Consider the following 72,089-nt stretch of genomic DNA (forward strand, 5'->3'; position numbering starts at 1 on the left):
ATAGCAATAACAGTGTTTTGGTATCTGGTCTCGTACATTTCCAACTCTGAACAAGAAAATGGCAGAGATGGACACATTTTAAAGCAAGTGCAAACAACAGGGCATCATTCTAAAGGACAGAAAGCGAAAAATGTTTTCAGCGTATTACACAAAGATTATTATACTCCTAAGGGCACTTGGTGAGATGAAGTGCAGCTCATGAAAACTTATTCCTTTTAATATAACATGCCAATCACTGAAAAAGTGGTTACCAGGCACCTGATACTTTGTATACATACACCAAATTGGCTCTTCCCCTACAAAGTTGATGAGAAGCACTTCCGGTAGATGAGAATTTGATTAGAACTTAGTATGAATACATAGAGCCAGCCAGCTTGATTGAATCTGCTTCTGTTGTGGCAGTATATTTGTGGGTTCTAGACCTGGTGAAGCACTGCTTAATCATGATGCTAAACTTTGTAAAAAGGAACAGCAGTCTTCAGGAAGTGTTTATTTTTTATTTGAGGTTTCTTTCAGATATAAAAAGTCAAAATTCTTACATCAGTCTTTAAAAGAAAGCCATGCTCAGCTCAAAACGTTTACAACTTGAATTGTGTTTTGTCTTTGTGTATGTACACTTTCAGGAGCACATTGAACAATTGTTTCAAACATTTTAATAGCTTTGGTAGCTTGCAGTAAACATGAGATTTTAATTATTTCTTGTTGCCTCTTACACTGCTTATAAGGTATGTTCCCAACTACTTATTCTCTATAACAAACTTTTGTACATGAAGATCCAAATCAATTTCCATTCCTCTGAGAGACCAAATGCATGTCACTGAAGAGCAAGTTTTGATCTACATCTTAATTCTACAAGAATATTTCAATACTTTGACAATTTACAGAAAACCATGCTCTTTTTATTAGTTATAAAAGATTTTATCTTGCAAGAGGTCTTTCCTATTATATCTGACACAACTATTGCCCTGCCTATACTTGCAAATTAGTAGAGTACAGCTAAGGGTTTCTTTGGATTCAGTTTAGAAGAGGTGCTTTGGAGCACAAGCTGAACACTTGTCTGGCAGCCATATATTTTTCTTAAACCAATTTCAAAGCACTGCACAGCCTGCAAATTATAGAATTAAAGAATGTTTAACTTTATTCAATGAACTTGTAAATTCAAGAAATTGAACGATGGATATTTCTTATCCTGTGTATCATGTTGCAAGAGAGATATCAGAAATCTGAGGAGGATGTAATTTTAAATTGCATAGGCTAAAGAGATCTGTACATCAGTGTAACTATGTGGCACGGCAGCCTGAAGTATTTATAAGCACTCACCTTTGATTTAGTTAGCGTAAACTGTACATTTTTACATAGTATATAATGATGAAAAGCAAAATAACCATGCATTAGTAATCTGCGATTTCTATTAGCTTAGATTATATTCCAAAAATGTTGAGATGAAGCTGTTAAGAACTACAGACTTGGCTTACTGTTCTGTTCATCACTATGATAATGTGAGACATTTTCTCACTTTTACAACTATATGGTCAATAAACTATTGAATAATAAATAGAAACATGGGCCTGAACAGCCAATTTAGGATTGTACATTACTTATAATCACTTTCCCATTCCAGTTAATACAAGGTTTCTGTATTAAGTCTGTGTTCTCATTTTGACTTTACATAGGGCTCTTTGAAACTGATTGCGCCCTATGATTCCCACCATCATCTAAGCTACTAAAATTTCAATGTTCTTACCTATGGTAGAACTTCATATCAATCCTCTATTACTACTATTACGTTCTTCTTAAATGAAAGCTCACAACTGTTCTTATATTTTACAGATGTTCCTTATTTAGATTCATACATATGGCACATTATCATTTCCATTTTTCTAGAGGAAAAATTATGACACTTTAAAAAAATTGCCAACAGTAAGTGGTTATTTCATAGCAGCATTACATAGTGTATAGTCCCCACCTGTTTTTAGGCATAACTGTTGTCCCTTTAACAGCTGTGTAATAAAAAACCAGAATAATCTGAAGGTATATTAAAGAAATTGAGCTATTGAAATTCCTGCTTGTTATGTCACTATTAAGACATGAAAGTCATAGGTGGCAACCCAAATGGCTGAACAATTGTATTTACATTACATTTACTTTCCACTTTACACTTTACATCTGTTGAATTATTTACAGTGAATGTATGTTACATAGAAAGAATGAGAAGAGAGAAATTTTTACAACAGAAGTGGTTGTTTACCTCAACCAAAACTGTCTTTACAGAAAAATGGAAATTTAGTGATGTTTTTTTTTAAAAAAATGTGAAATTACAACTTGTTACTGTTTAGAGAAAAAACATGCATGTTTTAGTGGCAGATATGAAAACATTTTAATGTTCTGATATGACCTTGCCCCCCTTTAGCCCCCCAAACAGTTATCTTCCAAATAATATGATTCACATAATCTATAAAACGACTGAAAAAAGTTGGAATGGTCTCCAGTAATTAATTAAACCTGCTGGAACTGCAAAGAAAGTGAATACTAACTTTGGCAATAAGTAGCAAAAGTGAAAAAAATTTGGCATTTTGTGATATCTGCCTATTCGGCCAAAATCTTTAACAAGAGCAATATGAAGAAACGATAAAAGTTAAAAAAAAACATCAATATGCTCTGATTTTTCTATGGAACATTTTAAAGGAGGAAGCTTAACACTGAAGGCACTTTGTTGGTTTCATTGCCTTAACTCCTCCAACTAATTTAATTTTGACTTTGGGAAACAACAATGAATGGGATAAAGCAATATAATTATTTGAGAAAGTTTAAGAAACTGAATTAAGTCAAATGTCAAGTTTCAAATTCACTTTTTAAATTAGGTACTATATTTAAAAATGAAAAAGGACCATTTAAGGCATCTTTAAAAATCCCTGTATGGCTTTGATTTGCCAAAATACATTGCTAAAAAGAGAAAAAAGTAAGACTGAACGCAAAGTATTCACGGACTCAAGATTTTGATTACAATACACACAGCACAGGATCACTAATACATTTCCACTTGTGATGGAAGAACATGAAAAAAGTAACTTAAAATTTATCTTATAGTAGATGGTAGCCCAGAGGTTTGTGCTGAAGTAACATAGATAGAACTATTATCAGGGTGGGAAGAAACTACAGGATTTCCATTGGTAGAGGGACACCCAAGTTTCAATTTTTCCAAATACTCTGCATGTACAGGCTTGTGACACTGAAGGACCTTGATTGCATCTTCAACTTTAAACCATTCTCTCTTCCTTCCTGTGAAGAAAGAGAGATAATATTTTAAGGTTCAGCTTGTTTGAAACTCCACTAATACTATATAACTTCAGTCATTTAAGTGAGATGGCTGGTACAGAAATTCATTAAGTAAACAAGCTTCTGAAAGTTCCTTTATTTCATTATTTAACAATGTTGCATATAAAAATGACTTTAAACATTCCAGAAATTTCAGATCTATTCTTAAAATACAGGCAACACCAAGGTAACATAGTCTAATACAGGTAATCCTCGTCTTGCAACTGTTTATTTAGTGACCAAAGTTATGACATCAAAAAACGTTTTGACTGTTTTTCATACTTAAAGATCGTTGCACCTCCCCATAGTCACATGATCAAAATTCATACGCTTGGCAACTGACTCTTATTTATGACCAATGCAGTGTCCCAGGGTTATGTGATTACCTTTTGCGATTCCTAATAAGCAAAGTTAATGGGGAAGTCAGATTCACTTGACAACTGTGTTACTAACTTAAGAACTGCAATGATTCACTTAACTTTGCGAAGATCGTAAAATGGGGCAAAATTCACTTAAATGTCTTACGTAGCAACAGAAATTTTGGGCTCAATTGTAGTTGTAAGTTGAGGACTACCTGTATTCCACAGAACGTGATGGCCAAAAAGAAGAAGCTTCAAAAAGTTATCAAACTTGCTTGTGAGATAGCTAGCCCTTTCCATATTCCGTAACAGGTATATTCTGTATGATTCAGGCTTCAAGATCCATAGCCATTGATCAGCCAATCCTATTTAGTCTCTTTTAAAACTTGATGATACTCATGAAATGACTGAATTCTATATTTTAATAGTATGTTTATAATTAATTTTCCTGCATTTAGGTTTAACAGATAATTAGTTCTGATATTGAGGGAAAATGTTTATTCTTTAATGATTTTTTTTATTTGTCTTGTCCTTTTATTCCCAAGTGATGTTCTGAATGGCTAATGTATTTTAATAAATTACCTAAGACAACAGTGAAAAGCAGAGCTGTTTGCCGAATGACTGGCAAACAGTACAGGTAGTCCTCAAGTTACAACATAACGGAGCCTGCCAATTTGGGTCAGAGCTTTGGCCAATGTTAAATGAAGTGCCTCAATTAACAACCAGCTATCCCTCTCTTTCGAGTGCCTTTGTCAAGTGTTAAAACAAATGCACAGATCTGTAAGTGGAGTTCAGGGGTGGGGGAGATCCTGGGAGGCCTAGTAAAGTACAGGCCCACCTGCCTCAGGCCTTCCAAGGCCTCCCCCATCCTGAGATACTCCATGCTCCTCTTCCCAAGCCTTGGGTGCCTTATATGCTGGCCTACTGCATAGTTGTTTTACCAAGGAGAAATGATGGGAAACAATGCTGGATACACTTGCCTTTCCTAATTCTGCCCCTGCCCTTCCTCCTGTCAAGGTGCTCTGCCTTTCTGGGGCAAAAAAAAGAACCAGCTCCCTAGCCTTTTGCAGCTTTCTACCCCATCAGCTGGCCACTGAAAAATTCATCTCCAAAAGTGTAGCTGATTACAGGTTTGTGCAACAAAATAGAGGATGTTGAGCCTTTGCAAGCTTTAGTCGATTGCCTGCCTATAAGAGACAGTATACAGTCTAGCCTTTAAGTCCTAGCTAGGTTCCACAGGTGAACAGCTAAAGCTCGCAAATACTGCATCCTCCATTTTGTTGCACAAGTCTCTAATTGGCTAAACTTTTTCAGTTCAAGGGAAAAAGTTGCAGATAGATTTTTTCTTGCTTGCTTCTGTTCCTCTACTCTTCACCCTTGAGTCAAGATAAGGTTTTTAAAAGGGATGGGAGATTGGAGAGCAGAGGCAGGGAGATCAACAAGTGCTCCCTCCCAGCTTTTTTTTTTTTTTTTAAATTGAAGAACTGTGGCTTTCTGGGGGAGGGAGGGAGTTAAACCAAGGGAAAGGTTTAACTTTCCCTTGAAGTTCATCCAGAAGCTGCAGCTTGTGGGCACACAGAAATTGGCTTCCTAAAACCTTGCAAAAGATGTTCAGACTCCTACTGGCCAGCTGATGGGGCAGAAAGCTCTGAAAGCAACTGCTATTTCTACAAGGAATTGTTGAGGTGCTGAAAATGGCAGCTGCTTCCACAAGAGAGGCAGGGGAGCACTACAGCATCCCTATGATCTGTTATAAGGGCAAATAATGTGGGAGCACCGAAGCCCTTAACTTTGAAACAAGGTTGTAAGTAGTTTTGGGTGTCGGTCATAACTTTGAATGGTCATAAGTGGCTTGTCTTTCTCGAGGATACCTATGGTATTTGCTAAATCCTAACCATATGGCCAGATTCTGGTAAGAAACTCCTAGAAGAAATATATATATATTACTTATACTTTTACACACACACACACACACACACACACACACACACACACACCTGTTAAATGTATCATCAACAATAAAAAAAGAGAAAGCATGGAAAAATGATATAATCTACAAAACTCTAAGAAAACTTGATCAGTTTGTTTCCAAGTCTTTTTCTTTGACCTTCTGTCAAAACACATACATACTTTTCTCATTAAGTTTTTCTAAACCTCTTTCAATGTCGCGCGCTCAAGACTTTCTTATTTCATCAAGTTGGCCTGGCCTAAATCTTCTCCCCTTTTAAATGTAAATTTTAAATTTGTTTTTAAATTATTGGGTGTTTTAAATTTGTCTCAGCCAAATTATTTAATTTGTTTTTATTCTATTTTAAATTTTTGTATTTATGTGTTTTATTCTGTGGCTGTTCACCACCCTGAGTCCTTTGGGAGTAGGGCGGTATAGAAATCCAATAAAATAAAATAAAATAAATAAATAAATAAATGTTCTACTTTTTCCTGAAGATTCTAGTGAATTTTTGTGCTCATATTTTGCAAGTCAGCACACTTATCTATGTGAGATCCATTCACTACATTTGGAGAAATCCTTCAGAGTACTACATAATGCCCCTTTTAAACAATTTAGTACCATCAGGAAATTTGGTCAATTTATTGTTTGCCTATAAACTTAGATAACTTGTAAACAAGTTTTACAAAAAAGTAAGTAACTTTTTCACACTATTTTGCTATACCAGGGATCAGCAACCTGTGGCTCTGGAGCCGCATGTGGCTCTTTCACCCCTCTGCTGCAGCTCCGTCACTCAAAATATGTGTCACAACCGCTAATGTGCAGCACCTGCTGGCATGCGATTTATTGAACTTTTGAACCCCCAGTAGGCCAACAATGGATAAATCCAAGAAAAGAAAAGTTTCAGAAGAAAACAGAATGTTTAATTCAACTACATATGCTAGTTTTATGGCCGCTTAAGAAATAGTCAGGCATGGGAAGGGTTTTGTGGCTCCCGGTGTTTTCTTTTCTGTGGGAAACAGGTCCAAATGGCTCTTTCAGTGTTTAAGGTTGCAGACCCCTGTGCTATACTTTTAAAATAATTTTTATTTAAGTATTTGTATTTTAAAATTTAAAATTTTAATATATTTAAGAAAAGCTTATAAATGTGAGAAATAAGGTTATTGCTTGCAAGCTGGCAAAATCTTCATCTCTATATGAAATGTTTATGTATATCTTAGCATCTTACTGAATAAGGATCTTTAACATTTGGAGTTATAAACAGACATACTATGAAAAACTAACCATTTGGACTGTGTATGATTTAGGTTGCTTATTTGCTCCCTTGTCAGTAACACACTTGTACACTAGACACACACACACACTATGCTTATAACTTAAATGACATAGTATCGTAACTTGAATGAACATTTCCTAAAAATAACATTCCTAAATGTAACATTTTAAAAACACTCATTTTGTTTTAAAAAGTTAGCATATATAAGATAGAAAAAGTCTTGCCTATATTTACTGAATCTTCCCAGTCTTCCAGGATTTCAGTCACTGTGAGAACATAAACATAAGTCCTATGCTTCCGGTCTTGATTCTGCTTTAGTATGAAAAAAGATAACAGAAATATGTTTAATTTACATTTGCAACATCAGAGATATATTAACATTACTTACATCATATTTCTCCACGGTAAAACAATACTCAAGGTGACTGACATTCATGAATTAGCATAATTCCAAAAAAGCAACATTATTCTGAATTTGTATCAGGATAGCTACAATATGGAGCTTTTAGCTGGTAGGATGCAAATTTTGATATGATTAGGAATCGAAGCTTTCATAGAACAGTATGAGCATGCTTGGAGTACAACTGAATTGGAGCTGAACTTGTATATTACCAAAATGTGTCAAAACTATGTGATGTTTTTAATTATAATAATGGGCGCTACATGTTGCACCAGTATGATTAAAGACAGGCCTAATCTATATGTACTACAGCATTTATGGGCCCCTTTGATGAAGGCTATAGAAGACTGTGACTGCAAGCATGAGAAATGTTAAACAGCATGAATTAACAAATGAAAAAAAATAGGTAGGTTGAATGTTTATGAGACTACAAGAAATGGGAAGAATAAGCCTGAAAGATACTGACCCATCTGTATAGAACAGAGTTGATGAGTCATGTTGGAAAGTGATGGCATAGCTGTCCTGAATGAGAGGGTTGTTATGAGATATTATATAGATTATCTGGTGTATATACAAAAACAGAAATCCACAGGTTGGTGATAATTACAAGTTAAGGCCCAGTGGGCAGTCATAATAGAAGAACAATTATTAGTTCTGTGTATCATTCTGAGGAAATTATATAATGTTCTGAGTTAATATAATAGGGTGGCGGGCAGTTTAATTAGATGATTTAAGTGAGTGGATAAGAAGACAAAAGTAAATAGGCCATTTAGAGGCCCTACAATGAAAGAGAATGAAGATTTTTGGGGTAAATGTTTGCTCAGGGAAAAGTCTGAACGCGATACAGACTTATTTGGAGAAAAAAATAGATATGGAAAGAAATGAAAAAAAGCTAAAGTGAAAGAATGACTATTGAAAGAGAAAATTTGTGTCCTGTATAGAGAAAACAAATTGATAAAAATAAGAGGGATGAAATGTTAAAAGGAACTGATAAATATTGAAATGAATTTTATATACAGTAGTGGCCAAAATTGTGGAAACCTTTTGGGAAAAGTATTTTTGAGGTTTGATGGCTAATAATAGGAGCCTTGGTAGTACAGTGGTTTAAAGCACCCTGTTATTAACACAGCTGCCTGCAATTACTGCAGGTTCGAATCTTACCAGTCTCAAGGTTGACTCAGCCTTCCATCCTTTCTAAGGTAGGTGAAATGAGGACCCAGTTTGTGGGGGCAATAAGCTGACTTTGCATAAATATACAAAAGTATGAAGGCTATTGCTTAACGCATTGTAAGCCGCCCTGAGTCTCCGGAGAAGGGCGGCATATAAATCAAATTAAAAAAAAAAAAAAAATAACACCACTTTTTTTTTGAGTAATACGATAAAATTATATATGAATGGAACGATAATTTAATCAAGAATGTAATGTAATCTTTTATGAAGGATTATAGAATCCTTCAGTTATAAAGAAGAAAAGTGAAACACGTAGAAAAAATGAGATAAACAAATATGATCGCCATAGAAAAAACGAGATATACAAAAATTATCACGTCAGTTAATACTTAGTCGGGTAACTTTAGCATGAATTACGGCCTTACAACCTCTTCCCATGGAGTGAACCAAGTCTTTTAGTTCAGCAGCTGTTATAATGTGAAACCAAGATTGAATGATTGCTTCTATTAAATGGGGTTTATTGCTGGGTAGCTTCTGACAAGTTTCTTTAGGCTCCATAGATTTTCAATTGGGTTAAGGTCTGGGCTATTCCCAGGCTACTCCAGCAGTGGAATATGATTATCTTGAAAGCACTTTTTGCATACAGCAGCAACATGACATGGAGATGAATCCTGTTGAAATATAAATGCTTCATTGTCTTGGAAAAGATCATGTGCGGAAGGCTTCAGTTGGCTCAAGTATTTCATTCATGTATTTTTGTCCATTTATATTCCCATTAATCACACAAATTCTGCCCACACCTTTTGATATCATACAGTCCCAGATCATAACACTGACTGGGTGTTTCACGGTACATGTTATGCAGTCAGGATGCAAATCTTCTCCGATTCTTCTCCTTACGTATTTTATGCCATCACTACCAAACAGGGAGATCTTGGTCTCATCACTCCAAATAACACTGCCCATTGTTTCTCTGTCCAGGTAACATGGGTTTTAGCCGAGTTTAGTCTTTTCAAGCTTTGTTTGAGAGATAAAAGTGGCTTTTTTCATTGAGTTCTAAATTTTAGGCCAAATTCCTGCAGTCTGCACCGAACAGTCCTTGCACTCAACTTCACACTGAATTGCACCTTTTCATCTTGTATACACCCAGATGATTTTCTTCTGTCACGTAGACACAGTCTCTTAATTCTTCTATCATCACTGCTGTTGTGTACCTTTTCCTGTCTTTACCAGTGTGGTTTTGTAGTGACTGAATCTCCTTATACCTCTTCAAAAACTTAGAAATACCACCTTTGGTTAAGTTTCCAACAATTTTTCTTCTAATTTCTTTATCACTGTAGCCTTGTTCACCTAATACTACTATTTTACATTGCTTTCTGGGCGACCACTCAACTCTTTGCACCATCACTTTAATTTTATTACGTTTTACAAGCTCACTAAATGAAAAAATACAAAAAAACCCAATAGTGGGTTAGACACACTAACAAATGTCCTCCTCTCAGCTTCAATACATGACATCAATAACTGAATCCTAGTGTGATCTGATTGGCTCATTGCCAAAACAAGATGATACCTGATTGGCTCTCTAAACACTCATGCTCACTGGGTACAATCAGATGAGGAAAGCTACCTGATATTTACCTAAGCAAGTTGTGCTTCCTTTTTCTGGTTTATTTGGCTGAAACTTTTCATAGAATACAGATAATTAAACAACCTTTGTTGCATTACATTACTGATTAAATTATCTTTCCATTGATATATAATTATATGGTACTACTCCCAAAAAAGTGGCGTTATTAGCCATCAAACCTCAAAAATCCACTTTTCCGAAAAGGTTTCCACAATTTTGGCCACAACTGTATATAGGAAATGGTAGTGAAAATGGAATGGAAATAAATGCTATAAATGTTAATGTTCAGAAAATGATTATGAAAAATATGACAAAATGTGAGAATGTCTAAATATTGTAAGGTTGCAAATATAGTGTAATATAAAAAATTAAAATATGTATGCTTTTTGCTTATAGAATAGCTATGTTACTTGTTTATTAGGTTGTGAAAAATACATCTATGCCTGATAGTTGTATAATGAGAAAGAATGGCATTCTTCCAAAAAGAAAAGTAACAAATCTGTATCCAGAACCTACAGTAAAATTAGTTTGTCAAGTGTGCCTCACAGAATTCTGGCTGAAAGGGTAAAAGAGAAAAGAATAAACAAAATTGGACCAGAGTACTGAAACTTTATATTGGGTGTATGATGTACATTCATATATTTGTTCTTGAAAAGGTAACAAGAACTGTACGAACATGAGGATATAATAAAATAAATAGGCATAGCAGGGAGTAAAACATGGATGTGTGATGAGAACTTGACACTTTAATAAATCAATAACAATGTTTGTGATGTTAGAAGTATAAAGCATTTAACATAAATGCTGGTAGAAAGGTAATTGTTATGGTATTTGATAGAAGGAATGAATATTTGTCAAAAGAAGTAGAAGGGGCGTTGGTCCTACCTGACACGCACCTTCTCGTTGGGTGGAGACAGCAGCCAGAAATGGGTTCAGCTCATGCAATCAGATGAAGGACTGAGCCTGTCAAAGCTAAATCCCGCCCCCGTTGCTAGGGGCTCCCAGCTTTGTGAAGGATGAAGACAGGCTAGACGTGTGGAATAAAAAACAGGAGAATAAACACATTAATGTCCAGACTGACAGGGTGGGACTGGCTGCTGTCTCCACCCAACGAGAAGGTGCGTGTCAGGTAGGACCAATGCCCCTTCTCCATTGTGGGGTGGAGACAGCAGCCAGAAGTGGGACATACCCAAGATCAGTGTCCCAAGTCTAGGGAGGGTACAGTCTGGGCAAGCAACTCCCCGTCCCCTCGAACTCCTTGGAGAACTCTCCGCCCGAAGGCAGCCTCTGCAGAAGCAAATTTGTCTATCTTATAATGATGAATAAAGGGGGAAGGAGAGGTCCAGGTAGCCGCTCTGCAGATTTCGAGTAGCGAAGCCTGCGTGGACCAGGCCGCTGAGGTTGAAGCACTTCTCGTCGAGTGTGCCGTTACCCTGGCAGGAGACGGTAAGGAACGAAGTTCGTACGCTGTAGCAATCGTGCACCGGATCCAACGGCCAATCCTCGACGACGACACCTTGGCACCTAGCGAAGCAGGGAGAAATAATGACTCAGACCGACGAATGTCCGCAGTCCTTGTCAAGTAGATCCGAAGAGCCCTCCGGACATCCAGCATGTGCCATCGACGTTCTAATGGATGAGACGGATGAGGGCAGAAGTCTGGGAGAACCAGTTCCTGTAAACGGTGAAAAGGAGAGTTAATCTTAGGCACAAATGTGGGGTCGAGTCGAAGGACAACCCGGTCAACATGAAAGACACACAAATCGTCCCTCATAGAAAGTGCAGCGATCTCCGAAATACACCGAGCAGACGTTATAGCCACCAAGAAAGCTACTTTGTATGACAAAAGACGTAGACTGACTGTCCGTAACGGTTCATATGGTGGCTCAGTAAGAGAGTTCAACACAAGGGAAAGGTCCCAAGTGGGATATCTATGAAAAACCGGGGGAGACAAGTTGGTGGCCCCCCGTAGGAAACGTCGTATAAGCGGTTGGTGAGACAAAGGCTGGAGAGAGTTGGAAGTCAAAACAGACGAAATCGCTGCCACCTGCCTCCTTAAGGTGTTGGGCGAGAGCCCCTTGTCCAAGCCCGCCTGAAGAAATCTCAGGACTTGTATCACTGAAGCCTCCAGCGATGAGATGTCCTGGGAGGAGCACCAAGTACAAAATGCCCGCCACGTTGATGAATAGATTCGATTCGTGGAGGGATGGCGAGAAGTCTGGATAGTTCAGATTATTGAAGGAGGGACGTTGTCTCGTTGAAGATCGCACCGCTCAATCTCCAAGCGGTTAGTCTCAGCCACAGTGGGTCCGGATGCAGAATCTGTCCTTGACTGAGGCAATCGGAGGGGCACGGAAGTGTCCAAGGAGGAGCCACTGATAAGTGCATGAGGTCGGCGAACCATGACCTCCGTGGCCAATGAGGGGCGATGAGAATGATCTCCGCCCGTTCCAGAACAATCTTTCGGAGGACCCTCGGAAGGAGGGGAATCGGCGGGAACGCGAAAAGCAGACCTGGAGGCCACAGGGAGCGCAGAGCATCCACTGCCTCCGCCTGAGGTGTCCGGAAATGGGAGAAAAATCTGGGGAGCTGTGTATTCTGAGGTGAAGCGAATAGGTCCACAATAGGATTGCCAAAGTGACTCGTCAACTTCTGAAAGATACAGGGATTCAGATGCCACTCGCAATGGTCTATCGACTGGCGACTGAGCCAATCCGCTTGTACGTTCGCCTCCCCCGAAATGTGTTCCGCCTTCAGGGAGATCAAGTGGCGTTCCGACCAAAGACAAAGTCGTCTGGCTTCCAACATCAGCAACCGGGACCTGGTGCCCCCCTGGCGATTTATGTGGGCTTTTGTTGAAACGTTGTCGGTGAGAACCAACACGTGTGTTCTGGCCACCAGATGACGAAAGGCCCGGAGAGCAAGAACGACAGCTCGTAGTTCTAGCCAGTTTATACTGCGGGAGGCTTCGGTGGCCTACCACGTGCCCTGAGCCACCTGTGTTCCGCAGTGAGCGCCCCAGCCAACCATGCTGGCATCGGTGGTGACAACAACCCAGCGACGGTCCAGGAAAAAACAGCCCTTGGCAATGGCCTCGGAGCGCCACCATCAAAGGGACGCCAACACCTCCCTGGGAATGGAGATTCTGGTCGACGAGGTGCCTTCCCCCACCTTCTGCAAAGGCAAAAGAAACCACTGAAGGTCTCTCAGGTGCAGTCTGGCCCAGGGAACAATATCAATGGCCGAAACCATCTTCCCTAACAATTTCGATAGAAGCAAGGGTGAAGCACGTTTTTCCCGACTAACCTGAGCCGCTAGAGTCCTCAGTCCCTCCTGGTGTTCCCCGGATAAATAGACCTTGCCCTCAACAGAATCAATGATCGCCCCCAGGTGTGTAATTCTAGTAGAGGGGACGAGATGGCTTTTTTCCAGGTTAATGGAAAAACCGTGGGCAGCCAGGGTCTGAATGGTGAGACAAAGGTCTGAATAGGCCTGAGGAGTAGAAGTGGACATGATAAGGATGTCATCCAGATAACACTGGAGACGAATTGACCTAAGCCTAAGGGAAGCGGCTAAAGCCGCCAATATCTTGGTGAAACTACAGGGAGCTGAGGAAAGACCAAAGGGCAAAGCCCTATACTGAAAATGATTCCCTGCGTAGTAGAAGCGTAATAATTTTCTATGGGAAGGTCGAATGGGTACATGAAGATATGCTTCAGTTAAATCAATTGAACAGAGGAGGTTGCCACTCCGAACGCCATCTAAGATAGAACGTAAAGATTGCATTTTGAACCTTCTATAGATAACAAAATGGTTCAAACATTTAAGGTCCAGAATAGATCTCCACCCACCTGAAGACTTAGGTACCAAGAAAACCCGAGAGTAGAACCCCTGACCCAATTGATTCTGGGGCACAGGTTGGATGGCCCTGATGGAGAGGAGATGATTTATAGCCGAATCCATAAGGGATCTACGCTCGGGGTTACCCGACTGGTGACAGCGGAGAAAAACAGAAGGAGGGGTGGAGACAAATTCGATGGGCAGTCCAGATCGAATGGAAGCCCAGACCCAGCAATCGGATGTAGTGCGATCCCAAAGAGCAGCAAAGAGACCCAATCTGCCGTCCACAGGAGGATCGGGAGCACTATTAATGACGGCGATGGATGGAACGACCCCCTCCCCCTCGAAAGGGCCGTCTAGTCATAAAGGATCTGCCCCTCCCAGGTCTATCCTGAAACCCCCTCTGCCTGGGAACAAAATTATTCGTACCACGAGAGGATCCCGAACCCCCGTCTGAAGGACGAAATTGGGCGCGAGAGGAATAAGGTGAGTATCTGGACTCCCCCCTACGGTAGGCCGTGGGTAATACTTTTCTCTTGTCCTTGGTTTCTATTAGGAAGGCCTCCAATGGATCCCCAAACAACTTCTCCCCCAGAAAAGGAACGGAGGCCAACCGCCATTTATGCCGGGTGTCAGCTGGCCAATGATGCAGCCAAACCAGGCGGTGGGCTGCCACAGTAGAAGCTAACGATTTGGATGCGAAGCGAGCTGCATTCAACGTCGCATCAGCCAAGAACTGTACTGCCGCCACAATTTTGTTGATGTCTTGTCTGAATTTGTTGTCCTCGGTAGATAGCTTGTCTTGGATCTGACGAAGCCAGAGAAGGGTCGATCGGTTAAAAAAGGAGGCCGTTGTAGCTGATTGAATGGCCCAGGCGGCTGCAAGAGGAGCCCATTGGAGAACTTGGTCGGAGCGACGTTCTTCGGGGCGAAGGTTTTCTTCAGGATTCCCTGGAACTGTAGAATGAGAAAGCAATGCGGCGACAGGGGCATCCACTGTTGGAACCTGAAGCAGGGAGGCCAGTTCGGATGAAACGGAGAAGTTCTTCTTATCTGTGGTGGATGGTACGGGAGCAGTAGCAGGAGAGGACCATTGCCTCCGTATAACGTCCAGAACGAGAGGGGGAGTAGGCACAGCTGTTACAGGTTTAGGTGGTTCTGTAAATAAGGGATTTAGCGTGCCCTCAGACGTAGGCAGAGTTGGTTGAGTGGAAGTCCCAAGTTGAGCCGTATTCACGGCTTTAAACAGGAGAGACTTATATAGAGCCTGCGGAAAAAGGCCCGTAAAGGGAGCTTGATCCGGAGGGAGACCCTCGTCTTCGGACAACCCTGGTTCTTGGAGATCAGCATCACCAAAGGCTGAAGGTCGGCTTACAGAGGACGGAGCAGGAGAGTGAGATTCCGCTGTAGACAACAGCTCATCCTCCTCTTCCTCAGCCGAGGAGACGGAGGAGTATGATGCTACCGACAAAGATGCAGAATGTTTGGATCTGGAAGATCTATGTGCAGCCAAAGACTGTTGCACAGCTGCTGCAATCATCTTTTGAATGTCCTCAGCACGAAGAACAGTCTGTATATGGTCAGTAGCCGGTCCGACTTCCGTAGAAGTACGAACTGGAGCAGAAATTGAGACAGGAGGAGACTGAGCAGGTGGAGCCTGGGATGAAGGAGCAGGTGCCAGAGAGGAAGCCACTGGGCCTGAGCCCCACAAGTCCGCACTATGAATGTCCAAAGGGCAATCTTGAAGTGAGACCTGATCCGATGTAGGAGGAGACTGATGAGGCCTTGCTTCAGGGAGTAGAGAGTGAGGCACTGGTGCTGGTGAATGAAGGCTGCTGGTGTTATTACCCGACTGCTTCAGAACTTTATCCCTGCATCGTTCAGTACGTGATGGGATGGAAGAAGAGCCCTTTTCATGTGAGCAGGCCTTTTTGGACTTGGAAACAGTCAGGTTGTCAGCCTCAGAAAGGGATTTGGTCCCCAAATCTCTATGGATGTCTAGGGACTGTTGTTGTACTGCGGCCTTGCGCCCATGCTTGCTCTTAGCCACTGCCTTAGGCATGTTGGGCAGAAAGAAGGGAGGGCCTCGATTAAAGAGAGCCCTTGGGGAGTACAAAATGGCCGCTCCCGAACTGCCCTCAGCTATGCCTCAATAAAATGGCCGCCAGCCACACAAATACAAATGGTCTCTAAGCAGGACATCTCAGTGTCACAGCGTTAAGGATATAGAGGGCGCAGTAGTGATATAAAAGCCCTGGAGGCAATAAACTTGGCCAAGCCTCTACAGGGACCAGTGGCACGTTCAGAGACTGAGGACCGCAGCAGAAAAACGCCTCACCAGAAACCACAACTTGCGTGGTGAATTAAAATGGCGGATGCGCCCCAGCAGCAACAGGAGCGCGAAGCTCCACAGGAGAGCCCAAAAGCCGACCAAGCGACAGAGGGGTGAAAACACTGCTCTAGCTGGTAAGGGTGAGTGAAATAGGCCAGGGATCTGCTAATTAAAGCCGGTCCGACAATCAGCTGAGGCTGTGAAAGCCGACAAGCGGCAATTCAAACTGCAAGAAATTTTCCCTCAGCAAGGGTGGCTCTCAAAATGGCGGTCCGACCAGCGTTAGGGAGCGTAGCAACTCCACAGCGGTAATGAGGCTAGCTCAGTAGAATCAGGGCAGAAAGATGACAAAGCAAGTGGCGAAATCGCCACCTCCCCCATGGGAGAGCGAGGCTCCACAATCCCCACTTACTGACCAGTGGAAGGATGATCGTCAACAGTCCAGGGGGGAGGAAACAGGCAAAGAGACAAATTTACCTCACTGTTCAAATAAGCAGGAGTCCAGCAAGCAGAAGAATAGTCAGTATCACAGTCCAATTTTTAAAGCCAAAGGAATCCGAATGAATTAAGAAAGGGTAAAAAAACTACGGAGAGAAATTCCACACTGCAGTGCAGTCTGAAGGACTGAGCAAAGCTGGGAGCCCCTAGCAACGGGGGCGGGATTTAGCTTTGACAGGCTCAGTCCTTCATCTGATTGCACGAGCTGAACCCACTTCTGGCTGCTGTCTCCACCCCACAATGGAGAAGTAGCAAAACTGGTGTGTATAACAGGATGTTTTTGTCCACTTTGTTATTGGGAAGTGAAAACTGAGTGTAGCTAAAGAAACATAAAAGTTGAATACTATGGAAATGAAATACTTAAGCAATATGTATAATAACAAGGAAAATATAGGGTCAAAAATCAGAAGATGCAAAATCAAATTTTTTAAAAAAATTTTTTGATTTATATGCCGCCCTTCTCCGGAGACTCAGGGCGGCTTACAATGTGCTCAGCAATAGCCTTCATCCTTTTTGTATATTTATACAAAGTCAGCTTATTGCCCCCACAACTGGGTCCTCAATTTACCTACCTTAGAAAGGATGGAAGGCTGAGTCAACCTTGAGCCTTGGCGAGATTCGAACCTGCAGTACTTGCAAGCAGCTGGTCTTAATAACCAGCTTAATAACAGGGTGCCTTAGACCACTGTACTACCAAGGCTCCAAGGCTCTGAATATAAAAGTGAGACCAGAATTAAAGAAATATGACTTACAACCATAATTGAGCCCAAATTTCTGTTGTTAAGTGAGACATTAATTAAATGAATTTTGCCCCATTTTACCTTTCTTTGCCATAATTGTTAAGCTAATCACTGCAGTTGATAAGTTAGTAACCTGGTAGTTAAGTGCATCTGTCTTCCCCATAGCCAAGCATCTGAATTTTAATCATATGATCATGAGGATACTGCAAAGGTCATACTTTGTGAAATAGTCATGTCACATTTTTCAGTGCCACTGTAAATTTGAATGGTCACTAAAGGGACTATTGTAAGTCAAGGACTATTTGTAGTTTGATCATACAGATGGAATGATTGAGAAGTGAAGGCCAAAGAAATCTATAACCAAGGGTGAAGGAATTGAGAACAACAGGACTGAGAAAGTCATGGTTGTATGGAGTTAATGAGATCTTCAGAAAAGAACTGAGATGTTTAAAGGATAAGAAATAAGTGTATGAAACATTGTAGGGGTATAATAGAAACAAAGATAATTTGTAAAGATAAAAACATCTGGAGAGATGAATGATATAAGTGCAATCTAGATTTAACTATTTCATGTTCTTTTCTTTTACATCCGATCTTCAATTTATTTGGCTTACTATTTCTTTCTCCACTTCTGCCCTTTGCATAATACTGCTTACCCTAATCCTAAAGGTAATAAAGTGATGAGAATGTACATACAGTATGTATAACAAAATATAATCACTAAAACTGATATTAATAGTTAACAATCATTATAGAAACAAGGTAACAAACTAGAAAAAAGCAAAATGTATAAATATTATAAAAGTCTAGAATGAATCTGCAGCAACAGAAATATAAATGCTACAAATATGGTTCTGCTTTATCTACTGGCTTTTATTGAATTTGCCAAAGTGGTCTATGGGATTTAACAGAACATGCTATGTCCAGGAACTGGACAAAAATTAATTATCTCTGTTGTATAAGCTTTTCACAGCGAAGCTCTTCACAAATGCGAAAATCCCTTTCCATGAAGATTTAAAAGCAACTTTATTCTGCTTTGAAAGCTGTCCTCTTTTGTGCATATGTGTCTATACCAGACACGTCCACTGAGACTGCCAGCAAAGCAAAGTAGCCATGGATGCATAGAAGCACGGACAACCTTGAACTGCTGTGCAAGTTTTCTAATAGCTATGTCTACTTCATCCAAACATTTAGATAAGTGCTTCCGTTAAATATCCTCATTGCTTTTCAGTGGAAGTACTAATGATTTCAGCCTGAATGAATTTCAAAAATAACACCACTGAAAACTGGAAAAAGTAATATTCCATAGAATAAATATCTTCTCATTTTTGTATTATAATATTGTTCCATTGCTAAATCTGATTAAGAAATCCAACAACTTACATTATCAATTCTTCACCCGAGTAATTTTAGATATGTTGCCTCCTGCCCCTAAGAAGTACAACTACACATTAATTTTCTAGAATATATTCCCAATTTTTTTAAAAAAGGCTCACCTCAAATATTCCCAACAATCTGCCAAGTTTTCCTTTTACTCCAGCCTGCAAGAAATGAGACAGACTTTTTAGAAGAAAAATATTTATAGACAATCCTTGTATTCCTACAATATAATTTCTAAGAGGGATGTAATTGTGGGGAGGAAACCATCCATTTTGCAGGTCAATTCAATTACAATTTTTCACAGTTTCAGTCACAAATTGACTTCTGTGGACCTTACATCATACTTAAGTTGACAGTAGAGGGGGCATGCATAAGTGCACTAACGTGCCTATTGTCCTTGTCATTGTATTTTCTTGTTCTCATTTTTGTTTGACAAATTCTAATAAAAATAAATAAATTTAGGCACAGAACTTTCCAACAAAGGTTCCTATTTAATTATTTTCATAGGAGTTAAATGCAAAGAAAATGTAACTAATAAGGCAGATGAAAATTTAAGAAATGTAGCACACCTAAATAGCAACCAGTTTTGTTCTTCAAGAAAATACTTGATAAGAATCATATTCTTAAGAATATCATTTTGATTTCTACATCTTGCAAAATCCACTGGCACCATCATAAAAGAATATTATACATTTAGTAGCGGTATAGTATTTTCATTCAGACAAGTCTAGTATGTAACCTATTTTTAGCACACTTATGAGAATGATTCTCTCTAGATTATCATGTTGTGAAGCATGAGTCCTGTCTACCTTATATACCAGAAGGAATGAATTAGTAGTAAAGATTCTAAAAAAAAGAGCCACAAATTATTTCAAATTGGGAACTTTGAATCATTTTACCTCTTCGTAGACTTCTCTGACAGCAGCACCACCTGGTTCTTCTTCAGGTTCCATTCCTCCACCTGGAACAATCCACTGATCTGGGTACCGGCTACTGCTTACTAATAGCACCTATGAATAAAATCACTGTAATTAATATATTTATGTCACCTTTTCATCAAGAGACCAAGTAGCATGTTATTGTATGTAGCATATAATAAATAATACTATCGGAAAATAATAAAGCAAAGTAAGTAATTTAAAGGCCAAGCTAGAGACATGTTTCGATACTTCTTGAAAAAAACCTAGCAAAAGCTAATTATAACTCCTTATATTCCCACTTTAGAAACAATGATGAAGAAATTCCCCACTTGGCAATAAATAGGTCTTGCAACGATAGCCTCCTCAAACAGTAGAGTGTATCTTAATAATGAGATAGGCAGTTCCTTTGGTAGCCAGGTATAATTTTCAACAACTGAAGGCTTTAATGGTTTCAACCAACAATTTGAATTAAGCCTAACATTCTCATTGTCAAATTAGAAGATTTTTATTAGAAGCTATTAGAAAATCAGACAACCTATGAACTTCTGCTGCTTTGAGACTTAAGTGCTAGAATGGAATCTGGATAGTTTTTAATCTCTTGCAGCTCTTCCATTCAGATTTCTGATCCTAAAGCAAGCCCATAAATGTGCCCAAAAAACAAAACAAAATCCCAGAACGTTTGATTATAAATCCAGGTTACTTAATTATACTGCTCAAACAAATAAAGGGAACACAAGCAGAAGACATCCGAGATCTGAATGAATGAAATAGTCTTATTAAATACTTTGTTCGTTACATACAGTAGTTTTGTGTTCCCTTTAGTTGTTTGAGCAGTGTATAAACTACTGTATGTAACGAACAAAGTATTTAATAAGGCTATTTCATTCATTCAGATCTCGGATGTCTTCTGCTTGTGTTCTCTTTATTTTTTGAGCAGTGTAGTTTTTTCCTTGAGTTAGAAATTTGAAGATACATTAGAGTTCAGGTGTCCACAGTAAAAGCAATCATGCTGGAAATTAGCCAAGTTATTGAAAATTACACCAGATTAATTTAGTATGTGATATTTTGAACCAGTTTGCCTACAAATTTACACTCTGATATCATATTTCACACGACCTTGTTAGACTCAGGTCTTCAATCTATGGGCTGGACTTGACTATTTCTTGTGGACTGAATATCATCATGGTCATGAATATTCTTGTCACTGACCACCTAAAAAAATTCTTTGGTTCATTCTGAACCTATGGAACTAGACAGAAAATCAGTACAAATATTCAATTAGGGATATGCTGTGTTTTGTAATAAAGCTTTAAAACATACTTCAGTTTGGCCATAGGTCTGTACAACCTAATGAAGACTTCTTTAAAAATAACCTGTATTTTTTCCCGGCCTAGCATTGGTAGAGCATCTCCCTCTCATACAATTTGAGTTAAGGAATGTCAACAGGGTATGATGAAGTACCTTGGAATAGGAGGAAGTATGCTGTTAACACTCCTTAACTCATATTTATATTTTTATAAGCTTAAGTAGCTACATTGTGTGAGCCAAGAAAAAAGGGTGGCTTCTTTAAAGAGATAATTGACAGGTATAATATGGACACTTATGCCTTTCTTGCTTTTTATACAAAGAAGAGCATACTCCTCTTCACTACTAGATAAGATTTTGATACCGGTCAATCTTAGTCTAACTGTGAGATTATGCAATTATGTAAACTTTGGATGTTTAAAAGTAGCACTTCATGTAAGCACACTGCAATAGGCACAGTATAAGCTTGTATATTTGTTTCCAACTCTAATGCATTAAATATAACTAAACAGATACATTTCTTGGTATTATTTCCACTTAAAAAAATAGGGAACAGTATCATAGTTCCTAAACTATGAATTCAGATTTTTAAAAACTCAAATATAATGTTTTCCAAAACAAAACAAGTCTTATACTCAAGCAAGAGTTAGAATGATATAGCCTAGTATTTGGGGGTTACTTCACTCTATACTGCTTTCCTATATTTGCATTATTCACACGTGGTGGGTTGCTACCAGTTCACCCCAGATTGGGTGAACTGGTAGCGGTGATGGTGGGAGGCTCCGCCCACCCACCCAGACGCTTCTGTGCATGTGCAGAAGCATCACACACGAGCGAACCAGTAGCAAACTAAATTGAAACCCACTACTGATTCACACTACTTTGTCTTATCTGAAAAGCAAAGAAGTGATCAGTTCTTACAGAGAAAAATCTATGGAGCACTATTGACCAGTGTCAGTTGTCCCCTAGCTCCACTTTGTGAACATAAGAAGTAAAACTATTGTTAATATAGCATTCCAGGCTTACATTGTATAGTCTGCAGGGACATCAAAGCTAGTGAATCAAAAGCTGATAGATCTAAAACTACTAAATCCCACTCATCCAATTCCCAAGAACTAAGGGAACCAGATCTGTGTTAATTTCAAATATCAGAGGAAATCCTCCTGAGCAATGGGTTCTCCATCACTGGAGATTTTCAAACCAAGGGCATATGTGTTGAAGATCTCTGCCTTGCTCAGAAAGCTGGATTAGAATGTTCCTTGTAATTCCATGATTCTAATTTTGTATTTTATATGGAATTAAAGCAAGTCACCAACTGCTCCAGCTTCTCTTTAATATTACGGTCATGGGGCTGCTACACAGTGTAGGAAAGCATTAGCAATCCATCCACACAGCTATAAGAAGGGCAGAGGGTAAATTTTCTTCACTGTACTTACAACTATGAGGATGCTTCTATCTTTAGAAAGAAAGCTGGAGTCAGATGATAACAACTTATTAAATCAGGAAAATGTTTCTAAACCTGATGTTTTAAATTTAAAATCTGATGGTGAGTTTTTGTAAGATCAAAGCAGCATAAAATAATATCTAGACAAAAGAACACATAATTTTAAATTAACAGATCTATAAAGAAGCAATATAAACTTCTAAGAATTCAATTATTTACATGTTTACATAGGCTGTCAAGCCACAGAAAATCCATTGTTCCAAATGTACTCTCTTGCCTATGTCAATTTGGCTCTTTCCTAATGTACCAGGACGTATGTCAAAATTCTCTAACCACGTTGATAGAGAATTTTAGGAATTGCCACTTCAACAGTTTCATGATACCAGGCTGTAGAAAATTGGTTTGCACCATTAATAATCTCTTTTCTGCCAGGTAGTAAATTCCTTCTTCTCACGAGTTACTATTCTTACATTATATTCTCTTAACAACACCTTAACACCTTAACCCACCTTAACAACAAATTATATCCATGCAAAATATTTAAACTATTGTTAGATACATCTTGCATAAGACAAATGGGAAATAAAGGTATCAAGTATCAACTAATGTCAATGAATTCAGCCATATACTGTACATGGTTTGTACTGGATTTAAATATATATATATATAAATGTATGATTTATTTTCTGTTCTCAAATTAAACATTTTTACAAATTAAAATTTACTGTAATGTAATTTTACATTACATTACAAATTAAACATTTTTCCTAGTAAAATGAAGTAGCTTTTAGAAAGATAGCTGAGCATGATTTTAGAATAAACTGGTTAATTTGTTCATAGCATAGTTTCTTCATGTTTATAAATTTTAGTGCTTATGAAGGGCACTCATCACATTTAGATACTGTAATCACGGTCAGGTATTTTATAGTTTTTAGACTTCTACTGCCTTATTTCTTCAATTTTAGACACATTATGTCTAAAATTTTAGAGACATAAGTTTTTCTCCCATCCAACATTTTTATAGTTATATCCAAAAACATGTATTTCATTAGATGAAACTTTTTTTTTCCAAATGAAGGAAAACATGTTTTTGTATTCATATGAGTGACCACCAACAATAATGAATCTGATTATTTTTCCGGATGAAATAATCCAGTTTAATGAAAATGTTTCATTCAGCATTTATATTGTTCAGTCTGTGATCAGAGATCCCAATTACTAATACAAGGAAGGATTCATTGTTTGGCTTGCCTGAAGCTTGAAAACACACGTTTGTACTATTATATAAGATTCAAATCCATGAACTATCAAAACATGGCACTTTCAGTAACTGCCCCTAGCTTAATGGAAAAAATGTAAGCAGTGAAAGAAATTATTTGTATTAAAGATTTTTATATAAACTTAATTTGCATTCCTATAGTCAAAATCAGTTTCAAAACAAGCAGCCTTAAAGATCAAAACATTAATTTATCATGAAATTCTTATAAAATAAAAACTTAAATGGACCTTTTAAACCACTGAGGCTTTTTTTGCTCAGTGCAGAAACCCAATTTAAAGCATACACAATAAATGGCTATCCAGCTTCTCTTGAACCTGTCTAATATAGAATTCCCCACTTTCTTTGAGAACTGGTTCTATTTCTGAACTGTTTTATTGTGAAGAAAAAGCATCGATATGGTGCCCTTTTACATACCTTGGATTGTGTACACTTGAATATACTGTTGAAGTTTTCTTTTCTCAAGAAAAAATGTACTCCATTTTCTTAGTCTCTCCTCATAAAATAGTTACCAGATCTTTATTATTCATGTTTTCCTTCCCTGAACTTATTCCAGTTTTTAAAAATCTTTCTTAAAATGAATATTCAGAGCACCAGAGGTAGGCTTTGGCTAATGCAAACGTGTTATAACGATAACTACCTGTAATTTGGAATATAATTATCTTGTTACGCCAAATAGGACAGCAGGTTTTTTGTTTAGAACTATACTTTTAATCAAAATAGTTTGAATGTGTATTCAATAATACAGTGTATTATATGTCTTTCAAAAGATGTTTTGGCTATCTAAGAACTAAATAAAACTGGGTATGTTAAAACTACAAGCAAAAAAGGCGCTTGAATTGATTCCACGTGTATGTAGGATTAATCCTATTTGAATGAATGTCTTGGAACACATTTAAGCAAATTGCTGGTTACTTATAATATTTTGATATAGTCATGTTTAAATGTCTGGTTGGGAACAAAGCACAGTGTGCATATGTAATATTAAAAAGTTACTCACAGTCCCACTGGAGTCAAGTCTAATGAAAACTTTTGTCAAAATTTTACTCCTCAGCAAACTAAAGATTCTTCTAAGAGCGAATAATCACCACAACCCTGGATTCAAGTCACTCATTTGTTGCTCTTCCACAGCAAATTATTTGCACACTATTTTTCAAAGTTTGAGGGAGAAATCACAGCACTGTAAAACACAAAAGAAGCTATGTTCAGTCCACAGTACTGGACATGCCTATCTCTGTGGGAAAGGGAAATGTCTAAGCATTCAATTTTTCTTTTCTCAAACATTTTTCATTTAAAATATTATCTTTTCTCATGACGCTCCCATGTTATAACAGATTAGACACATGAAGCAAATATTACAGATTAGAATCACATGCTATGAATAAACCATAATGTGGTATCTTTGTGCTTTTGTGCAATGCATGAACTTCTATGGGAACATATACTATCTTTAGATTCTGAACATACTTAAACATACTTATTTCAATTAACTCTAGAAATCCAGAACAAAGTTTTAACATTCCACAGAATCTGATAAAAATGGTCCCTTGGCTACTATGAGGACTGTACAGTACAACCTCCAAACATAATATTCTCATTTTATTATTACTGATCATTTAAATCCTTTATAGGATTCATACATATCAAAGTAAAGATGAAAAAAATTAATCTACACATTTGCAGCCTAGACAAAATAACCATAGTCATTCCATGTTTTTAAGCCCACAACTGTTGCAACTATTTCCAGTTCCATGCATCAACTACTAAAGTATTTCATATTTCAACTCAAGCAAGAAAGGCACAGGAAAACAATGTGGCTTAGCATAGTATTATGTTATTACTTGGCAAAATCACACTGAAACATAAAGATGCCCATGTATTAGGAGAAAAATTACAACATTCCAGATAGGTCAGGGAAAGCTCAGGTGCATTAATAAATCAATCCAGAGTTTTCACAAGATAAGAGGCAAGGCTTTTTTCCACTGTTACAGAAATTCATACCATTTCATGAAAAGAATTATAATTTAATCTAAATGATATTCAAAGAATCATAAAATAAGCTAATCTGTCATAGCCACAAAAGTTAAATTTAAAATGTTAAGAAGTGCATCTCTATACAAAGATATCCTACAATATGGAGAAGGGGAATACAATGGGGGTTTTCATATTGTGAGAAAGCACACTTGTCAAGTAGAATACCCTTACTATATAAAATACATATTATTTCAATCCTGTTGGAGATTCAGAAATAATCCTCTACATCAGGGGTCTCCAACCTTAGCAATTTCAAGACTTGTTGACTTCAACTTGAAGTTGAAGTCCACAAGTCTTAAAGTTGCCAAGGTTGGAGACCCCTGCTCTACATTACTAGGAACAGTAAGTTTTAGCACTTCTGCAGAAGTCAAATGAAAACCACAAGGAGTTTCTTACAACAAACAGGCACAATACTGTGATGCTACAACTATTTAGAAAATCAAAATGAAACAATGACTTAAAAAGGATTCAAATTTTTGTAATTTGTCTTTTATAACAAAGCAGTTTGATTTATATTTTTCTTAGCACCTGTAATTTTTTTGCTTTCATTGTGACTATTTAGACTTATTTTGCAGAAATGAAAAAAAAAACACAGAATTTGCCATGAATAGAACAGAACAGAACAAAACTTTATTAGGGTCATCAGCCAGCAATCCACATACAATATATTAAAAATAATACTGACATTAATAATGAATAATAACATCCCTGTTATGAAAATACATGATCTCAAACCTTTAGGGTTACTCCCTAATTTATGTGAATGGAAAACTGATTAGTATGTGAGTAAATGTATTTTCCAAAAATTGTTATAGATACCTCCAAAAAATTGGCACAAGTTGACAGCTATAATTCTGTAACCAATTTTTTTCTTGTGGACATTGCAGCGACACAGAATTTTGCCACTGCACGCGTGGTAGCTGGGTTTGAGTCCTGGAAGAGAACGCCTACATAAAAGTCGTCTACCCTCCCTGGCAATCTCTCTAGTAAGGGAAGAATATATACTGACCTATAAACTCTATATAACTCACAGTACAATAAAACCTGTGAGGTATCTTCGACTGCTCCTTTACCACATATACATACCTGTTCTCGTATACCTACCCTGGAGAAGTGCTGAGGGCAGAATATTAAATCTGGCTCTGAAGAAAGCTATTCTTTGTTTTGGGAAGATCAGATCATTTAGATATCTTGCTGATTCCTACACATCCTGTTTGATTCTGTCCCTACTGTGGAGAGGCAACCTATTTAGTTCTTGGAACCCCATGTTCTTCATACTATCAATTACTACTTGCTTTGCTTTGTCAAAGCCTAGAGGCATTAAGAATACTGGTGAGAGCCCATAAGAGCCCAGCTTGTGGTCTATCGCCTGTTTCCAATGGGAGGGGAAGTTGTCAGTCAACATTAGCGGGGACAGTCCCTCTGGAAAGAAATGCATTTTTAGCCAATAAATGATCATCATCTTCCAGGCTCTTACCTGAATTTGAGGCATACCTGTCTCAAATCTTAATTGGGCATTTGAAGTTCCTTTGGGTGCAGCTAAGATGGCTCGCAGGAATTTGGTTTGTATAGTTCTAGCAAGTTTTTCTTTACAAGGGTTCCTGTTTGTGCCCCATAAAGAATTTGCGCCAATGTTTTGGCCTCAAAAAGTTTTAAGGCAGCAGGTACTAATTGACCTCTGCCTGTATAAAAGAAATGTTTAATTGCATTTGAGGACCTATTCACTACTTGCAATGTATGCTCCAGGTGTGCCTTCCATGTCCCTTGTGAGTGGAAAACCACCCCAAGGTACTTAAATGTCCTAATGTGTTCCAATCTATGTCCTTCAATTTTCCAGGAGTATTGGCTGGGTCTTTTAGCAAAAACTGAAATTTTTGATTTATCAAAGTTAAGGACCAACTTGTTCTGTCTACAGAAGCCAAGTGTTGCCCTAATTGCTCTCTTCAGTCCTATGGGAGTTTGTGAAATAATAGCATCATCGGTCGGCATATAGGAGAATCGGGATTTTGCATTGTGCTAGGTTAGGAGGATGTAGATCAGGGTTCTGTAAGAGACAGATCAGGGGGTTAATATAGAAGTTAAAAAGGGAGGGGGATAGGATGCAACCCTGCTGTACCCCTTTTTGAACCTTTACTGGGCTGATTAAAGTCCCTTGAGGATTACATCTCACTTTCAAGGTGGAATTGGCATACAATTTTTGTATGAGGAAAAGGAGGCATTTATCGACTGTAGTGCATTTTAGTTTCTCCCATAGGGTGTTCCTGAATATTGAATTAAAGGCCTGCTTAAAATCAAGGAAGGCCACGTAAAGAGAGGATTTTTTTGTGTGCGTATATTTTTGCATCAGATTGTAAAGTATCAGGATATGATCCACCATAGATCTTCCTTCTCTAAAACCAGTTTGTTCATCTTTGATTATCCCCCCCTGAAATTAGCCAATCCTGAAGTTTATAGTTTAGGTGTTTTGCATACAATTTACTAATAACACTCAGAACACTAATGGGTCTATAATTGCCTGGGTCATTTCTATTACCCTTTTTATAGATTGGTATAATAATTGCTAATCCTCAATCTCTTAGCATACGACCTGTTTTATCTATATATGTAAACAGAGATGCTAAAAGTAGAGCCCACCAACTGGTGTTCTTTTTTATTATTTCTGGGAGGACATTATCAGCACCAGGTGCCTTATTAGCCTTAAGGGCTCCGATCAACCGGGATATCTCTTCTGGTGTAACAAGGGCCCAGTAAGCTGGTCCAAGCTAATTTGGCTCTCCTTAGTTATATAGTCAGGGTCTGTATATAACTCTCTAAAATATTCTTCCCAGGCCTGAATTGGTACCTGATTGGTTGAAAAAGAACACAAGATTTGGCATGAATTTAATAATCAGTCCCTTATGAAGTTTTCTGACATAGAACATCCTTTTAAAAAGAGAAGTGAATTGCTTAAGAATTACTAAGCTTCTTCTAGTGTTAACATTAGACATAAGATTAGATGTTTTTGTTACATTCCTAAAAACATAACAGAATATTTCCTTATCCCCAGATCTTTATCTTTACTAAATACTTGGTCCCTTGTTTCTTTCTCTAAATTTTATGAAGTTGGTCTGCCAAAATACTCAGAGAAGTAAAAATAGTTAGTGGTAAGGTATGCCTTTATAGTTATGGTGTTTTTTTCCCTTGAAAGTAAATTATTGAAGCTTATATACTAAACTTGCTGAGTAGTTCACTTTTAATACAACAGCAGCTCCCTCTACAGTTTTAAGATTGTCTGTGAAGCTTAACTGTGCAAGTTCATATTGTCAAGACAATACAGGTATGCTAGATTCTACTATCTACTATTTTACTCCTATTTTCTTCAATGGCTCCACAGATGAACTCTTATCAGTCAACTTTTTGTGGGTTTCATGGACATACTTACAAATGAAATACAAGTAGCTGCAGCCATTCTTAATTTTTAGGTTGTAGGAATATTTTTGATGCAAGTTCCACTCATTCTTGTGGGGGAGGGGGAGGGGGAGAGGATAATGCTGGCATTTTGTGATGTAGCATGTTCAATCGAATAGGTAGGAGTATAGCCACACTGCAGACTAAATTACACAAGATTTTAATTAAGAACATACTGAGCTCCTTAGGCAACCTAATAAAATGTTTTTATAAGAAGGCCTGTGTCTATTATTTTTGGATGGCAGAGTTCTAAATATTCAAAATATAATATGAATAGGATTTCATGATCATCTTCAGTAGATGGTTTGGTAAAATATCAAAAAATCTAATGTACCTAAGTCCCTTTCAGATTCAAGACTCCTGCAATAATTGTTTATGTAAATATATCTCTAAATAAGCAATCCCCACAGCCATTTCTCAAATACTGTAACTGAATTTCTTCAATGTATTGTAAATGTAAATTTTAAAATCTACTTTTTAATAAAATCTATATTAGTATGTTAGGAAAGATGTTCAAATGGTCCTGAATAGATACATTATAACTACCATCACTAACATTAACATGCTATAAGATTGGTGGAGGGAAAACATACACGAAAAGCTATAATCCTAAAACAGTTATATACCTATAGTCATAATTTAAATTCTTGCTATTTTGTGCAACTAGAATCTGGCAATATAAAGTAAGATCCTTTAGATCCAGTAAGATATAATAGTACTGGAGGCTAAAAAAGTGCATTATATGTTGACTATGTAAATCGCTTAGAGATGGCTGTAAAGCACTGTGAAGTGGTATATAAGTTTAAGTGCTATTGCTATTATGAAATTATAGTAACTTGATACAGTTAAAGTTGATACAGTTAGTCTGCTTTTGTAGATTTTCTTATAGCTTATATAAGAATACTATGTGACTGCTATATTATACAGAAATAGTATATCTTTTCTTCCCTCAACAACTTCACATTTCAACTAACACTTGCTACCGTGATGTAGAGAAAATATTTATTCATATGCTGTACTTTAAGAAATAGCAGAGACCCAAAATGTTGTTAGAAAATTATCTGAAATTGTTTCTTATACATAGCTTAGATATAAAAAGGGACACACAGTATACAGCTTGTATTTAAATGTATCCCCAGTAGATCTTTATGTCACTTTGAATAAACCTGAGAAGTGACAGCTAAAAGTTATAATGGAAGGAGCTGAATTTTTAAAATATACATTCACTTCAAAAAACAAGAATTCAACATCAAACAAATATTGAGAAATATTTTAGGAATTTTTAAAAAGTTCCTTCAGTTATCAATTCCAGCAATACCTTTTTTTATGTCAGTGATGGTAGTTCTTTGGAGCTGCTAAAACCTTTCTAGTGGTTTGATATATTATCAAGAATGGTTACCACCTCTGGAATGGAAAAAAATCCTGACCTCCAGTAGATTACATCAAAGAGACATGGAAAAGCCTGACTCTTTGGAGCCATCTAATGGTCATCCATATTTCTGCAACCAGTTATGCTATATCTAATTATAGACAAAGCAATTTTGCTTTGTACTTTTGAAGAAAAATAGTTTTTCAAAGTGCAGTAAAATTACAGTGCATTATGCATTATTCAGTTTCAACTAATACTTAGGTATATATGAAAACAGATCTATCCACAGATTTTAACCCAGATATTTATTTGAACACTTCATATATATAATCATGCTTCAACTCGGTTTCTTATCTTTGAACTACGTGGTTTAGTTTAATAGGATATAGTGGGATCCTTGGTGCTCTTTGAGCTTTGGTTGTTTGCTTGCAGACATTTCATTACCCACTAGTATATTGATGTTACCTAATTGGGTAATGAAAAGTGTGCCAGCAAACGACCAACCAAATTCAAAGATCACCAAGATCTCCACAGAGTTAGTTTTCTTCTTCTATTGATAACAGAAAATCGTTGCTCAGGTATTACAGGTTTTATACCGCCATTCGGAAGACATCATACAGCGACAAAAAACGGGGCAGGGAAATCGCCAGGAGCAAGTTTCATAGATTACGGTTGCATAAATAGGAACTACTGCCGCCTACCTGTCTGCTTGAGAAGTCAGGGGAGGAGGAAAGGGGGCCTTTCTGTTAAAAAAAAAAAACGGCGGCGGTCGGTCTCGAAAGCAACTTGATCGTCCCAATCTAAAGAGGTCGTTGAACTCGGCCCTTGCCGTTTTCGGAGACAGCCAGATCAGGCCGGCTAGCAAGAGTGCTGAAAGCACACTGGTTCTGACCTCACTCACGGGGTGGGATGGGGGGGGGGAAGTTGACCTGCAGCAATCGCTCACACACGTGGACCCTTCGCACAGCCCTCCCCTCCCCAGCCCTCGCTGCAGCCTCCCCCCCCCACAGGGTCCCCTAGCGAGCGCTGCCCGCGGAGAGCTGCTCCTGCCTACGCCCACCCACCGCCCACCCGCAGCCCCTGCGCTCCCACAGCCGCGGCTTGGGCTGGTCTCGGAAAGGGTCCTTTCGCAGGCAGCCACATCTTGGCTCCCCGTCAGCCACGCCGGCGAAGGAGCCGGGCAGGGACAGACGGGGCTCGCAAGGGGGCGACAAGGCAAATCCTTCCGGCAGACACCCGCACACAAAGGAGCCGAATGGACCGATGGCGAAGGAGGGAAGGAAGGAAGGAAGGAAGGGGCGAGCGGGTCTGGGCGCGGCAGCCCCGACCGAGGAAGAGGGAGCCGCGGGAGGGCGGCCGGGCGGGAAGGAAGGGGGCATCCCCGACTTCTTTCGTTCTCCTCCAGGCCACCCGCCATACGCCGCAGCCTTCCAGACCTCGGCTCTCACCTCATCCTCCCTCTCGCTGCGGAAGCACAAGCATGCCGCCCGCTTCTTGAAACCCTCCCGGTCGTAGGTCCGCGTCTGGTTTGGCTTGAATTTCATCATAGAGGCAGGAACGCCGCCGCCGCCGCCTACTCCGGCCCCCGGCACGCCCGCCCGTGTGGGAGGGAAGCGAACGACGAGGGAGGCCCCGGTGGCTCCCCTTCTCTCTTCGGTCCAAGCCGAGGAGCCCGGTGGGGCGAGAGAAGCCTCTTTCCTCGTCAGGAGGGAGCGAAGGGAGCGCTCCTCAGGGGGACAGAGCGCCGCGCACGGCTGTGGCAGTGGAGCTGGCGACACCGCGGCCACTGAGGAACCCACGCCGCGCCATGGAGCCCCGCCGTCTGTTGTCTCCACTGGCCGCCTCGGTTTCTCCTCAAGCACTGCGGCTGCGACCCGGCCCGAGCGCTCTCCTCCGGCCGCAGCTCCTCCCGCTTCACTCAGTCCCTGTCCTTCATCCGGTCCCCAGAAAGCGCCGCTTCTGCGGCGCTGTATCCACTATTTAACTGAAACGCACATTCCTCCACCCGCCCGCAACCTCCCGGCCTCTCGGACTCAATGCGCAGGCGCCGGGCCCGCCTCCGAGGGGCGACACGAGGGAGGAAAGGGGCTGGATCGAGGTTGACTTAATTCAGGGAAGCTGAAGGAGGCGGGGAGGGGGCCGGGGAAAGGGCGTGGCTAACAGCCATCGCCCACCCGCTCTTGCTCGGCCGGCCTCAGGCGTCTTATTGTCGTTTGGCTGCGAAAGACCGAGAACGATGCGAGTGAATAGAGGGCGTGGCTTTGTGGAAGGAGGGCCGTTACAGCTCCTCTCTCTCCGATTCCGCCTTTTCCTAATGAAAAGCTCTCCGGGCTCCGTTGCGCTTTAAAGATCCATTATCCGCACCCGCCAGGGTAACGCTGCTGTTGTTCAGGGTGGGAAAAATCGATGTGGGTAGAGCTGCTGCGCCCGGAGCTAGATTAGCCAAGACTGTATAAAACAATTTATTTCGTAATCTTATTCGCGCTGTGGTTTCATCGCGCCTAATTCTCTGCCGCGTAAAAAGGTGAATGAATAGGAAGAAGTTGCTCTCTGCCAAAGCTTCCCCCCCCCCGCCATTCCTGCGCTCCTCTTTCGTTGGCTATTTGCACCCCTCATTGTTTACTGAAATAACCCCATTGCCTGGATTTGTACAACACACCAACCAATCGCATTTAAACCAGTGGTGGGATTCAGCCAGTTCGCACCACTTCGGGAGAACCGGTTGTTCAATTTCTGAGCAGTTTGGTGAACTGGTTTTTGGAAGATATCATTAGGGCAGAGAACCGGTTGTTAAATTAGTTGAATCCCACCATTGATTTAAACCAACCTTGAGAGAATCTGATCTGTGGAAACCTAACTCTGCTTATGCTCAATGCTGCAAATTACCCACAAATTGTGAAACAATTTTTAAACATCCTTTTGAGATTATCAATTTTACAACTTGAAACTGGGCGCCTGGGTTTTCAGCTTCTGCCATCTCAGGTCTTTTGTGTTCCTGTAACTTGCTACAAGTTGCACCTGCAAGCAGAATAGGCTGAAGAGAGGTGTAAGATGTCATGATTCAATAATATTTAGCATGCAAGGTTAGAAAAGAATGACACTATGCAGTTATTTCCTCCTTTAAGGGAAATGACTCTAAATTAGATAACTTTTATACAGCATGGTCTTACACTGTTAGTGGATACATTGAAGTAATTAAATAAGAATTATTACTGATTACAACATTTATTATTATACATAATTACTTGCTTATTACAAAATAAAATGAAATCAAATAATATAATGATGATAAAATACTGTTTTGAGAACTTTAAGAGGCTTTTATTAAAGGTAACATGATGGCCCTTAATCAAGATCTATTTATAGTTATTACTGGTTCCATTATGACCTTTTCCCAACTTGGAACAATGAAAAGTTTCTGTATTCAAAATGCTGTATCCACCTTTGTTTTTTTATGAATGTACTGCAAAGGATCTAACACAGCAGGTATTTGGAAAGGAAGTCAGTTCTAAGCTGACTTAGCAGAATCATTGGTATGCTGCGTTCACAGTCACAAAAGCTCCCATATGTGATTTTTGGCTTAACATATGGACTCAGACTTTGTTAATTTATTTTATAGTATAACATGCATGCAAACCCAGCCAATGTTTTTTCAGTAAACCCTTGATAACAAATCATGATATAGTATGTTGGACACCTGTCAGTGGCTGGGTTCACTCAGCACAGTAGATAAAATTATAGTTGGTTACCTTGTAGACCACTTTGTGCTATGAATTCAAACAGTGGGGTTAATTCATTAAGCCACCAGCTAGTATGTGGTGTGAATATAGTCAGTGTGAACTACTTCAAAGAACAAACCCTAAAGAGTATCTAGTTTTGGAATCATTTCGTATATATGTCATTTAACTTAAGTTTATGTGTAGAAACATACTTGGTTAAAATATAGTGCAGAAAGCATCAAGGACAATCCTTCTGTATGATCAGCTACCTATATTTGTAGTTTATAAATTGTTTTAGCCTACCTTTTAGAGCAATAGATGTCCCGCATAGAGTTTCCCCTCATTTGTCTTACAAAAACAAGTTGCAGTGTAGGTTAGGCTGCTATGTAGGATCTGATGGACACATATTTCTAAGCAACAACATGGTTTTTAGTTTTGCTTTGGTTACTCTGCGAACACAACCTAATTCCGTATATCATGGTTTATGCTGTGCATGAACCAATTTGTTACCTCATACAAAGTCAACCACTGAGTTCCAAGGTTCAGCAGGGAGTTCAGTAGGGACTTAAACATGCATCTCTCCAGTCATAGTCCAAACTCTTAACTACTTCCTATTGAGCTCATTTTCTGAGAAAGAAATTAGTCTCTTACTAGAAGAATAATTGGCAGCAAGATACCTAAGGCTGACTTCATTGCTATAATAAATGCCTTTCATATATGTGTAATAAAAATTAACTACATTACATTCCTGTTAAGTTTGAGATATTTACATGATCATAGGAAGCTAATTATGAATCAAAATCTGAATGTATTTTAATGCACGATAGGCCACCCCTAGCATTACAAAATCTTTAATTTAGCACAATCATTAAAAAGAGATAGCAGTCAAAATTGCATAGGGTAAACTATACAATGCAAACTGATAGATATATTATTACTAATCGTTTGCATCATGATTCTGTACTTGGAATACTTAGTCTGTGAAACGATTACTGTATTTTATAAAATATTTCTTTAATAGCTTTGGAAGATAAGAAATGTTCTCTTCAAATCTATGGTTAAGCCTAGCCATATTTTAGAACCTCTTTGCTGGAACATCTGTTTGGTTCAACATTCTGTTCCTTTTGAGGCTAATCCAAGTAGGATATGGATGTCATCACATCTTTCTGCCTTGTTCTACCACAGTTTGAGGTAATTCATAGCCATCATGCTTAATGTATATTGGTAGTTGCATCTGGATAGCCATCTATGAATTTCACTTTCTCAAACTGAAGCAAGCCTTAAGCAACTATGTTTGTGCCAATTAATCTGTATGTAAACAACATGGGATGCAGTGTTGTCCAGTAAAGCCTAGTGATGGGTATCCATGATGTTTCTTCATCAGGCTCCTGTAGCTTGTAAAAACTCCCTGTATGTCACCCATATGAATAATGTCAATGAATGTAATTAAATTAGATGATTAAGGAAAGCATCCCAGACTTCCCATTCCTAAGCACCTGATTTAAATAAAACAAAATCAGATGTCATGCCCTGAAAATATTCTTTTGGATCTGGGTACTGCATCCAAGTAGTCAAAATTTTTCCTTAAGCTGACAGCATGACATGACGTGGCTGGAAATAGCATGATTGAACAGTAACTAGGAATTAGGATGTACAAAAGGTTCACCCAAAGTTCATATGGAAAAGAGTAATACATGAACAATAATACTTTATGAATTCTAGTAATGCTTCACAAAAAATACTGGGTGCAGGCCCAATATTTAAAAGCAATAGACTCTAGTATGAAGTAATGATATAATGAAGGTATATAATGATATAAAGAAGGAATATAATGAACCCTGACAGAAGGTTCAAAAGCCTTCCTAATCAAACAAAAGTTTAAACCTTTCAAGCTTTAGTTAAGACTGCAGGTGAAGCAACATTTATTCAAGGGTTACTATGAGGCTGTTGTCTCTGTCCTGTGTCTGAAGATACATAGTTTAAATATTTATGGATGAATGTCTGTTTTTAAAAGGGTTCATTACAATAATGCAGTCATGTAAAGAAATCCAGCATTTGACATTTTGTTTTGGAATTTAATTGCTGCATCACAGTTAAGTGGAACATTAAATATGTGTACGATACATTTATTGTTCACTTGCTATGGCAGAGGTTATCTATGCTTTAATCTTTCCATGATCTATTTTGGTTAAAAGTAGAACGGGAAGCAGTCAAGATGAAATAATATTTGTTTGCTATGATTCTTGTTTGTTTGCTTGCTATGATTTGCTATGATTGATCATATTTGTTTTGTATACTACCTCATGTTTTAATAAAAACAATAAAATATAATAAAAATATGCAGGTTTCTTCATTAGTTATTTCAAATATTCCAAAATGCTCAATACATTTCTAAGATTATCCTTTAACTGCCTTTTAGATTAAAAAAAACCACATTGATCTCATGAATACATTCTTGCAAAAATGACCTAAAATCAGATGGAATTATGAACAACTTGTAATCATTGTAGTCTGGAGAGAGTGGGATTAGGTAGTACATCTATCCCTGCTCTCCTTGATGGCTTTCAATATTATTAAGCATGGTATCTTTTGGGCCAGCTGTAGGGCTTGGGGCTGGGTGGAGTAGTGGTGTGCTGATTCAACTCCTTTCTCCAAGGCTGGTTCCCATCTTCCTCCTTTTATAAATCTTAAAAAAAAACACCTTTGTATTCCATTAAGAATGATGGCTTATCAAGTCGATTTTTCTTATCCTGCCACAGAGAAAATTTTTAGCTGTAAATTATGTCAAAGTGTTTAAGAAATGGGGCTCTTATAAACAGTATCTCCATACAGCCTATATTGTAGCTGTTTGCTTGATTGAAATTCCTTGACTCTCAGGCTGGTCAACTCATGAGCTGACCACAAAAACTTAAGTGCCTGCAATTTAGTTACAAGGAACAGCTGTCTTGAGTGCAATTTTTGTGTGTGGAGAGAGTGTACTGGTCAAAATTCATAATCTGACCACCAAACTCTGCCTACTGTCCCCACTTCTTCAGGGATATCTAGTTCACATGATACTTCTAAGGAAGCCAAGATTTCTATAAGGCTTACGTTTTGATTTGTAAGCAGCCACTAAAGGCATTACATCTGCACATGTAGCCAAGGCAGCATTGGTCACTTCAATTGATTACTTTTGTTAAGACCTGGATGAAGTGAGTATATCCCTCCTTTTGAATCTCTTTCACAGTTCCCAATAGTATCAGTGCTGTAACCTTCTGAACAGCTGTAGGAATTAGGAGTTATGGCTCCACTGTTCTATAGTTCCTCAGTGGGTGGTTTTGTCATGGGGAGAGGCCAGCTTTGAGGCATGTCCTATATGATGTACTAAAGCAGGGCTGTTAAACTTGCATCGTCATGGCGGCATCACGTGACATATTGGGACTTTTTTCCCGTTTGTTAAACCGGGCATGGGCATGGCCAGTGCATGACGCATCCGGTTCTGTACTAAAGGGATTGGTCCTCTCCCCTCTCCTCTTTAACATTTGCACAAAGCAATGGGAGAGATCATCTAGGACAATATTTGACAACCTCAACAAACATTTACATTTGTTATTTAACATTTGCCAAATTTCAGATGAGTTTCCCAGCCATCATGAGAACCTGAAAAGTTATGTGATCCATTAGTCCCAACTGGTGTTTCCCCTCTAGAATTTAGTGATGCTGTTAACACTTATGGTGAATAGAAATGTATTTATTTATTAATTTATATAGCCATACATTTCATAATCCCTACTCTCTAATCTGACTGACAAAAGACCGAAGGTGATGTCTTCCACTTTCATATTCGCTCCACTCCAAAATTAATGGAGATCAAGAACATGGCCCTGTGATGACTTAGAACAGTGATAGTTAAGATTATGACATATAAAGTGCCATGCAAGAGTGGAAACATATCCCCCTTCAAGAGCAGCCAACTCCCATCTGTGTTGATTACTTCATTTTAAATTTCATTTAGCTGGTATGATTATGTCATGCTCTGTTCATTTAGCTGGTATCGGGTGGGTTCTACTTACTACCGGTTCGCAACGGGATTGCGCTTCTGCGCATGCGCAGATTGCCGATGACGACATCCAGGGTGCTGGGCGGGGCCTCCCGCCGGTTTTACTACCGGTTCTTGCGAACCGGTCTGAACCGGGGGCAACCCACCACTGGCTGATATGATTATGTCATGCTCTGTGGTACACTTATGGTACAACTTTCTTAGAGTAGTTATTATATTTTAATTGTAGAAATGATGAGGGAAGATAAAACTGCTTGACAGAAAAATGCCATCAATCCTGCCTCTAGCAAAGTAATTTATTTTTCATTCCATAGTATAGCTCTTTAAATTCAGTTGGGTGTCTTGAGAGTACGTTTATTGTAAAGCAAGTAACAGCGACATACACACAAAAACACACACACATATATAAGAAAAATAATATGACTTGACTTTAAAGCTCTGCAGGTGTTTTGTGTTGTTTTTTTGAGGATGACAATTTATTGACAAAGAAAAGTTTTCTTTATACTTTTAGCAGAATAATCAGTGAACATAGCAAGTAATGAAGTAACACAGGCAGCAACTACTTTCCAAGTATTCTGTATTGAGGCATTGGTCTCTTTCATAATGTTGAAAGACTGCAATAATCTAGCACTATTCAAGCATCTGCTGATGCAATGATATCTTCAAGATGACCGATCCTATAGACAAAATATTCTTGATTATTCTATTTCCTCAATCAATAATAATTCAGAAAAAAAGCCCTCAGGAATTGGAGTATTAACTAAAAACATAATGATAAGCCTAAGATTCTACTACTCAAACTGCAGTAAAATGTGAAAAAGAAATTTGTCAGCTCTCTGGTTATTTACTCAGGAGAAAGAGATCCTCTGGTTCTTCAGCTGTCATATATCAAAATAACAGATGCTTTTAATCCCCAGAATTCTAGAGCACAGAGAGTTGATATACTTTTTAAATAGGGAGGACAACCCAGGAAGTGTTCAATCATTCTTAGTTGTATTTTATATATTTAGTATTTAAATTTATTTCCCACCTCACTTCCATACATAGCACTATCTCTTCCAGTTTTTCATAACAAATGTTTTTTCAGATTTCCTCAGAGATAGTGATTGGTCCTAGGCCACCCAGTAAAACTTCATGGGTGAAAATGGACTTAAACCTGGGTCTCTATGATTGTAGTCAAACACTTTATGCTGCAAAATGGCATGCTGCATTGGCTCTTCCAGCCTTCTTTTCAATTGTTTACTATCACTTAATTTGGTCCTCAATTTTGACTTATGGTCAAAGAACTGTAGTTCATAATTATAAATGAAACAAAATACAATCAAACAAATGTCTTTCTTAGTCAACATAACATTTATTAGTGCTGATTCTGTGTTTTTCTGGTCTGTAGTATGATTGTCTGCCTTATGCTTTCTTGAATCTCTGCGGCAAGTCCTGTGGTTTTAAATGCTGCAATCTAAGATTGCAAAGAATTCTGATTAGCAACCTACAGCTGATGCCTTTCTGGAGTATATTGTATCATGTGGTGGATAGCAGGCGATTGGGCATATTGACTACACATTTGGATGAGGCAGATACCACTTTGTTTCTGGGGTTTAGCTTTTAGCAGTTTGGTTTGGAGTTTTATTTTTCTTTTTAGCTTGTCTTAGAGATGTATGGTGGTTGTCAGCATTTTTATGTGTTCTGGAGTCATAATTTGTTCAAGTTGCTACCCGAGGTTATCTATAGTGGGCTGATATTTGTTTAGCTGAGGTGAGCATCCATGATCATTAACCATATCATTTTTCAGCCACTTGTTGAGCTATTTTCCATCCAGCTAGGTGGTTTAAAATGTATGTTTTACAAATATATTTGAAATATTTATTTAAGATAAATATGTGCAACCTAATTAAATGACAATACAAGGAAAACTTTAATAAGTTAATAATTCCCCCCCTTTTAGGTCTTTATTTCATCAATATGTTCTAAAACAGGTATCAAACTTTCATTGTCACGTGGTGTATCGGGAATTTTTTCCCATTCGCTAAACTGGGGGTGGGGGTGGCAAGTGTGTGATGCATCTGGTCTGTGGGCCACGAGTTTGGCAGTTCTGTTCTAAAATAACCCTTTCTTACATATGCATTATGAAGGGTAAAATCTATGATCATGGTAAATTAAAAGGAAAAGGAATCTTACTGAGGACCCAGTTGTGGAGGCAATAAGCTGACTTTGTATAAATATACAAAAAGGATGAAGGCTATTGCTGAGCACATTGTAAGCCGCCCTGAGTCTTCGGAGAAGGGCGGCATATAAATCAAATTAAAAAAAATAATAATAATGCCATTTTGTTTCTTGTTGATTCTCTTTTTCTTTTCTTTTTCTTGGGATCCGGGTTTTATTATTTTGGGCAAAAATTACATTCACGCTATAGGATTGCAAATGAATTTTTAGTTGAGTAGCCGTCTTCGGGTAATAAATATTGCATCTGTTTGCATAATCTGTTTCAGATGATGCCTGAATCTATTTCAGCAGGCACCATCTCTTGACAAAGGCAGTGCCGGTCTACCTGCAGGGTTCAGAGAGGTCTCCTGGACTCCTACTGTGAGCCTGGCAAGATAGAAGAGTTTTCTCCATTGCCCTTCTTCTCATCAGAAAGAAAAATCCCTTTGGCCAGATGTTGGTTTTGTTATAAGTAATAAATTATGTGCTAGTAAACTGATCAGTATTTTAGTGCTTTGTTCCATTACACAGTCTGTTTAGGATTATCTGTACCTAATTTATAGTGTATCTATGGATTGTAAGGTTGCACTTTATTTTGCTCTTTTTCCAAGCTTGACAAAAATACTATTTTTCAATAAAATTTTACATAACATATTTAAATTAAGATAATTTATGGGTTATACAATAGAAATATTTATTTCCAGGCTCTTAGCAGTATTCTCTAATTGATGAAAATAGTTTTTTTAAAAAATTATCAGAAATTACTATTTCCATGAGCTTAACCTATTTAAAATTATTTCTAGAAGTTATCTAATAAATAAATCATGAATCATACCCTGGGACCAAAACTCTAAAAGCTAGAAAATAAATGCTCTAAGAACATCATGCATAGGATTTATTACAAAATGTATATATCCATCCATAGAGACTGGACAGTTTACAACACATGAAATCATAATCCAACCATCAGTTAAAATGCTACAATAAAACAATCATCAATTAAACTTAAGCTAAATGTTGAACTGACATTAACCAAAACAAAACAAATAAACCTTGACAGTAGGCAGTGAGATAACATTTTTGGTCCCAAACTTTTGGCAATAGAGTAATTTCTTCTGTAACCTTCTCAGAACTTATCCATGTAGGTGTAGGAACCATCCTAACTTTGTGGGACAAATTGCTCTCTTAATCCAGGGCTGCCCTCAGGAAGAATTGCTTTCAAGCTCTTAATCCTCTTCCCATCCTGAACGGGTGGGATCTGAACTGTCTCCTCTTGGACTGAATACATACGACTGGCAGGTTGTTTTCAGAGAACATAGTCCTGCCAATAACAAGAACATGAGTCATGTGGACTTTATACAGGTAGTCCTTGACTTACAACTGATCATTTAGTAACCATTCCACCTGAGGAGTACTTATGATCCAAATTCAAAGTTCTGACGATTGGATATTCTACCATTTTTTATGTACTAAGACCAAACACTGTTATGGTAATGTTGGCATTATATAGATGTATATTGAGAACTGGTCATAGCTAGATTGAAGAAAAAAAGTGGACATAACACTATTCCCTATTTTGTCAGACACTGTGAACTAAAAGGCGTTTTCTACCCGCTGCCCATTTGTCACCCAAAATATTGCCAGATACGTTCTAAAGAAGCTATTTAGACTGATGCCAGGCCTTAGACTGATGCTGTGCAACGCCAGGTCCGTGGTTAATAAGGCCCCCCTCATTTGTGAGCTAATACAGGAGGGGGGTGCGGACCTGGCAGGTATTACAGAGACCTGGCTGGGCCAAGAGGGGGGGGGTCCCCCTTGTAGAGATGTGCCCACCAGGTTTCCGTGCATTCCATCAGCCAAGGGCCCAGGGCAGGGGTGGTGGGGTGGCGGTCGTTATAAAGGAAGGTCTTGATCCGAGGGAGGCCACTGTACCTCAGATAGCCGGATGTGAGTCTCTCCTGGTGAAGTGCGGCCATGGGATGCAGGTGGGCCTGCTGATTGCGTACCTGGCTCCCTGCCCGAGCTTCTCAACATTATTGCCGGGGTGGCGGTTGATACCCCCAGACTTTTGGTCATGGGGGATTTCAACCTGCCATCTGCCGGTGAGGCGTCTGGGATGGTTCGGGAGTTTATGGCTTCCATGACAGCCATGGACCTGACACAATTAATTCATGGCCCCACTCATGCGGGAGGACACACTCTGGACTTGGTTTTTATCTCTGGTCAGTGGCGGAGTGGTCTGGATATAGGGGATATAGTTACTGAACCCCTGTCATGGTCGGACCATTCTCTCCTGAGGCTGGACTTTTTGACCGCTGCACCCCACTGCAGGGAGGCAGAACCGACCAGGTGGTTCCGCCCCAGGCGCCTGATGGATCCTGATAGGTTCCAGAGGGAGCTTGGGCCAATTCCTGAATCTCTGGCTCACGACTCGGCTGAAGATCTGGTGGCTGCCTGGGATAGGATGGCCGCCGGTGCTCTGGACCGAGTCGTGCCTTTGCGGCCTCTGACCCGACGCCAAACCTGCCCGACCCCTTGGTTTTCCGAGGAGCTGAGGGAGATGAAGCACTGGAAAAGACGCCTAGAGAGCGGTTGGAGGGCTAGTCGCTCCAAATCCGACCGAACACTAGCTAGGTCTCATATTAAGACCTATCTAGTGGCGATAAAAGCGGCAAAGTGTAACCACTTTTCCGCTCTTATTGCATCGGCAGATAACCGCCCAGCTGCCTTGTTTAGGGTGACTCCTTCCTACATCAGGGAGCACGGGAAGACCCCTTGCAAGGGCAGGCTGAGGATTTTGCACAGTATCTGCACGATAAAATCGCTCAGATTCGGGAAGGCTTGGACTCTGACTGGGTAGATCCCAGCGGGGTGACTGAGGCTGGTCTTGAGAATGTTACCTGGGATGAGTTCGACCCTGTGACTCCTGAGGACGTGGACAGGATTCTGGGGAGGTTAAATGCAACCACATGTTTATTGGACCCGTGCCCCTCCTGGCTGGTACTGGCCACCCGGGAGGTAACACGAGGCTGGCTCCAGAGGATTATAAATGCTTCTCTGAGTGAGGGTTTCTTGCCTTCCGCCTTGAAAGAGGTGGTGGTGAGGCCCCTCCTCAAGAAGCCTTCTCTGGACCCGGCCATTTTGGCAAACTACCGTCCGGTCTCCAACCTTCGCTTTGTTGCGAAGGTTGTGGAGAGTGTGGTTGCGGGACAGCTCCCACAGTACCTGGATGAAACCGTCTATCTAGATCCGTGCCAGTCCGGCTTCAGGCCTGGGTACAGCACAGAGATGGCATTGGTCGCATTGGTGGATGATCTCTGGAGGGCTCGGGACAGGGGTTGTTCCTCTGTTCTGGTCCTGTTAGACCATGGTATCATGCTGCGCCGGCTGGAGGGATTGGGGGTGGGAGGCACCATGTTGCGGTGGTTCTCCTCCTATCTCTCTGACCGGTCGCAGTCTGTGTTGGCAGGGGGGCAGAGGTCGACCTTGAGGCGCCTTGCTTGCGGGGTGCTGCAAGGGTCGGTCCTCTCGCCGCTCCTGTTCAACATTTATGTGAAGCTGCTGGGTGAGATCATCCGTGGTTTTGGGGTGCGATGCCATCTGTACGCTGATGATACTCAGCTGTACATCTCCACCCCAGACCACCCCAATGATGCCCTCGAAGTGATGTCCCAGTGTCTGGAGGCCGTGCGGGTCTGGATGGGGAGGAACAGGCTTCGGCTCAACCCTTCCAAGACCGAGTGGCTGTGGATGCTGGCGTCCCGGTATAGCCAGCTGGTGCCATCGCTGGCTATTGGGGGCGAGTCACTGACCCCCACAGAGGGGGCTCGCAACTTGGGCATCCTCCTGGACACACAGCTGTCTTTAGAAGAGCATATGACGGCCGTGGCCAGGGGGGCTTTTTATCAGGTTCGCCTGATACGCCAGTTGCGCCCCTTTCTGGATCGGGACTCCTTGTGCACAGTCACTCATGCCTTGGTCACGTCACGCCTGGACTACTGCAACGCTCTCTACATGGGGCTCCCCCGAGGAGCACCCGGAGGCTCCAGCTGGTGCAGAATGCGGCCGCGCGGGTGATTGTGGGAGCGACGTGGTGATTCTCATCTTTAAAGCGCTCCATGGCTTAGGGCCAGGGTATTTGCAAGACCGCCTGCTGCTACTGATAACCTCCCACCAGCCAATACGCTCTCACAGAGAGGGCCTCCTCAGGCAATGTCGGCTGGCGGCCCCCAGGGGGAGAGCCTTCTCTGTGGGGACACCCGCCCTGTGGAATGAGCTGCCTCCTGGAATACGATTGATCCCAGACCTCCGGACCTTCCGTAAAGCCCTGAAGACATTTTTATTTCATCAAGCCGGCCTAGCCTAAATGATTTTTAAATTGGGATTTTAAATTTTATGGATTTGGGGGTTTTAAATTGGGAAGCTAGTGATTTAATTCTTTTTAATTATCTTAACTTTTGTATTTGTATGTTTTTTAATTTTGGCTGTTCACCGCCCTGAGTCCCTTCTGGGAGAAGGGCGGTATACAAATAAAATAAATAAATAAATAAATAAATAAATAAATTTGTAAGCTCCGGAGTTTTCTGTAAAAGCAAGGTTACCATGTTACCTATTTTTCTGAACAAATATTTTTCAAGGATAAACTTGGTAGGAAGACATTCCACAGACAATATGCTTTTAAAAGCAAGACTGAGCTTGCGATGAATGTGTTCAGTTTACCCTGAGGTTGATTTCCATTGCTTTAAATCATTCTAATTTTAGATGTGGCAGTATTCTAAAAAAAGGTGGATCTAACCCTTTTTTTCTGCAGTTTATTTAAGCCAAATCTACTGTCATCATAAGAGCTGCGCTGTAGAACAGCTTCAATGCATTCCAGAATGCTCTGGTTGCAGAGCTGTTCCATTGGAACGGCTGAATAGGGCAGATATACTGTATGGATTAAGTTAAAAGGTGGGATGAGTTTTTTGTTACTCTGAAAAGGGGCTACCAGATGACTCCTGAGTTTTGTCTACTGTTAAAAAGGACATTTTGAACAATAAAGGGATACTATTTACAAATTGTTTTTAACTTTACTCACATGATAACTTGAAGCATTTTGCAAATCCTCACAGATACTCTATAGAGATGGTGCTTCAGGCACAAACAACACAAGAGCTTATTTTCTTTAATACAGAACACATCATAAAAGTAAACAAGGAAAGGTGAATATACAGGCAATCCTCGACTGACAACCAGCATTGGGACCATAATGTCTATGACTAAGCATTGTGGTTGTTAAGTTTGTTGCACCTGATTTTATGACTTTTTTTGCAGAAGTTGTTAAATAAATCACCATGGTCATTAAGCAAATCTGGCTTCTCCTATTGACTTTGCTTGCCAAAGGTCCCCTGGGAAGGTTGTAAGTGGCAATCACATTACATGGGGACACTGTAAGGAAAATTAATTCACATTCTTCAGTGCCATCATAACTTTAAATGGTCATTAAATGAATGGTCATAAATTGAGTACTTGAATAAGGTGCATAAAAAAACTGCATGGGGCAGCCATGTAAAAATGTATCTGCCTAATGTGGACATCATAATTATCCAGATTTCATTTTGTGAAAAAACCCTTTAGATCTTCAATAATGGACTGTAATAAAAAGATAATTTTCCATTTTCCTTGGGGGAAAATGTGGAAAATCGGAGATAAAAATCAGCTACACTAAAACTGGTTTTTTTGGAGTAGGAATTAGCTTACTGCTATGATATCAGAAAATCTAATGTAAAAGTCACAGAGCTGACAATAGCTATATTTCCTCTTAAACAGTTTTCCATTACTATTCTGCTGTTGCTGAGTAAGTAGCGGCTTGGTGGAACAAGGCCTTATCTGCCAGGGACAACATTTGTGCTCCACACCCTGCCCTTTGAGCCATTCCTGTTGCAGTGACAACTATGTTCAAACTTGTGACTAGAATAGATACTATTTGGGCCAATTTTCCCTCTAAATGATATGCTATTGCAAGAAACTCATGTAGAAAACTCATGAGGCATCTGAAACAAAAATTTGCCTGCAAATGGCTGATTATTGTAGCTGTAGCACATTTTACTTCATTGCTTTTAGGTTCAATTTTTGTGTTGGTTGACACTTGCTGAAGTGAATCATCTTCTCTGAATGGAAACAAACAAATGTTCTAAAGGGAAGGCAACTAGCAAGATACAGCAATTTTTATATCCAGGTTGAAAATGTGAAATCACATTAACACGGTAATATAAGAATGGTTGTTGGGAGGAGGGTCTGTGAGTTGTTTGAGACTGCAAAACAATTGTGAAGGAATATCTCCAACATGTACACTATATGAAGACTTCAAAAATTTTGAACATTCAATCAAGGCCAAGTAGAAGGTATATTGGTATCTGCAGTGGATTATGCTGCATTATATTTATCAACTTTTCAGTGGATCATTTTTGGATAGAGGAGAAAGGAAGATACTTTCCAGCAATGTGGTCAAAATGTCTGTTCTTTTGTTTAGGATATAACTCTTCAGGCATTATTTAAATACCGTATATTGTAGTGAAGAGGGAGAACATTGTTCTGGGATTAATATCTGAATCAATCATTTGGGATACTGGACTGAGTAGAATCCAGCAGAGCACAGGAAAGACAAACTCTAAGTAATCATTTAAGAGTAAGAACTGCCCCCCTCTCCCTCCATTTCTCAGAGGCTCCCTTTTCTTCCAGTGGGCAAGGCATGTCTTCCCAAGGGTTTCTGCTTGCTAAAGAAACCAGCCATCTTAAATGGGAATAAAGATTGAATGAGGATCAGAATAATCTTGGAAGCCAGATGCAAATTAGGACAAAGCTGTTTGGTTTCCTATATTCTTATTCATATGTTGTTTTAACTATATGGCGTGTCTATATGCATATTTCTGCCTGGAAAATAATTCTTGAGTTAAAGTCTACAGGATACATCAGATTTTCCTTTTCCTTGTTCCAATTGTATTTAATTCTTAATTAGCCCTTTAATCTACATAATAAAGAACATGTGTCTTCTCAAGTTCTTACCCTTCTTTCTCACAGAAATATAGCCTACATGCATCCCAACCACTTGATTAGCTACAGAAGCCAAGAGCAGAGAGGAAGTCTTCCTTGTCAGCTTCCAATAAAGATTTCTAGAGAACCTTTTGAATCTACTAGAGAAATGCACCAGCTGATTGTGGGACATTGCAATACTACAGAGTGTTGGGAAAAGAACAACAACAACATATTAAAATTGTATGCCTAAATTTATATGCCACTTGATCCCCAACTCTGGGGAGCTAACATCAAAGAAATTGCAATAAAGATTATAAAAGATTAAGATTAAAGATGGCAAGAATGACAGAGCAGATGGGAAAGAGGAGTTTCAATCTCCCTTGCCAAAGGCCTGGCTGAAGAGGAAATCCTTCATACCACCTTGAAGACTTTACAGAAATGATCAGGAAGCTTTGACATCCTTTATATGACAAAAGGGTAGAAAATTCAGAGTTCAAAACTTTAGCTTGTTTTTCAAGATAATTTACAAACTAATGGATATTGGAGGGTTCTTAAACCACTGGAAGTAATATATATACACAAATTTATATAACTGCCCATGTCACTGAAGTGAATCAAATAAAACAATATAAATATGAAGACATAAGCAGGCTCTTGTATTTTATTGATTGTGGAGTCCTTGGTGCTCTCTGAGCTTGGTTGTTTGCTTGCAGATGTTTCATTGCCCAGCTAATATTATCAATGCAAGTAAGTCTGGAGTTTGCTCCCTGTACAGTAGCTTGCCCTGCCAGTGTTAATGGAAATTGGTTTTCTTCTTGGTAGTTCCTTTATTAGGGTTTATTAGGGTATTGATTTTTTTGTTTGTTTGGTATGGTTTATTTAGGTTGGCTATTGGAGAGGATGTGTTTTGTTCCCTTTGTTTCCTTCTTAACTTTTAAAAACTCTTTTGAATGATGTGTAAATATGGTTTGTCTCTTATTGATTATATTTCAGCTGGAGATATTTTGACAGAGGTTAAATTTAAAAGATTTTAGTGAATTGAGAGAATGTGAAAGTGAGATGATGATGGGAGATTATATGGTATAATTGTTAAATACTGGAAGCTCATCGTCAGCCATAGAGGCTCATTGGGTGATTTCAGGTGAGGTACTCTCTCTCCAGTCACACATGGGGGTCAGGTGTGACTGGAAAGATCAGGCACTCAACACCACAAGATTGTTGTTGTGAAGAAAAATGAAAAAAGGAATATGACATACAATTATTATTATTATTTATTATTATAATTTTATTTCTATACCGCCCTTCTCCTGCGGGACTCAGGGCGGTGTACAGCCAAGATAAAACATTGCATATAAAATTTAAAAACAATTTAAAAAACAATTAAATAATTTCGGCCCAAGATATTAAAAACAACCCAATTAAAACCAAATTCAATTAAAACTGAGAGGATGGGATCAAGCCAGCCCAGCTAGATGGAATAGGTGTGTTTTCAGGGCCCGGCGAAAAGTCCGGAGGTATGATATCTCCGGGGGTAGGTCATTCCAGAGGGCAGGTGCTGCCACAGAGAAGGCTCTCCCCCTGGGGGTCGCCAGCCGACACTGTCTGGCCGACGGCACCCTGAGGAGGCCCTCTCTGTGCGAGCAAATCAGTCGGTGGGAGGCTATTGGCGGCAGAAGGCGGTCTCGCAGATAACCCGGCCCTAAGCCATGGAGCGCTTTAAAGGTGGTCACCAACACCTTGAAGCGCACCCGGAAGACCACAGGAAGCCAGTGCAGCTCGCGCAGGAGAGGTGTCATATGTGAGCGCCCCATCGCTCCCATAATCCCCCGTGCGGCCGCATTCTGGACTAACTGTAGCCTCCGGGTGCACCCCAAGGGGAGCCCCATGTAGAGAGCATTGCAGTAGTCCAGGCAGGAAGTGACGAGTGCTTGAGTGACCGTGCGTAGGGAGTCCCGATCCAGAAAGGGGCGCAACTGGCGTATCAGGTGAACCTGATAAAAAGCCCCCCTGGCCACGGCCGTCATGTGCTCTTCTAAAGACAGCCGTGGATCCAGGAGGACGCCTAAGTTGCGAGCCCTCTCGGTGGGGGCCAGTGATTCGCCCCCAATAGCCAGCGATGGCACCAGCTGGCTATATTGGGACGCCGGAAGCCACAGCCACTCGGTCTTGGAAGGGTTGAGTCGGAGCCTGTTTCTCCCCATCCAGGCCCACACGGCCTCCAGACACTGGGGCATCACTTCAAGGGCATCGTTGGGGTGGTCTGGGGTGGAGATGTACAGCTGAGTATCGTCAGCGTACTGATGGAACTCCACCCCAAAGCCACGGATGATCTCACCCAGCGGCTTTACATAAATGTTGAACAGAAGGGGCGAGAGGACCAACCCTTGTGGCACCCCACACGCAAGTCACCTCGGGGTCGACCGCTGCCCCCTGTCAACACAGATTGCGACCAGTCAGAGAGGTAGGAGGAGAACCACCGTAGAACGGTGCCCCCCACCCCCAGCCCCTTCAATCGGTGCAACATGATACCATGGTCGATGGTATCAAAAGCCGCTGAGAGATCTAACAGGACCAGGATAGAGGAGCAACCCCTATCCCGAGCCCTCCAGAGTTCATCCACCAACGCGACCAATGCCGTTTCCGTGCTGTACCCAGGTCAGAAGCCGGACTGGAGCGGGTCTAGATAGACAGCTTCATCCAGGTACCGGGGAAGCTGCCGCGCCACCACACTCTCAACAACCTTCGCAACAAAGCAAAGGTTGGAGACTGGACGATGGTTAGCCAATACAGCCGGATCCAGAGAGGGCTTTTTGAGGAGGGGCCTCACCACCGCTTCTTTCAAAGCGGCCGGCAGGACCCCCTCACTCAAAGAAGTGTTAACAATCCTCTGGAGCCAGCCTCGTGTAACCTCCCGGGAAGCCAGTACCAACCAGGAGGGGGACGGGTCCAATAAACATGTCGTGTTCAGTCATCCCAGGATCCTGTCCACGTCCTCGGGAGCCACAGGATCGAACTCCTCCCAGATAACACTCTCAAGACTTGCCTCAGTCATCCCGTCCGGACTTACCCAGTCAGAGGCCAGGCCTTCCCGAGTCTGAGAGATCTTGTCATACAGATACTGCACAAAATCCTCAGCTCAACCCTGCAAAGGATCATCCCGCGCTTCCAGATGGAGGAGGGAGCGGGTCACCCTAAACAGGGCAACTGGGCGATTATCTGATGACGCAATAAGAGCGGCAAAATAACTAGATTTCGCCGCTTTTATCGCCACTAGGTAGGTCTTAATATGAAACCTCACCAGTGTTCGGTCGGATTCGGAACGGCTGGTCCTCCAACTACTCTCCAGGCATCTTTTCCGGCACTTCAACTCCCTCAGCTCCTCGGAGAACCAAGGAGCTAGGTGAGTTCGGTGCCGGGTCAGAGGCCGCAAAGGCACGACGCGGTCCAAAGCCTGGCGGCCGCACTATCCCAGGTGGCCACCAGGTCATCAGCCGAGTCGTGAGTCAGAGTCTCAGGAAATGGCCCAAGTTCCCTCTGGAACCTATCAGGATCCATCAGGCGCCTGGGCGGAACCACCTGGTCGGCTCCGCCTCCCTGCAGCGGGGTGTAGCAGTTAGAAAGTCCAGCCGAAGGAGCGAGTGGTCAGACCATGACAAGGGTTTGATGACTATATCCCCTGTATCAAGGCCACTCGACCACTGATCAGAGACAAAAACTAAGTCCAGAGTGTGTCCACCCGTGTGAGTAGGGTCATGAATTAACTGAGTAAGGTCCATGGCCGTCATGGAAGCCATGAACTCTCGAGCCACCTCAGATGTTTTGCCGACAGATGGCAGGTTGAAATCCCCCATGACTAGAAGTCTGGGGGTACCAACCGCCACCTCAGCTATGACATTGAGCAGCTCGAGCAGGGCCGTTGCCACGCGGCAGGGAGCCAGATACGTGATCAACAAGCCCATCTGTACTCCACGACCCCACTTCACAAAAAGGGACTCACATCCGGTTATCTGTGGAACAGTGGTCTCCCTCGGATCAAGACTTTCCTTTATAATAACCGCCACCCCCCCGCCCCTGCCCTGAGCTCTCGGCTGATGGAATGCTTGGAAACCTGGTGGGCACATATTCATGAGGGGAACCCCCCCCTCATGGCCCAATCAGGTCTCCGTAATACCTGCCAGGTCCGCTCCCCCCTCCTGAATAAGATCGCAAATGAGGGGGGCTTTATTTACCATGGACCTGGCATTGCATAACAGCAGCCGAAGGCTCGGGCCCTGAGAGTCTGAACAGCCTGGGGTGCGAGAAGGGCTATGGGGACCGGGGCGCGCCACCGCTCGAAGATAGCGAGTGCGCGCCCCCACCACATGATGCGGCCCCCTGCTCCCGCCATATCTGCCCCTCCCACTCAACACATTGATAGAGAAGCCCTCGACAGAATGGACTCTGATGTCCCCCTTACCCCCGGAATCCGCACCCTCCGTGGCCCCACTGACAGCTGGGCCAGACCCCTCCCCCGTGGGTTAACCCCCAAACCCACACAACCCTCCCGCCCCTTAAAATCCCTTAAAAATCTATCAAAAAGTTTCCCTAAAAAACCCCTCAATCCCCTTTTTGCGGCATGCCACAATACTGTGGATTACTGGAGAAAAGGATGCAACTCTAAATAATACTGTGCTGTTGTATAATATCAAGAATGTAACTTAAAACAATTGCCAAAAAAAAAAAAATAGAACAGTCACTTGCAAAGCTTCCCCATCAAGAGGGGAAGAATAATCTATCAATCTATATAAAAGGATGTATGAATGTATATTTGTTCCAGCATAACTCTGGAATGGCTGGAGCAATTTCAACCATACTTGGTACACAGATGACTTACCCTCTGGAAACAAATACTGGGGGGGCGGGGGGGATAAGACACCCCTGGTGTGTGTGTGTTCCAGCATAACTCTGGAATGCCTAGGCTGCTGAAATGAAAAGGAATGAATTATATCTATAGTGTGAAATCACAGCACTTTTGACAGTGATAGTGTGCATTTTGGATTCAAGTTCTGTTAACATACAGCCTGTTGTGCCTTAAAATGGCTTCTACTGTACAGCACCATGGTAACGGCTTCACAGTACTCCACAAGGGAGCTCCCTCTGGTAAAGAGGATTGGTTCTTAAAAAAAACAAAAACAAACAAACAAACAAAAAAAAACCCACTAGGCCCTCAGCTTCAAGCAAAGAGGGCAAGTTGTCGGGGGAGGTGCCTGCTAATGCTGATAATCACTTCAAAGACTGTTCCCTGTAGAATATTTCCCAGGCTGTTGGCCCGGGCAATTAGGTCTCTAATTCTCACCACAGTGAGGGATGGCTTTTCCTGTCTAATACAGGATTGGGATAAATAAATACCCAATTCAGCAGCAGTTCAGTGTGAGAATTTTAGTAACTTTGTGAAAGTTAGATAGAATATTCTGTCTGTATTTTGCTGATTTTGGACTTCCAACTGCAAAGTCTATTACTGTACTATTTTACAGTCTTCTATGACATACAATGTTTTTGTAATATAAGAACATTAAGTAGATACTTAATTTCCTGTTTTTAAAAGAAATACCATCCGGTTAATAATAGTTCATTATTATTTTTTGTGGGGGGCAATATGCTGACTTTTTAAACCGCTTACAGAGGCCTGTAAAGCACTGTGAAGTGGTATATAAGTACTATTGCTATTGCAATGGAAAATATTTTTTTTAATGTAGTTGAATACATGCATGTTAAAACAAAGCAAAAAAACTCATTCTATGTTTCAACAAATATTATGCATATCAAATTTTTATAATATTTGTATTTGTTATTTATTAAGATGCCATAAGACATAAGGTTAACGCAATTGTCACTCTGGAAACTCTGGGCTCAGACTGAAAGAGTATTCAGTAGTTTCTCATGGACAAAATATATAGTGAATGTGGTCAGAATTTATTTGCATTACAAATTACATTCATCTTGGTATTAACCATTTTTCTTTTTTCATCCACCCCCTGCCTCCCTCCCATTTTAGCTCAGAAATACTTGATAGCAATCTGCTTTAGGGTTGCCTGGCTGGAGGCATTATGACATATAACTTGTACTATTGAAGTACATTTATTATTGGATTCAAATTACTGGAATGGAGACATCATGTCCCAGGCTCTTATATAGCACTGTTGCACCAGACAACAAAACAAAACAAACTAGATGATGATGATGATGATGATGATGATGATGATTAGTGTTTTATATTTATCTGCATTTATACCTCATTTGGTAATGAAATGTCTGCAAGAAAACAACCAAGCTCAGAGAACACCAAAGACCCACATGCAGATCTATGGTAATACCAGTAGGTCACCTCATGCAAGAAAATGACTATTTTTAAGACCTACCATACTTCATGGGCTGCTTAACTCGATGCCAAGTATGAGAGAAGTAAAATATAGTGCATTGTGTTCTCATTGCTCTATTGCCAGGACATTTGTCTTCAAGAGATTCTTACAACACTCTTAAATAGTTAGCTCTAAACCTTATTGAAATATTGATGTTGGCTTTTTAAATCATATATTTTACAAATGTACAAATAACTTATAACACAGTAGAGCCATACACTATTTTTTCCAAATGAACCCTTGTGGGAATAAGTAATTTATGTACTGTACATGCAATTGCTGATATTCCCAGTGATCTCAGACAGGAAAAGTGCAAAAGACTGTACAATCATAATAAATCAAGCTGTCAATTATATATACACACCAGTGTTCTGATTTCATCTGAGACTCTTTCCTACAGTTAGCTAAAAGTAAATTATGAAAATAAGCAGATTTAAGACATGTGTGCATCATGAATTCAGATGCCAGATTTTCTTACCCAGAACATTGAATGGAACAGATGCAGCTGCTTGGCCTTCTAAACAGATCGGTGGAGAAGCCACACAAACTGATGTTGAAATGATGTACTTCAGAGCCTTATATTTGATAATCTGATTTCAACACAATGTCCTGTGCCAAAAATGCTCCAAATAATATTTTGAATATTTAGGGATAAATTAATATTTGAAAACTGCAGCATGCATTATTTGATATCAATTGCACAAATGGTTTAGCCATAGATGTGAAAAGTATATGCCCCAGATTTCAAGAGAAATGCTGCCAGCTCTTCGGATATCAAGTTTATTATCAAAGAAAACTCATTATTTTATTTGAAAAGTGGGGCATATGGTAAACATGTGATTATGCAGGAAGATTTTAACAGTCAGGCTTAAATTTAATTCTGTGTAGTCAGTTTCAAGTGCTAAACTGTGGTGTGAGATGAACAGGTGTTAACAATTCTGTTCTTCCTTGGCAAGACATAAAAAGTACAAAAGAACATAGCAGGTCTTACTAAAATTATCAAGCTTCTTTACTAATGGACCAGAGCTTCCAAACTTTGCCAGTTCTGTTATGTTGGGTTATTCATTTAATAAGATTTTATGAGGTAATACTATAAACATGAGGTGTGGGAAATTTATATTGAGCCTCTTAAAGCCAGAAAAGAAAACTTTTTTTCACATGTTCTGAGCAATATATAGTTCCCATATTTAACATTTAAACATCACAGTTTAAAATAAGATGCTGAAAAAATGTGTTAGGGGTGAAGGATGGGGAAAAGAAGAAAGCCATGGGGGAATTAAGTTGAACATGCAACTTCCTATATAAATGCACGGGGAACATTACACATACAAATACAGAAATTTCATAGTTCATAAATTTGGGCTGCAAGTGTTACATGGCACTTATGAATAAGAACTTTTAAATTATATGGACCTCTTAGTGATCCAAGCTGATATTTTTTTTCTAAGCAACCCAGAAAATAGTAATGTATTGCTTATCTGTGGTAAAAATATTAGATAACTTGCAGCCTCAAGATGCCACATTTTTAATAACCCATCACCCTACTTACAATTAACAGTGTAATTGCCAACTTTCTAAATGACATGTTCTTGCCTTTAACAAATGTTGATGTTGCCTTCAGGCAGTAAATTTCATTGATTTCAAGAACAATCAGGATGCAATTATTGTTGGAGTTATCCCTGTTCATAAAATTGTTTCTTTTGTGGTGCAGCAAAGAGGAGGGATCATCTGGTGTCCTGTTTCCATTGATCAACAACCCCAATTGGGACCACAACTTCTGTTGCTAAGGGATGCACCCAATTTTATGACCTTTTCTGCTGAAATCCAAGCAGAATTTCACAGTTGTTAATGAACACCCATTGATTTTCCTTGTCAGAAGCCGGCTGCTGGGAATGTTGCAATGATTCTGGGATGCTGCAACAATTGTAAATATATGCCAGTTGTGAAGCATCTGAATCATAATCATGTGCGAGGACTGGTCATATGTCACTTTTTTGAGTACTGTTATAACTTCAAATGTTCGCTAAGTGAATATCATAAGTTGAGGACTACCTGTATTCTGCACCTGTTTTGTATATAAAAGGGCTTGGGGACTATTCATGTTAGTTATCCACAATATTGCTTTCAATGGCTTTGGAAAGTTCTGCCCTTGTTAATATATGGTACTAGTCATACAGTACCAATAATGTTGATATTAATTCCTCCACTTTTCATCTCTTGCTTCTTGTTCATATAGATCATTCTTTGCTTTTGCTTGTTTTTGTCTTCTTTTACCTGTTAAAAATATTCCATAAATATTGAATAAACATCAAACCATATTTTTTGTGAGTTGAACTGTGCAGAACATGTGCTTGCTCAGATCTGGCTATAGGAATTGACTGTGAACCTGCTGGGCATGAGTCAAACTGGAAATAACAGTAATTGTCAACAGTTCAGTGGCAGGATCCCTACAAGGGCCTAATAGCATCTTCTAGGACTTTTCCCAACTACTGAGTTATGTTATATAGTATTTACTCATCCTTAAGTCAGCAGAAATTATACTGCATGAAATTTATATTCCTGACAGCCAAACTATCCTGCCTCAATTGTTTGCAAGCATTGTCATTCAGCTGACTTTTCTCCAATACAGGGTTTCTTAGCCTCAGCAACTTTAAACTGTGTGGACTTCTACTCTTGCTGGCTGGGGAATTCTGGGAGTTGAATTCCACAGAGCTTAAAGTTGCTGAAGTTGAGAAACATTGTTCTAAGATGATGGGATACAAAACTTAAAAGTAGATTTTTATATACAGTACATTGAGGCTAACCATAGATGTGTCAGAATAAGAGGCAACATATTCTTTTAATATCTGTATAGAAAAGAAGAAATTGAAGCTGTCTCATTCCTGGTTAGGATCAAAATAAAATCCCCATAGCAAATTATTGCATCAACAATAACAACAACAACAAAATATGTTGCCAGGGCATATTTGTAACAAATCATCCAACTATTATTATGTTTATATAAAATAATGATGACAGGCTTTATAGTACCTCAGTAATGGCTAAGTGATGCTTGGGTAATTGAAAATTTGGAGACACCTCTGGGCTGAATGGAGGAATGGTTTGCTACAAAATAAGATAGCTTCCTATGTTTATAACAGAGATGCACTGCCCTCATGTTCAACCCATTTGAAAGCAAATGCCATTCAAAATCCAGTTAGCAAATAACTGGTTCAGTACTGAGCAGATTTGTTGCCATTTCTGCTGAAATTAGAGGCAGCAAGGAAGAACACTGATTAGAGCTGGGGTGTCAAACTCGCATCATCATGGTGGTGTCATGTGACATCAGGACTTTCCCCCCTTCGCAAAACTGGACGTGGACGTGGCCAGCGCATGACACATCCGGCCAATGGGCTGCGAGTTTGACAGCCCTGGATTACAGCAATATTTTTACAAACTGATCCATAAAGGAGATAACTAATAGCTGTATCAAAAACTAAAGCAGACTTGAGTACTTTTCTAGAAATAACAACAAAAACAACAACAACAACAATAATAATAGGCCACATAACACCCCAGACTTAACAATTGTCGATTAGAAAGACAAAAAAGTTTGGATAGTGGATGTGGCAGTACCTGGAGACAGCAGAATAGAAGGAGAACTGGAGAAGAACTGGAGAACTCCAGCAGAACTGGAGAAGATAACAAAATGCAAAGATTTACAAATAGAAATAGAACGACTGGCAAAAGCAAGCAAGGGCAGCACCAATAATAATAGGCGCCTTGGGTGCAATCCCAAAACAACTGGAGCACCGCTTGAACACCATTGGCATTGACAAATTCGCCATCAGTCAATTGCAGAATGCAGCTTTACTTGGAACCGCTTCCATCCTGCAACAATATCTGTAACACCATCAAACGTCCTGATCTGGTAAGGACTTGATAGGTAGACAAAAATGCCAAACCCAGTCTGAACATCTGGCTGACTGTGCGAATAATGATGATGATAATAATAATAATAATAATAATAATAATAATAATAATAATAATAATAATAATAGGGATAGTCAGCTTTCCACATATTTTGGACTTCATTTCCTATCGTGCCCAGCCAGCACATATGGAAGTAGGGGATTCTACAATGCCTTGCTTTAGATATACATTTAAAACAGTGGTGGGTTTCAAGTTTTTTTACTACCGGTTCTGTGGGTGTGGCTTGGTGGGTGTGGCATGGCTTGGTGGGTGTGGCAGGGGAAGGATACTGTAAAATCTCCATTCCCACCCCAATCCAGGGGAAGATTATTGCAAAATCCCCATTTCCTCCCAATCAGCTGGGACTTGGGAGGCAGAGAATAGATGGGGGCGGGGCCAGTCAGAATTTTTACTACTGGTTCTCTGAACTACTCAAAATTTCTGCTACCAGTTCTCCAGAACTGGTCAGAACCTGCTGAAACCCACCTCTGATCCAAAAGTCCTGCTTGTTCTCGGCATGTAACAGTCATAAACACAAAAGTGCTTCACTGTCATTGTTTGTGTGTAATAATAATGTAATGGCTGGAATATTAGAAAATAATAGTGGAACAAAATGAACTGTATTTGCAGGATAAACAGAAGGAGATGTTAATAATACAATTTTATAGACCATGGTTACTTACTGCCTTTGATGTCTAAATAGTTATGCAAATCTAAAAGTTCATCCTTCTTATCATCAGAGGATGAAGCTTGGAAATAAATAAACTGTTTTTGTAGATCATGACCTCATGATGCTGATCCCATCTTCCTAGATGGGGTAAAAGCTACCTGGATAATGTAAATACAGTATGTCTTTAAACTGCATCTGAAGTTACAGAACTTCCCCAATCTGGTTTTAAAGTAGTATTTTGCCTCTTTCCCCAACACACCTTGCTATAGGGCTGATTTGTGACAATTTGATGGCTATGGGGGTTATGACAGTCAGGGCCTGGTATCTGCCTTGTTTCTATTGGTTACTTTAGATTGCTGTAGCTACATTCTTAGTCTCCATTCCTTGGTCACTGTTTCCCAGATTTTTATTTTTTTGATGATGATAGAAAATTTGGTTCTTTCAAACTGGCCGCTATTCCTGTGCCCTTCAGTTCTCCCATTCCATCATCATTTTATTGGGTTGCAGAATTGGCAGGTACAGTGTGAACAGTCAATTTGAAAGAATTGGAGGGCTGGTCTAAATAAGAGCTTTCAAGCCTGGTGGGATGGGGTGCTTGCATGGTAAAACAGGACAGATTCTGTACCACCATATCAACTGCCAATGGGAGAAAGGGTGATTTAAAATATAGATTACTACTTTTCTGGAAGAATACTAGATCCATTCACCGGAAAAACAAGTGGAGAGAGTGGCAGTTGCAATGGGTGTGAGTGTGGGTTTTGCAAGATGCTCTTTGCCTGAAAGCTTCCACCCACCCTGGGGGAGAATCGAGGCTTTTGACAGATGGCTAAACCCATGATTCTATCTATCCAATTTTCTGGATATTTTTCCTACTGCAAACAAATCCACCAATTGCTTTCCTGAATTTGTCCTGCTGCATTAAAGCTGAAAGGACAGCAGCACTCATATGCTTCATTACTGACACAAATTAGATCAGCTGTAAGGATAGTGCAATTTATGGCATTATACTTTTTTGCTGACTCAAAGAATGCAGGAATGCATAGGGACACAGTCATAAATTTTTGGCATCTAAAAAGATTTCCCAGTGGAAAATCCCATCCTCTTCATTTTATGATGGAATTCAAATACTGATGATGTTATACCGCATTTCCCCGAAAATAAGACCCTGTCTTATATTTTTTTGAACCCTGAAATAAGTGCTTGGCCTTATTGCCGTGCCCTCAAAAGCCCGATTGGGCTTATTATCTGGGGATGTCTTATTTTGGGGGAAACAGAGTAGTTAGCAATGCCTATTCAATAGAATGGCAGTCTTTTGCAAAGGGTTGGAAACATAAAACAGTCAGATTTCTTCAAACTTGCATCATCCTATTAAACAGCAGCAGTTTTTGATTTATATCTTCTTCAATATTGCTGAAAGGGAAATAGGACCGTCTTTCTGGCCTAGTTCTAAATTCTCAGCATTCTTGCTTTCAAGGAATTTTATTAGATCTATAAGCACACTTTTCTGTGTCAGTGGCAGATATTGTAGTTTCCCTTTTTTTGTTGCCAGAAGAAAGAAAAAATAACTTGTTGGAACATCTCACTCAAGTATACCTTGCCTCCAGGCAGAAATTATCTGCACTTCTTATGGTGTGATGCACCAGATATTTGTTTGCTAAATAAGTACAGGTTATTGTTGACTTACAACAGTTCACTTAGTGAGTGTTTGAAGTTAAATGGCACTGAAAATCATGCTTGTGACCATTTTTCACACTTGTGACTGTTACAGCATCCCCATGGTCACATGATAAAAATTCAGATGCTTGCCAACTGATTCATATTTATGATAGTTGCAATGTCCCAGGGTCATGTAATCACCTTTTGGGATCTTCTGACAAGCAAAGTCAATGGGGAAGCCAGATTCACTTAACAACCATGTTACTAATTTAACAACTGCTGTGATTCATTTAACAACTGTGGCATGAAAGGTAAAATGGGACAAAATTCACTTAACAACTGTCTCAGCATCAAAAATGTTGGGCTCAATTGAAGTCGTAAATCGAGGACACTTATAAAGGCTTCCTTATTCTGAAGACAGTACAGAAATAAGAGTTGCTCAGTTTACGTATGTATTTGATAGCAGTATGAAAATAATAGTATTACTTTATCTTTTAAAATTATGTCGGCAACAGAATAGTGTTGATGTTGTCCTTTGGTCAAATGATCCTTTCCAGTCCATATCTTATATACTTATTGGAGGACTTTCTATTCTGGAAAGTAAACAATTGGTCTTACTTCCAGCCCATCTCCATCTGTGAAGAAGGTAGAGGTTCATCAATTTCTCACCATCCTAGATGAAGCAGATGATATAACACCAATCTCAGCTGGTATTCATGATTAGGTCTGGGACAGAAAGCACAATAGTTGCTATGATGGAAGGCCTGTATTAATACTTTGAGGGGGGATTGCAGCCTGGATTCAGTCTGAAGAAGGGATACAACATGGAAGAGAAGAATCAAGCTTTATTGTTTTATTGGGTGCCTGCTTTACAAGAAATAGGGACAAAAAAAGCAAAGAATTGTATAGAAGTTGAGGGTGAGAAATCCAAGGGATGTGATTTGCTGGTCAAGGGAAACTAGGCAGATTCTTATCAGTTTACCTGTGGGTTTAGTCCTGTTGTTAGGCAAAGATAGGCCTCTCAGGAGGCCAGCAGTGTTGAGGAAGTCCATTGTTAAGGAGATGGAATGTTCAGGGAATCAGGTTTATTGACGATGGAATGTTGGAATTTCTCTGAATTGCAATTTCATCCTAAGGGCTGCCCTTGGGCTGTACTGTGAACTGATAAAGAGGCTTCTATTATTTGGTCTAGGGGGCAGGGAGGATCAATCTGGGTTTGATAGGCAAAGGGAGGAACTGGATTTGACCTGGTCATATCTAAAAGCTGGGGAGGAAAAGGGTGCAGCCTCCATTTCCTTTGTAAGGTTTATTTTCTCCACTCTGTGGTCATTTCAGACTTCATGGTATTAATCACCATGTCTCTTGTCTGCTGTTTAATAACTACAGAAAATTAGATCATGGAGAGAGAGGCCAGCTGTTGGTACTATAGATTTGGTGGAGGATTGTGTTTTTGAGACACTTTTAACTCCTGGCGACTGTCTGGACAGGTCCGTGCAATTTTCTCGGCAAGATTTCAGAAGTGGTTGGCCACTGCCTGCTTCCTAAGACTGAGAGGGGAGTGACTGGCCCAAGGTCACCCAACTGGCTTTGTGCCTAAGGCAGGACTACTGTGGAATTCAAGCTCTCCCAGTTTCTAGCCTGATGCTTTATCCACTATACATCCTGTCTGATGATACCTAGTTATATATTGCCACAATGAGCCAAGCTGGATATGCAGTGGATGCTTTGATCCAGGTCTGAAAGGACAAAAAACTGAAACAGAATCCTTTCAAGACAGAGGTTCTGTTCATTCATTACCCGTTTCTATCAATTCTTATTTTGACTTATTTTGATAGCTGTACACTACTTGAAGGAACAGGTGAATAATCTTAGGGTAGAACAGATTTTTATCCTAATTCAGAAGATTCTTAAATTAAATATAAAAATGAAGTCAGATGCTTTCCTCTGGCAATGAGCTTGAAAGAAAACCTGGAACTTTATTACTATATATGTTAAGAGACTCTTATATGCACAAAGATGGACAGATACATGAATTCCCATGTAATGGAAGAATGGACAGAAAGGTGATGGAGTTGGCAGAGATGGCAAAATTGGCTGCTTTAGTTAACAAGAAGAACTTATTTAGTTTTAATTCTATTTGGAAACCACACCTGGATTTTGTATTCAAAACAAAACTCTTAATTTTAGGTGTTGATGATTAGGATGATTTTGTTGTTATAGAAATGGCTTGAAAAATCTAGAAAATGTAAACCAAAAAGTTGAGGCTGTTATTCTTTGCTATTCTAAACCCCCCAAAAGTAGAAAGTCATGACTTTCCTTTTTAAACCCTTCGTACTTCTCTTTGCCCCCTTATAACTTTCTTAATTTGTATTTGTATTTACCTTATCATAAACTTTAATAATTTCTTAAAATAATAACAATCTTTTTAAAATAATAACAATCATCAGACCTGGATGAACTCACAGATACTGTAACATCATATGTCAGCTTCTGTGAAGACCTATGTGTACCGACCAGGAACTTACGAATACACAGTAACAACAAACTTGGTTCACAGCTAAACTTAAGCAGCTACGTCGTTCCAAAGAGGAAGCCTTTTCTGTTTATCACAGAAAAGGTGATAAACTGCTGTACAATCAGGCCAGAAATGTATTAACAAGGGTATATGTATTAATAAGGGCAAAAAGAAGCTGCTCTGAAAAGCTAAAGAATCAGTTCTCAACAAATGAACCAGCAAACTTAAAAATATGGCTACGGCAAACCTCCTTCCCAGGGTGAAAGAAATCAACAACTGGCAGATGACCTGAACATGTTTTACTGCAGGTTTGAAAGGAAACTACAGCCACCTATCTCCACAACCCCCATCTCAGACACACCAACAACATCCAAGCCTCCTACAACTGACCCCATTCCATTGGGTTCACAACTTTTCTGATCACAGAAAAGGAAGTGCAAGACCTATTTCACAGACAAAAGCCAGGAAAAGCTCCAGGCCCAAACAAGATAACTCCTTCTTGCTTAAAAGTCTGTGCTGACTAATTGGCCCCCATCTTCACCCATATTGTCAATAAATTGCTAGAGATGTGCTATGTTCCTTCTTGCTTCAAATTCTCTACTATCATCCCAGTGCCGAAGAAGCCCACCAGCAAGGAACTGAATGACTACAGACCAGTTGCTCTAACATCTGTAGTCATGAAAACCTTTGAAAGGCTAGTGCTGTCCCACTTGAAAACCATAACGGATCCGCTGTTAGACTCCTTGCAATTGGCATACTGAGCAAATAGATCAACAGATGATGCTGATAATATGGCTCTACAACATCTCGATTCTCCAAAGACCTACGCAAGGGTCCTTTTTGTAGACTTTAGTTCAGCATTCAATACCATCATTCCAGACACTCTTCTAACTAAGCTAAACCAGCTACAGGTACCTGAACACACTTGCAAGTGGATCATAAGCTTCCTAACAAACAGGAAGCAACAGGTGAAGCTAAGCAGAATCACATCAGATACTGTACAATTAGCACAGGACCCCCCCCCCAATGTTGTGTGCTCTCCCCACCTCTCTTCTCCCTGTATACCAATGACTGGATCTCTAATGATCTATCTGTTAAACTACTGAAGTTCGCAGATGACACAACAGTAATCGGTCTCATTCGAGACAATGATGAATCCGCATACAGATGGGAGGTTGAACAACTAGCCTCGTGGTGTGACCGGAACAACCTGGAACTGAACACACTCAAAACTGTAGAAATGGTGGTAGACTTTAGGAAAAACCCTTCCATACTTCTACCTCTCACAATACTAGACAATACAGTATCAACAGTAGAGATCTTAAAATTTCTAGGTTCTACCATATTGCAAGATCTAAAATGGACAGCTAACATCAAAAACGTCATCAAAAAACCACAACAAAGGATGTTCTTTCTGCGCCAACTCAGAAAGATCAAACTGCCCAAGGAGCTGCTGATCCAGTTCTACAAAGGAATTATTGAGTCTGTCATCTGCACCTCTATAACTGTTTGGTTTGGTTCTGCAACCCAACAAGACAGACATAGACTTCAGAGGATAATTAGAACTGCAGAAAAAACAATTGCTACCAACCTGCCTTCCATTGAGGAACTGTATGCTGCACGAGTCAAAAAGAGGGCTGTGAAAATATTTACAGACCCCTCGCATCCTGGACATAAATTGTTTCAACTCCTACCCTCAAAATGACGCTATAGAGCACTGAACACCAGAACAACTAGACACTAGAACAGTTTTTTTCCGAATGCCATCACTCTGCTAAATAAATAATTCCCTCAACACTGTCAAACTATTTACTAAGTCTGTACTATTATTAATCTTCTCATCGTTCCCACCACCCATCTCCTTCCACTTATGACTGTATGACTGTAACTTTGTTGCTTGGATCCTTACGATTTATATTGATATTGTTTCCTGATTGCTTATTTAGCCATAATGATATGATAGTCATAATGATATGACTATCATTAAGTGTTGTACCTTATGATTCTTGATGAATGTATCTTTTCTTTTATGTACACTGAGAGTATATGCACCAAGACAAATTCCTTGTGTGTCCAATCACACTTGGCCAATAAAAAATTCTATTCTATTCTCATGGACTCATGGCTCCTGCTACAAATGGAGACTATTCCAGAGGAAATTTTTCTCAATTTTTACAGCTTAGAGTTCTGTCAGAGCATCTAAAGATTGTGAGGATGTGAATGGGGAAGAACAAACTTCAGCTTAACCCTGTTAAGATTATCAGTAAGTGGCTATGGGTTTTAGATCCCCCAGATCTTCAAACTTTCTAGCTTTGTTTCTTCATGGGATGGTATTGCCCCATTGACAGCCAGGCAGTCTTGTGTTCCTCCTAGAATTCAACACACAGCTGTAACCAAGGGGCCCTTTGCACAACTTCATCTTATGCACAGTTATGGTCATTCCTGTACTTGCTCACAGTCTGCTTAGTCACTTTCCAAATCAATTTTTGCAATCTGCTCCATCAGACGCTGCCCTCCAAACTGCACTATGGCAGGTAATTTTGGGCACTGTTAATTACACCTATTGGATATTACTACTCTGTGAACTGCATTGGTTCCCAATTGGCTTGCAGATGCAATTCAAGATACTAATTAACAGCTTTAAAGCCTTAGATGGGCTACAGCTGGACTATTTGTGAGATCACCTGGTCCCAGGAATACCAGCCTGATCCAGGCATTCCCAAAGGAGGGAGGCATCCTTCAGGTCACTTCATTTAAGCCTTGCCATGTCTTGGAATTGAGAATGTGTCCTTTTTGAAAGCTGCCCCTATTCTCTGGAACTATCTTCCCACTCTGATATTTGATGGACCCCAATCTTGTTTGTCTTTAGAAAGTGGTGAATACTTGGCTTTCTCCCCAGGCATTTGCCTCTAGAGTCCCTTACTGGTTATGTGCATTTGTTCTGTTCAGTTTGCCATCTTTTACATTTTCTTAAATGATAACATCCTATTTAATGTTGTTGATTTGGCTGACTATAGATATACTGGAAGCAAAGAAACTATAATGAACATCTCTCTTTATTTATTTATTTATTTATTTATTTTATTTGTTCCTATTTCTATACCGCCCTTCTCCAAATAGGACTCAGGGCGGTGAACAGCCAAAGTAAAAAACAGAACATACAAAATTTAAAAACAGTTTATCCTTCAGGTGAGGTCCTATCTGTTAAAAAGAACACCTTATCTCTTTGTAACATGTTCAATTTCCCAGCCTATTTTATTTCAGAATTGGCTTTTGTCAGTCAACTGATGGATAAGAACTTTGAAATTTAAACATATTTTAAATCAATTTAATAATTTATGCTGCTTTCATTTCACACTTCTGTTTATGATTTATTTTGTTGGACATACAGATACAAAGTATTAGATATGTTTTCCCAGTGCATCAATTCTAGGTGTCAGAGAACTTGGTTCATTCCTCAGGATGATTGGTGTCAGATTCATTTTTTAGATATTATTATAAAGGATTCTGGATTTTGTATTCAAATAACCCTTAACAAACAAACAAAACCCCTACAGACTGTAACATTTCAAGCTTTGACAGTTTGCATCCTAGTCAGGCTGGAAAATTAATTTACCATATGGACTCATTTTAATGATTAAACATAATTGTTTTTCCAAATGCAATTATGTGACAGAATCTAATAAGCTACAAAAGCCTTAATGAGTAGAAACTATCTTTCTCAGTTTATAAGAAAAGATTAGATCTGATAGTCAACTACATATTAGAAATATTAAATAAATAACCTAGGGCAGATATATGGAACTGAGTCATATGAAGTTTGCCATGCAATCACATAACTATTAAGTTTACTAAAATTCTTGTCAAATCTTTCTGATATCCCTGGATGTCACTTCAAACACATAATTGTTTTTAGTCTTACTAAGAATGTCTCCAATGACTTGTCAAAAATTATACCTCTGTTCATCGCCCACGATCTACTTTTTCATTATTCTTTTTCATTTCATTATATGCAATTATTCATCAGTCGTTGACCTTACCAAGTGTCCATGTCACTTTTATATGTGGAAAAATCAACAGAAAATTTAAAAGTGGATTGGAGGGAATTTGTATAACATAAGGCGTAAGAACTTGAAAAATTCTTTAGTTAAACAAGTTGCAACAACAACATGCATTGCCAGACTTCTTGCTTATCAGCTTACATAGAGAGGGCTCTATGTGCAAAACTAGGTGGATATAAAGACTACAGAGCCTCTCTTGAAAAGATCTTTATGAGCATCCTTTATTGAATTCATTGGTTTTTTTCAGTGTTTCTCAATCTTAGCACCTTTCAGATATATGGGCTTCAACTCCCAGAATTTCCCAGCCAGCATGTTGGGAAATTTAAAATCATTGTTGAAAAACATAATACTTTGTTGGATGTAACTATTCTTTTTTTCCCAGTGAAAAGGAACAAGATTAAAAATAATAATCATACATCATTTGTATAGAACCTGGAAGAAATATTTTTTTTCCTTCATTGTTCCAGCTATTCTAAAGTTATAAAGATAAAAGCAATATAAATTGTGAACCCCCAAAAGCAGAGACTATTGAGAATGTGTAGAAAGAAAGGTAGAACAGCAGTATAAATCAGCATTGTTGTGGTCAATGAGAAGTAGAATGAATAGGAGCAACAGGGATTATGTAAATTGTAATGGTAGAATGTAACAGCTGTTGGAAATACTTGAAGGAAGCCTTCTTTGTGGAACTCTTAAGAGGACAGTTTGTGATGTTTATGTTTTGGATCACAACCATGCAGCATGTTCTTCTCAGATGTCTTAGGCAAATCTCTATTCAGAAGGCAATTCAGATTTGCTGAGTACGTGTGTCCAGGTCATTTGGTATGCAATCAAGAAAACAGCTGTAATCGAGGGCATGCTGATGCCAAGGAACCGTGTCCTTGAACTGCGTCCACCTCTAATCATCGTGCTAGAAACATAACAAGTGGATTCATAGGTGAACTAGATTGATTCCTTAGTCACAGTGTAAAAGATTTTGATAGATAATCAGTGGAGGAATCATCGCTTTATGCTCAAATTGAATATGTTTTTAATAGTATTCAGTTTATCATCTTCACCTAATTTGGAGAGATGAAATGGGGCCAATCTTTACTGAGACAAGGAGATATTATCTGCTGGGTAAAAACAGTTCTGGAACCTTTGGGATTACACAAGGTTTTGCTGTTGTAATCTAGAAGCTCTTCACAAATAGATTGCCTAACAGATTCACAGGGAATTTGTCATGTGCATTTGACAACAATATTTGAGTTCAGTTAGTTACATCACTCGTTAATAAATCTAACTTGGGCTCCTCATTTGGAAATTTATATTTGGCTTGGAGACACTGATATTATCGCTGTATATTAAGGCTTAAATATGATACTTTTTGACCCCAGATTAGCACTCTAAACCACCTCTCAACTTTCAGATGGCTCTGATAATATTTTTGTCTTTCATATGTTTGATTCACGAAATGTTATTACCTGTCCTACTACTCATGCTATTTTTTCTCAAAATTTGAATATTTCTCTCTCTCCTAAATGCTTTTATGATGGTTTTTTAAGGCAATTATGGCTTCTGCATGATACCAAAGACCACATGGCATAATAAAATGACCTTTCTTGTTGATATTTCTTTTATGCCTTTCAGATAATTTTACTGGAGTCAAATACCAATGGTATATTGTTCTATAAAAATAAAATTTAAATTGTAATTATATAAATCACAGTCCTTTCAGCCACATATTTTCTCATTGTTACACCAATATATTATATCCGAAGTTCTTAGCCCATTTTGTCATACACTCTTTCACTTGTTCTTCTGTTTCAAGAAAAGTTTAATTGCAAAGAGAGAGAGAGAACATCCTAATACTTGTTTCCATCAAAAGATTAACTGGCAAAACCCCCCCCGGGATATATGTATACCTTTATTATCTGTATTTGTGTCTGTTTATGTAAGCATTTATAACAAGTGTGTGCAGGATTGAAGAAATTGGAGTTTGAATTTATCTGTAGTTGCAGACAGAAAAATGGAGCTATCCCCAAACATATTGGATGCCCCAAATAAGTGGCCTTTCCAATACTTCCAATTCTCCTGCGTTTCTCCTCCTAGTGAAGGAGAAAAAAGTCCCATACGTCATATGACACCACCGTGACGACATGCGTTTGAAACCCCTGATCTATCCTGTTCCACTTGCCAGCTCCTGGGATTTTGCCCTCCCTACAACAGTCATGGCATCTTGGGAACTCTTTCCCCTGGTATCTTCTGGCCAATTTCTGTTCTTCCTCTTCGGAATAGCAAGGATAAGGTGGGTTGCTTGCTTCTTGCTGCTCTTGTACTCTGTACTTAGAAAATTGGAGAAACTCCTAGTTAGTTCAAGGAGAAATTATGAAGGTCATGTATGTGACAGAGCAAAAAAGAGTGAGGTGAGTTTCAGTGGAGCTGAGAAAGTGTTTCATAGCTCAAGCCCTATCTGTAGGATGAAATGACCTGCTCCAAGCACACAAAGTAGAGAGCAGGAGTAGAAAGCAAGTATAGGCTTCTGACTTGTGAAGCCAGGCCAGCCTGTATGAGGGACATACAGGTAGCAAACTGTGTTCTGCTGGCATGGTTCCCATTTTAAAGACATATTTTCATATACACCTTATGCATCAAGATCGTATTGGATTCTTTTACTTGGCCCGTGCAAAGGTACACTGAATCATATGCCTTTTGTGTAATTATGAAACAGGAACGTTGTTCCAAAGGAATGTATTTCTTCAGGGCTCTAAAACAGGAAAATAAACCTCAGAATAATCTTAGCGGGCTGTTTGACTTTGTTGTGGTGACCTTCAAATCTTCAAGCTTAGGAATCAGCTGTTCACATTTATCAATGTCCAGTTAATAAATCTACTCATCATGGCAGGAGTACATTTTAATTATCACATAATTTATCATAATACTGAAGAATATATCACTTTGGAAGTAGGTAACTATAATTTAAAAAGTGTAGATCTATTCATAAACTATGCCCAAGTAACCAATTTTCAATCACGATGTTGCTCTTTAAAATAAAAATGAAAAGAGGTCCATTTTAAAGGATGTGTATCTTTTATTGCAATGATATTTCTGTGCTGTACACATTTATTTTTCTTGGAAGATTTTAAAATAAAGGATTTTAAGTTATTTATACAGTGGAATTAAATAATTTAGCAGCAATAGTCCCATAAACAGCCCAGGACTGAATACATATGTATCTCCAATGAAATGACACAAAGTTCTCTTTGGTGTCTGGGAATATTGAAGTTCAAGACTTTAATGGAGGGCACAATGTTAGGAAGGACAGTTGAATTAATTTGATTTCCACATACAAATCTCAATCTAGTAATAGAATGTACACATGGAATCCTGGTCCCATTCTTGAATCATCTATGGTAGAGAGGAATATACATGAATTTCATAAAGAGCGATAAGGGGTAATTACTTTACTGCCAAATAAATATATCTTTGTCGTATTTTTGGCTAGAATATGAAAGAGACGGAGGATTCTAGTCACTGATGGAAATCTTCCATCCCTAGTTGAATATGGGTTTACTCTAGACTTTTCACAGCTGTGAATTTTCAAATTGTGTTCAAGAATGCATTATATCACCTGCACCTGGTTAGACAACTGGAAACTTTCCTGGAGCAAGATTAATGTTTGTCTCCCAGCCTTTCCACTTTCTTTAAAAATGTGATACCGGTATAAGTTATGAATTGTTTTTCGACCATAGCAATGGCTTATAAATGCAACTATTACTGCACTCAGATCTAATTGGAAAACAATATAAAAGGCCTATCCCAGCAATTAGGACATTTCACTCTATTAAGCAGAATGATAAAAATAAAACTACAATGAAAAGGTGCTTTTATTGCCAGAAGGGAGCTAGCTTAATATTGAATCCATCCTCAAATCGGTTTTCTACAGGCTCTGTGTTCTGGTGAACTTAATTAAGGTTGAACTTAATAGTATTTATTTCACATTACATGCAGCAGATCTTCTTGGAGCCTTTTGCTTTCTGTTTCAATAGATTTTGAGTGCTCAAAAGCAGGCCTGGCAATTGGGCTGCTTAATCTTTTTTTGCTGTTTTGAAGTAAGTACTTGCTGATTGTATTTCTAGGCTGTCAAAAATATCAGGCAATGAATTCTTCTCAATTTATAGGGAAATAACTTTGGTTTGTATCATGGCTCAGCTGACTTTCCATTTTGTTCTATCCTTTGATCAGAATATGGTGATCTTGGCTTTGTTGAACTATAATTTCCTTTCAACTTCACCTTGTCTATTTCTAGGCATCTGTAGTTTCTTACTGGGTCAAAACTTTGATTTCTCCAGCCTCTGGAGAACACTCTGGTCCTTTGAACTTTAGAGTCTTCATCAGATGTTTCCCATTTATTTTCAAAACTTTATTCACAACGGCAGTATGGGTTCTACAGAAACATTGTTAAAAAGACAAAAATTGCATGATGCATGTTCCATGCCAGATGCCAGACTCAATTTCCTTGTGCACTAACTGTGTAGCTATGCAAACCATGTATTATTCTGGAAAAAAGTCAGCATTCAGAAGATATGAGAGAAAGACACAAATAATAGTAACTTATGTTTTATCTTAAACTTTAATATCCCTCCCCCACCCCAGAAAAAACTGCATGTCTGACCCTTATTACAATACAGTAGTTGAAGATTTCAACAACATTCTAAATTCTATTCTCAGGCTATAAATTTTACAAGCAACAGCTTAACTTGTAACCTTGCCAACCTAACATGGATCCTAACCTGCCATAGTGTTTAAGACAATAATTAACTCATAAACTTGTATGGTTTTCCTCATAAATTAATCCTGCAGGCATTACAAGAGTAACGGCAGTCTTGGCACATACTTGAGTCATGTGTACATATGTCTGTTATGTCTAGCAACATTATACACTTCACAACCCAACATTTCAGCTTGCTCCATTAGAATTCTCAGCATTCAGAGCTGGCTTGGAAAGGTTCACAGTAAAACCTCTCTATAGTCAAAGAATATATCTTGTGATCTTGAGTTTAAAAACTTATTACCGAATAAGAAACAAGTTTTAGCAGTAGGTTCACTAACCTTTGTGGGTTCAGGAGAGAAAGAAAATAAATATCTATGGGATTTTAGCTAAAAGTGCTTGTTTTTCATGCCAAAGATCTTGGGTTCAATTTTTTT

The 72,089-nt window shown here is 39.6% G+C and overlaps 1 protein-coding gene across 8 annotated transcripts; it reads right to left on the reverse strand.

The window, feature by feature from the left end:
• Window positions 1–483: 483 nt before the first annotated feature.
• On the reverse strand, window positions 484–32,927 carry NUDT4 (nudix hydrolase 4). Of its 8 annotated transcripts, none has more exons than XM_087873999.1 (7): window positions 32,132–32,912; window positions 31,385–31,426; window positions 24,834–25,013; window positions 19,788–19,898; window positions 19,005–19,049; window positions 7,123–7,207; window positions 484–3,279 (listed from the first exon to the last, which is right to left on the reverse strand). In XM_087873999.1, exons 4-7 carry the CDS (start codon window positions 19,839–19,841, stop codon window positions 3,077–3,079), a joined length of 387 nt encoding a protein of 128 aa, XP_087730125.1. In that variant the 5' UTR covers window positions 19,842–19,898; window positions 24,834–25,013; window positions 31,385–31,426; window positions 32,132–32,912; the 3' UTR covers window positions 484–3,076. The 8 variants fall into 8 exon arrangements, with proteins under 8 accessions (XP_087730125.1, XP_087730123.1, XP_087730124.1 ...); XM_087873997.1 differs by having other exon boundaries at window positions 7,123–7,210; XM_087873998.1 differs by lacking the exon at window positions 31,385–31,426 and having other exon boundaries at window positions 32,132–32,927.
• Between the last annotated feature and the right edge of the window lie 39,162 nt (window positions 32,928–72,089).

Source organism: Pantherophis guttatus, chromosome 7 (assembly GCF_059756535.1).
Source record: "Pantherophis guttatus breed Tessera chromosome 7, ASM5975653v1, whole genome shotgun sequence".
NCBI lineage: Eukaryota > Metazoa > Chordata > Lepidosauria > Squamata > Colubridae > Pantherophis > Pantherophis guttatus.

Coding starts and splice junctions, on each gene's coding strand:
- NUDT4 (XM_034403187.3), bottom strand. CDS start 32,230: ATGATGAAATTCAAGCCAAACCAGACGCGGACCTACGACCGGGAGGGT. Junction 31,427..32,131: donor GCAGCGAGAGGGAGGATGAG/GTGAGAGCCGAG, acceptor TTTTTTTAACAG/AAAGGCCCCCTTTCCTCCTC. Junction 7,211..19,004: donor GATTGTTGGGAATATTTGAG/GTGAGCCTTTTT, acceptor TTCATACTAAAG/CAGAATCAAGACCGGAAGCA.